This window comes from Anopheles stephensi, chromosome 3 (genome assembly GCF_013141755.1).
Source record: "Anopheles stephensi strain Indian chromosome 3, UCI_ANSTEP_V1.0, whole genome shotgun sequence".
Lineage (NCBI taxonomy): Eukaryota > Metazoa > Arthropoda > Insecta > Diptera > Culicidae > Anopheles > Anopheles stephensi.
The window spans coordinates 35,734,682-35,806,770 of NC_050203.1; the positions used below are offsets into that span (position 1 = coordinate 35,734,682).

Sequence of the window (72,089 nt, forward strand, 5' to 3'; positions counted from 1 at the left end):
ACAATATGGAACGTTGAAAGGCGCAGAAGTAATTCGATGAGGACACCAGACAAACGAATCAGTCTCAGGTAAGTAACGAACCAGTAACGCAGTCTCAGTTGCTATAGAAGCCTCAGTCTAAAATTTTACAGTTGAACTCTATTGGAAGAACAGAAGGACATGCAAACGAAGAAAATTATTATTTTATTAATTAATGATTACGGTCAGACGCCGTTTTGTCATCACCGCATGTGATGACTGCGAATCATAAATTCACACAAAAAACAATTAAAGAACATTTACAAGGCCTCCTTGTTGTTTGCCATATCCCGGGCATGCTCGGTTGTGACGGAAGATGAGTAGTTGTTGTCCATACAGACAAAAAAGCCTGCCTCCTTTTAACGGCTGTATGAAAATTGCTCCGTCAACGTATCACCCGTTGCACAACATAAAACACTTAAGACAAGGACAACACAACGAATAACAAAAAAGGAAATGGCGGATATGGATTGGAAGGATGATGGGGATGCGGAATCAAAGGATAAGACCGTTGTCTCTGGCGTATCGGAAGATGGAACGAAGAAAATTATTTTAAAAAAAAATAGAAACAAACCGCATATGTTTATTATTTAACCTCATATGTACATGGACCCTTCAGGGCTGAGATCATATGAAACATTTTCTACTGATAATCTAAGGGCATCGACGTAGAGTAAAATCGACGAACAGTAAAATAGTTTGTACAGTAGAATAGCTGAGGTATCAGAAAAGTTCTCGAAGTCGCCAGATTTGAAGCTACGTTTTGTGAGATAAGGTCCAAACTATTTCTCTATAGAGGTAGATAACCCAAGACAAGCAAGCTAAGCCAGCAATAAGCGATGATTCAATAAACCCTTTAAATATGTGTTGAACACATCCATTTGCATTCCAAAAGCAAAAGCATCAAGTCGTTAAACTTAGTCGAGGGAAGAAGCTTGAAAATGCTTGCGAGAGGAGTCAGTACTAACAAGGACTGCCATCAGAGTAACCTTATCAAACTGTTTTTATTGAATAAATTGGCATAATTGAAATGACTACGTTCAACGTCTTAGAGTGATAAGAAACTATGGCTAAGCTACATACCAATCAATTCTTTCTCGCCAAAGTTACGCTTTTCTAGGTGATATTTTATTAAGGGATGACTAGACTTACCTAATTTATTAGATATCTATTTTATCAATTGGATTGACATAACAAAACCCGGCTTATATGAGAGAAAGCTTCGTACTGCTTTTCACACTACTTTTCGCAATGTTGATGCTCTTACATCGAGTAATTGAATTAAAAAAAACTGTCTACTGTAGTTTAGAAAAACACTAGTAACTTGATTCCTGATGAACATAAAAACTATGTCTCGCCAGCCCGGTGGTACAGTCGATAAGAGTGCCTGTCTGCACAAGGCACGAGCGGGGTTCAAGTCTCATCTGGGCCGTTCCACCATAGTGAGGACTGACTTTCCAACTATGCGGTATCAATAAGTCTAGATAACCAGCAATGGCAGGCATGACCTAAGAGGTCGTTAGGCCAAGAAAGAAGAAGAAACATACGAAAACTGTTTCGCTCAAACAGTTGCTGCATCGAAACGGTCCTGCATTACCGCACAACCGATTTTTAACGATTTTATTTTGCAAATACCTAGTTGACTGAAAGCAAATCTATTTAAATGCTCCAAATATTCACTTTTAAACTCCAGCCCGTTGCGAGTGTCAATTATTCACACACAATTGTATCCATTATCAGCCTAACGCGTTACATTTTCCCTCGTCGTTTAATCTTTTGGTGTTGTAAAATTTTATAGAACTCCGCTATCAAGCTACATTTCTCCGCCTAAGAAGCAATCGGTTTTGCACATCGATTCTCTTTTTCTGTGGTTGTGTGTGTGCGCTTACGATCACGATAAAGGTCACGGCAGGAACAAGCATTGGAAAGCATTGGAAAGCGCCGGCTAAATGATGAGTATTCTATCGATAATAATAACGGCCCAGTAATATTTAATGAATGTTCGATTTCCGTTCCAACTCATCACAGAACAATGATTATTTCCTGTTTCCACTCCATTATGCAAACGGATGTGCTTGCGAAGGGACACAGCGAGAGATCGAGAGAAGGAAAGTAAAAAGCAAGCAAAGCATTGCGAAAAGAAATAACACTGTGTACGATAAAGAATTTCCCGAACCCGAGCCAGCCACCCAGATTGGGGATGGAACACTCCTGTTTCCCGATTGCGTTTTATACCTTCGTTGCTGGTGGGAGCCGGTAGAACGCCCCGGGCACAAACTCTAAGACGAGTGCTAAGGATTATTTTCTTTATAGCAGGGTAGATTGGGAAATGGGAAAATTACAGATAATACGCCTACTGGAACTCGGGAACGGATCGGAGGGCATACAGACACACACACACACGCGCAAAAAAGCGCGACCCAACCGTCTCGAAGTTTTTTTTCTCTCTCTCAATTCCATTTCCTTCCCCTCAGCCTCCTACGGGCGATATTGTTGCCTTTTCAAATGGAGTGAAAAAATACCATTTTGATCATTTCATTTCTTGACATTCTTAACTGTTTTTGGTGCGTGATCTTCGGCACGGGATAAGCAGTGGTAATTGTTTTCTCTCTCTGTTGTGTCTGTTCTTCCTGTGCCGCGTACGCCTGCACGGTAATAACCCTGATATTTTCCTTTCACCGGTAGTATTCCTTTTGAAGTAGTGGTACGATGAAACGTACCAATTACGTAGTATCCTGTTTGTTAAGCTTATCAGTTGCTGCAAATGTTTACGCGCTTTTGTTCCTACGCCTACGGAACTCCTTTCTGCGTAATGATGAGTGATGTTGCCAGCAGGGGGTGGAAGTTTAAATGGATTTTTTTCTGAATTTTAAATTGAGACTTTGTGTGTGTTTTCCTTTTCATTATCTGACACTCTGCACAATGCAACAATTTTGTGTCAGTAAATTAAGCATAAACTCATTTTCCGGCAAACTGTAATTATAGAAAGAATAAAGTTCCATGGAAAGTTAATATGCAATTACAATACATTGACCGTCGATCTAATTACATCGACATCAAACAACTGGCGCACATCGTTTCCAGGTACTTCAGCCCAACAACGAGATAAGAAAAAGAATTACCAAGAGCCACTCACATGGATAGGTGCAGTGCAGAAAGCTTTAAAACCACAATGTACAGGGTGTTCCAGCCAATTTTGACAGTTACCGGGGGTAAAAGTAAAAATCATAGTTTAGGGAAAAATATAGAAATAGTAGCTCTTTGTTCAAGTTTTTAAAATTATCTGGATCAAGCACTGGCAACCGTGTCCCTGCGAAAAGCCACAAAAAATGATTTAATTTTCTCCACTAGTTCCACCTTGGTGTTGACGGAAATATTCAACTGCACCTCAACTGGAATCCAGAATCCTGGTAAGGAAGAACAAATTGTTAGCCAACGATTCGATGCTTTACGTAGCCTTATGGTAAGGTGCGGATTCCTGCTGGAACACATACGATCTATCATTGAACACTCTAGAGATCCAAGATTTTACTTTCGTTTCTAGCATCGTAATGTTGCCAACGGAATTAAGTTGGACACCTTGTTTAAAGAAGATCAGTGGGATCACTTCCCCTTCTGACGACACGCACCCAAACACCATCACACAAAAAGCAGTATCGCCAGCAATCGGTTCTTCTAGACGTTTTATTTCTAGTTCTGAGAAACATTCTTCTCGTCCGAAAAGAACCAGATCGCCCCAACTTAAACCGGATGCTTCAGCATGTTCAGCAGTTTCTCCACATTCTTCAAATCTCTGACCTCTCTGGTGCTTGTACGAAAATTATCGAAGATCCTCGTTTTACATGTTCTCTTCTGTTGCAACACTCATATCGCGTGCCAAGGCTTGAATACCAAATCTTAGATCTTGCAGCACTCGATCCAGCAGATCGGCCAAGCAAGCGTCAGCTCGTCCGCAATCTTGTCGATGAGCAATCTCCTAATCGCAGTTGCTTGCTGCCATTTCGCCCCGGATGGTTCAGAGTATCGTAAGGGAGAAAAATGATCAGAATTCTTCGGGCTTAATTCTCCCATGCTTCGACTGTCCAGGCAATCATGAAGATTTCAGACTGAGATATTCGTTGCTTGATCGTTCAAGACATCGAGGGATTAGTAGGATAGGGAGGATAAGATAGTAGGATAAGGTAGGGAGTCTCTCTCTGCTCATCGGAGTTTCAAGTTGGCCTGGTGAGTTTAGATGTTTAGATGGAATAACCCTTAGTAGATCGTTGGAGTTTTTTTTGGCGTTGCCTTAGGCAGGGGGTCACTGAAGACTCTTGAACGAATTGGAATTCAGGGTCTAAGCTGTGTAAAGTACAAACCCAGAAATCCAACTTCTTGTTGGTCGAGCCGGGTCGGGTCGGGACTTAATATTTATTTTTTAATACTGTTTACCTCGAGGGTTTCCAGTTGCGTCAGATACAATATAATTTTGATTAAAGAAATTATAAATAAAATGGTCAAGAAAGGGAAGAGAAAGGGTCGCACCGAGTATGGAGGAGAAGCAGCACTTTTGGGGTCGTTTAGGAAGGTATGGTGATTCTTGTAAACTTCCGATGCATCCTCTATCCATAGAGATAACACCTGCTGGAGACTAAACGATACTGGCGTAGTCCCAAATAGGACGAACCCAGCAGCAATACAACGCCCTCAAACACAACGGATCACAGACCTAAGACGACATTCGGGTGATGTGATCCAACAATTTGTAGGGCCGCTCGATAATTGAGTTGATACGTGGCTCAAAAGACAGTTTGACTTCGAGCCACACACCAAGGTCCTTTACTAAACTGACTCGTATGAGTGGTGAGCCACAGAGCTAGTAGCTATATAGCCAGTGATGTGTCATGATGTTTGGAGGCCCCGAGCGGAAAAGCAGTTGAGTTTAATAATTGACCTTATTTGCTGATTGATTTGTGTTCTTAAATAAAATGAATTGTTCGGGCGGACTGAACCTTTTTGCTGCACTTCAAACATTTTCCCCTGTTAGTATACAACGTTAGCTTTTGATTGACGCTTGTGTTGATTTGACAAGGTAATCACGAATTCTAAATAGACAACGTAACTTACAAATTTACTTTGAACACCCTGTACCTGCGACAATTGGTTGCTGGATCAAACACTAGGAAAAAGTCCTCGGTCCTACGACTCCAACATTGACTGTCCATTCGTTCCTTCCAGTGAAAAGGGTTCGCTCGCCATCATGAACCTGCATCACGATACCGAAACAGTAGATTAACTGGCACAGGCCATCCATCCACCGATAAACAGGAAGCGTTTGTGTAATTTCACCATTTCCGGCATCCGGATGCAAACGATCGAACGTCGACCAGGTAGCACCGCATACCTCGCATTGGTCCAGGAATGCGTATTGAAACGTAGACGCCGACTTCACTTACATATGCCAGACGACCGCAACCGTACGGCGATCTAAACGTGTTCGTGACGTCCGTCCTAAACGATGGCTTTCCACGAGGCACATCCAGAGCTTAGAGGACGATTCTTAAAATTCAAACCCGCAATAAACACGGTGCCGTCCGCTATGTCGGCACCGGCGGGGGACGATTGTTTTGCGGTGCAAGAAATCGGTACGCAAAATTAGGTTAAATAATGTTCATACAACTTTGCGTACTTTCCTACCGATTAAGCAAAAACCCGATCGCGGTAGAATACAGTGAGCCGTAAAGAATGTAAACTATGTCCGATCGTATGACGTGGACGAGGATTTTATTTAACAAAGGCACTGCAAAGCAACTGCAGTACGGATTAGCGCTATGGTCGGGCGAGCGAGCGGTGCATCGATTTCATTCTTCATAAAATATGTTCAAACGGAAGATAAATTTTGGGCCGGAATTTACGGTCCCGTTTATCGACTGCACGGTAAGGTGAGTTCTGTGGAATAGAAAAACGTTTCGATCCTCGCTCGGTAGACAGAAATACGCTAGTCTAAACAATTTTTCAGCTCATTGCAAAATACACACACGAGCAAGCCGGTGTTCGAACGCATTTGCAGCAAACAGTCTGGTGGCCTCCGACCAGACGGCCAACATCCTCCCGGACTTTAACGAAACGTTGGCAGAACCGCTTACGGATCAATGCTTCAGCGGGGGGACCCTTTTCAATACACACCCCCCCCGGATCGGACCGGACCGGACCGAATGCTAAACTTTCGCTCCACACTCCATGACACGTCAAAAATGGGAGTAAACTTTCGGCCCAACTTTCTTCCCGGTCCCTCCGGTCCGATGCATTCCGACTGTGCCGGGGATAGGAATTTAGGAAATTGGAATTAAAATTCGAACTAATCTCGGCCGCCCTGGTTTCCGTGTGCGCGGACCGTACACCGTACCGTGCAAATGGAAATTCAATTTACCAACACCAGTCACAAATTGGATCGATAGACGCAGGCAAGGATTCGGGAATTGGGGGGGGGGGCGGTGGGTGGCACCGGCACAAAACACTTGCACACCGATTTCTGATTGGTTTTTGCACAGTCGATTTTGTACGAAAAACATTTACCATTAATTGATCGCAAAACCGTCAGCGTTCGTTAAGTGAACTGATTAAGTTTCGGACGGTTGGTGCTTTGCTTTTCATTTCTTCGGCTGTTCATTAGTAGTTGGTTTTGGTGGGCATTTTTTGCTTGGCACGCTTCGATACCGATCTGCAGATTCTGTAATCAAAACTGTAATTTTGTAATGCAACATAAAACTAGTTCTGGAAATAGTTTTGGGAGCTGCTCAGAAACTAGCTGGGGAAGGAAATAAAAGAGTATACTCAAGCGTTGCAAACAACATAGCCAGTGACAAGTTTATCGGTAATCTCAGAGATGTAAGAAGTACTGTAGTATAACAGAAACAAGAATTCTACATCGTGATTTAAGAAATTTGATAAAAATTTGCTAAATTAATTTTTAAATTGATGTGGCGCATTTGAAAATTGTTTCCCAACAGTTCTCAATTCCAAAATCAACTCATCATTAAAAACATGATGAAAAACCCCAATAATCTTGTCGATTGCATGGAAGCCGGGATTGGATTGATTTCTGGAAACCATTTCATCTGTGACGGCTTTTCACCACAAACTTTTCGCCAAACGCTTTGAACTGAAATTTCGTGAGGATTTACCAACCATATTAATATAATCCAGTTGTACAGAAATAAACAAGCAAACAGTGTTCGATTTTGCGTCCTTTGCCAAGAAAAAAACTTTCAGCCACGGTACAACACTGTATACCGTGTGCTGTAAGTCGCAAAGTTTTCCTTTTGATGATTTCCAGAACCCAAGACCCAAGTCCAGGAAGTAAGTTGCTCCCGTTTGGAACGTATTTCAGCCCGTCAGACCTTACCGTTACACTTGAGTGCACGTCTGAAGCGTTATCGTAAATGTTTGAGACCTGGAACTTCCTTCCGGAGCTACCGGTTTCCGATTTTTCAGATCATGCATTTTGAAGTTTTGATATACAAAGGGGCTATATTGAACAAAAATAATATTCGTTCCTTAAGGCCAACCCTACGTGAAGCTAAAACGATTCTAGACAACATGTTCCACGACTTCACAAAGCCTTATAAGCTGAGGTTAATCTGAACAAATAACTCTTTGCTAACTCAGGATCCAGTGAAGGGGAAGTTCCAAGAAACCTGATGGATTGGAGCAAGATTTAGTTAGAATTGTATAAGTTTAGTCAGATCAAATACTGAAAATTTATTTGGTTTTATTTGATTGTTCCAAAATTATCAACTTCTTCTTCTTCTTCCTTGGCACTAACAACCTCTAAAGGTTTCGGGCCTAGCTAGAGCAGCAGAGATGGAAGCTTTGTTACTGCAGTGGCAGCAGGAGTGGGTTGCATTCTCACGAGGTGTTTGGACACGCCAGCTGATACCCGAGGTTTCCGCTTGGGCTTTGCGCCGTTTCGGCAAAGTCGAATTCTACACAACGCAGTTGTTGACTGGGCACGGCTTCTTACAGGCGCACATCGCGATTGATGGAAGGTGTCAACCACGGATAAAAAAAGGTCTCGGCCTGTCATTTCTGGCTTTCAGTGACTTAATTTTACACGTATTACAGAAGTCAGCCCTGCGTACGGAGAGGCGGTCTGGATCGGATTTGGACACTTGTCCTGTCGTGTGAAGACTCGCACCGTTATCACCTCGGCCGCCCCTACTACCAACATTAAAAAATCCACGCGCTAAGACCAATTACTGTAATCAGTATTGAGAAATGGACATGGCAGGTAAAAAGAAACAAATTACTTGATACTTACACACTTATCGGTCAGTACAATCACTTCGTGATCTTGGCTTGCAGCCAATCCAATATCCCCAGTCTCTAACCGGCCTGGCGTACGCATCAACGTCATCACTCCATCTCAATTTGGGCCTACTACACCTTCTTTGTGTCTACCACAACTTTGTGTTGTGAAAGGTCTTAAAGGATTTTACAGGATTGGGTCTTTCGATGTCATTCTCATGGCATGCCTCATGGCCTAGCGTCTAGCGTCTGTCTAGCAATTAGTCTAGCGATTCTAATTCGCTGAGCAATGATGAGATAGCTCGTAGAGTTCGTAAATGTAGCGGCTCCTCATTGTCCTGCAAAAATTGCAGAGCCAAAAATCTTTCTCAATTTTAGACAGTGTTCATCTTAGACGTATGTGAGCTCTGTGACTATATCCTAAGGCTGTAGTATAACCGGTTGGCACCGTGGTTTGGTACCGTTCGCTCGATCCTTTGGCAAGCGCTTGAGTGCTTAGCTTATTAGATCCTCAAAAATATGATGTCTATTTCATCAACTTTTGCCAGAATCTGGAACAACGTATAGCAGAACTAGTTCCCGAAGTTCACCTCTGAGTCACAGGTAGTCCACGCTTTAGGACAAGATTGAAAAGAAAACAGGCAAGCCCATATCTCAGGCACGATAGCTAAGAAAGGTCCTCGTACTTTCCTTCACAAAATGCTCGTTATCATAATCTGTTTTCTAGATTTTCCTATCTTTTTTTGTTTACAAGACTTTCGTACCAGATACCATTGCGACAGAAATTTTCGATAATTTTTCCATCAATACCAGGATCCTTATGACTTTGGATTGGTCGCTCTCTTAGCACTGCATCAATTTCCTTACCATGGGCCTAAATTTCAGCTATTTATTAATTCTTCTAGTATCTGATGATCAGCTTGTAGTAAACCATTTACTAAAATATATCAGTAAATTTTGAATTCAAAAACCTTAGCATACTTTACGACACAAAACATTAAAACTCATTTTAGAAACATTATGTTGAATAATAATTTGAATACTTTTCTAGTCCTTAAGAGGTTTTAAATATTTTAACATAGATTAAAAAAATGCACATTCCACAACTAACTAACAATTCTAATTGGACCTGTTGTCACGTAGCTTCATAATTCCAGCATTATATTTCGAACCGAAATCATAAGCCTAAAAGGAAGCACCACCACGCAATTGCATATAAAATGTGAAAAACCATTTCTTGGAACGCCGGTGTCATTTAACAAAATAGGCAACCACAATCACCGTAGCTACGATCAATGACTCATTACCGAACCTTACGCCGGTAGCTGGCGCACTGGAAAGGTATCGCTTTCAACGGTAGAAAAGATTAAATTAAATGATTGATCAAATTCGAAGAATCCTTCAAACATGCCGATACGTAGTTCCGCGCTAGTAAATTACTGTTAATTTTCATTACCCATCCATTCACTGTGGAATCGAAAGCTCGATGCACCACCACCACCACAGAACCACTCCTCGAACTCGGTCGTAACATTGTGTCAATAATTATGATGAGAGTTATGTCCGATTGTGCAACCATCGTTCATGCGGACCGTATCGTGAGGACATTGGCACTTGACGCTTTTTTTTATTTAACCTTCCACCTTCCTCCATTCTCCATTCAACGGCCCACACAAACATACGCACACGCGATTCGAATAAAATGGTTGCCGCTCCAGAAAACCAAGCAATGGCATCGACGACGTACATTAATTACCATGCTCTTTTCAGAAGGAAACCATTCCAGTGTCACGTAGAGGGAACACACCATGCCGGGAACATCGCCGGCATAAATGCCGAACATTTATCTTGCTTTCAGGTTGATGTATTTGACTTTGGTTGTTGTGGACCTTCTTCTTCTTCTTTTTTTTGGGCGGGGGTTCAGAATCGGCCTTTTTTGTGTATCGGCCGTTCGTTAGGCTGATTCGGTGCAATTTAAAGCCTGTCTCGGTCCGGTTTTGAAATAAATGGTCACGGTAAATTGTAGCTTATTGCTGCTCCGGATATGTGGCACACGGTCGAACGTGTCGGTGGCGGTAAATCAAGTTTATTGCAACAATTAGCATCGTCTTGAAGCCGATTCCGGTGAATGTTAGCCGATTTAATCCAAGTTAATCTTGTCACCCGGGTAAGAACGATTTTCGAGTGAGGAGGGGGAGGGAACGATATAAAAATGAACCGGTGCAAACGGCTGTAGTTTGGAGAGGAAAATACGATAGATTTATTTATAGTTATCAATAGAAGATACAATCGACGATATCACCATTGACGTTCGCTGTTTTGTATTCACGGTTTTACTTGTGTTTGAGTCAACATGATATCAACCCTTCACGTCTAGAGTTGAATAAGCTTCTTCTCGGAAAACCAGGTCAATCTATGTTAAACGACGAACACCACAAAATTTCAAATAATTCTACAAATAACTGACTATTCGTAAGGAGAATCTTGCAAACCTGGAGCATTTTGGGGTTGTGTGATCTTCTACCAAAATGTATATTCTTTATGAATAAAATAACACTTCCTGTTCGTTTTAAGGTGCATGGTATTGGAGTTACATTGAGGTCCTCTTTCTAAGGAATAATCGGGGATTTCTTTTGCATCTGTTCATCATTTAAGATTTACCACACCTTTTGAAGAGGGATGCTGCACAATCTACGATCTGAGAAAGGGTTTACATCGTCAAGACAGTTCCGAGTGATTTTGGAACATCGCGTCTTAGGAGAATAAGTAGAGACAAGAGACGATCGGATGCCTTCTTGCTTCTCGGATTGGTATAATCAAACTCAATTAACGAATCCCGTTTCGTTGCCGTAAATAATCTTTAAGTAACATGACATGAGTTTTGAAAACTAAATCTCTTAAACCACTTTTCTGTTTCTATTGCAAATATTTTATCGTCGCTTTTAAACCACTTTTTAACATACATTCCAATTGAGGCGCAAATTCTTAAGATAATTTAGCAGTAGACTTTTCTCCGTCATCCAAAGCATCTCTTAGCTGAGTCTAAAGTAACCAACGACAACAAAATTCTGCCAACCGTGCGAGCAGCGGTACATTCCGACGACCACGCAGAATATCGTGTAATACGCCATCGCCGCGTTTCTGCTCGTCTGGGAAGCACCACGCGTCAGTTATCTCGTTTCTGTCTCTGTTTCTCTCAATATTTATTTATTTCTTCTTCTTTCTTTACCTAACGACCTCCTAGGTCATGGCTGCCATTTTTGGCTTACTAAACTTCTTGAACGTTTAAATCTAGTGAGCCAGAAATGACAGGCATGACCTAAGAGGTCGTTAGGCCAAAAAAGAAGCAGACTTCATTGACACCGCATAGTTGGATAGTCAGTCCTCAACATGGGGGAATGGCCCAGAAGGGATATGAGCCCCGGTCCTGCCGTGTGAAGACCAGCACCACTGTCGCATATTCCACCGGGACGACCCTAGATGCGCCCCTAGAGATTTATTTATTTATTTATTTTTATACAAAATTGATTCTAGGTACGTTGTAATGCTACTATTTTACTGTTAAATCTTATTCCAAACTCCGTGACGCTCACACAAAATGGAAAGCAAGAGTTCTGACATACGCCTGTGAGACATGGACACTATCCAAAACTGACGTATTCCTCTGAGCTTCTTTGCTCGGAAGGATTTTTTACACAGGTCGTATGAAAAAATTATAGAGGATCGGCTACATCGACGAGTTGTATGAGCTGGTCTTTGATCTCACCATCATGCAACGAATTAGACTTGCCTGACCAGGTCATGTCATGAGAATGACTCCGGACGATCCATCCCTTAAAATCTTTTAGGCCGTGTTCGTAGAGAGATGAGACTTGGTAGAAAGAAGAAACGTAGAGATGGGATGATAACGTGGATTCGTCCACTAAAAATATATGAAACCTTGCCATGTGTAAGACCATCTCCACTACCGCCAATTACAACGAGATCAGGATCAGATATATTTTTGCTTTTCGAATCCATCGATTTGTAATTGACTTTAACTGGAACTAAAACTATGAATGGAGTTTCTGTTGAAAGTATTTTTTAACTACCAGCACGCTCTTCTCAAATACCGCATTGAATATGAACTTTCTTTTATAAACACGCAGCTGAAACGCATACTGCAGACCATAATTAAAAAAATTCAAAAACAACCCCTCACCGTACATTCTTTATTGTTAACGATGCCATAAATTCAGCCAAATTTAATTCACCCACATTCGGCTAGCTATTTCCCTTTTCCCTGCCAGACACAATAAAACACGTCAGTGTCGGCAATGGCACGTTTAAAGCGCCACCGTGAATCGTGAAACAATACTTCAAACGGGTTTCGTGTAGCGCGCCACAAAAATGGAAACTTTACATATGACGGCAATGCAAGCAGGATTTATGAAATCCCTTTTTTCCATTCCTTGGGCTTTTCCATCTTTACCTTTTGCTCCCGCGTTGCCGTTCGGCTTACATCGTCAAAAATTTTCACGATTGATCGATTTCAACCCCGGGCCGACGGGTTGTACACACACACACAGCATGCCGGGCGATCCCGCTGTTTGTTTACGTGTCGGTTTGGGGCGGCAACCGATGGGCAACGGCGCTGGGTTGGGTGAGTGTTGCGTTGTTGTATTGTTTTCCATCGCTAACATTTCCCACAGCCCGGAGGTAAAAGTTGGCATAACTTTGAACCCTCGAAATTGCTTTCCATCGGTGGGCCCACAGGGCGCATCCACAACCGTCCCCCCCGTGCGCCCCATTCCCCCTGCCAGCGTTCAGGAATTTCAGAACGAAATCAAGAATTTTCGCAATTATTCCGATTTGAAAATGTGGGCAGAGTGTCGTTGCAGCAGGCACTTTTGTATGGGCAGGATTTTCATCGGCTGTCTTCTTTTCTTCGCTTCGCTCTCTCTTTCTACTCCAACCAGCTTCTTGTGTTCGGAGTATCCCGAGTTGCTTTTTTTGTTTGTTGCTAGACATTCGCACAATACCACGGTACGGTGGAGATGAAAGTGGAATATTACAACGGGCAAACATCATGCACGGCTACAACCGATCCGCTACAAATCGCTTAACCCTAGCCGGCTGTACTTGCGAGCTGATAAAGTTCGAGCGGTAAAAAGGGGTTCTATCAGAATGCTATCTGCAGTGACGTCAAGCGTCAAGCCGGGACTTGACAGACAAGCAGTAATTTGGTTGAAATGCTGACGGGAGCTACTTTGGCTGAGGCTTGGCATTCCTTTTTTTTAATGATTGGTGATTATTTAGGAGCGTTGTTCTTATAGCAGTAAGCAACAATTATGTTAAACCAGCGTGGCAAGCTTCGCTGATTGATGTACAGATGTTGTAAATTTACTTTGCAATTCATTCAAGCTTGATTTAGAACGTACTGGCCGGTTAGACGTTTGTTTTTGATTATCACTATCACTTTTTTTTTCGAGAAATATCACACATCTTTCACATATTAACTATTCCAATAAATTGTCACTTACGTTCGAGGAGAAAATTACCAGAATGATTTGTGGCCTTAAATGTGAGACAGGATTATGAAGAAGCTGCTTAAAAGACTTCACTATTATAACGAATTAGACTCGCCAGGCTCCACTGGGCTGGTAATGTCATGTAAATGGCACCGGACAACCAAGCCACGTAAAGCCTTTTCAGGACGCCCTTGAGTAGTAGAGCATACTAGGTAAGTTTTTGAAAGTGCGTTCAGAAAAAAAACCATGCAAAAATTCTACTGCATTGGCAAAATAATATAATTTTAGAATTTTTATTTGATTTTGTCTAGCAATACGGCCGTTCCTTATGAATAAAAAAATAAAATAAAATGTTTATTTGATTTTGTCTTAATTCTCTTATCTTTTTTCTAAATATCGATTTATATTTAACATATTGGATTTTTTTCACAGGCTCCAAACAAATATTGTACGAGGCATAACAGATCCAGATAAACATGCTGTGAGAGCTGTTTCGGCGTTTTTGAAAAATTGAATACAAATACAAACAATCCGGAAAATTCTCTACACCAGGGAGCGTCTCTATCGCTCTGTCTGTGTACGATGTGGTCGAAAATTTGATTAACACGTTTGAAAACAATCCTATTCGATGATGAATGTGAGAAACTATATAAACATGTGTGTACAAACAATTTTAATATAATTATGCAGGTAAAACACTACCATTTGTTAGCACTTATTGTGTTATCTTGTTTATACTATTCAATTCACGTAAACCTATTTCCTTTGAAAAATCGAATGAGATAGGGTTGATGAAAATTAAAAAGGATGTTTTATTTTCCCGTAGAATTCGATGCTTCATTTGTTGCCTAATATATTTCAGCAATTCTTTTGATCTCAACATCCACTCTGTACCAGGAAAATAGTCTAAACATTGGGAATGAAATAAAAATATTTATAATCGTTAACACGTTTCGTAATGTTTTTTTACTCCGTTTGATAATGTTTCCAAAAGAAACAATCGAACACACAGAAAGCTTAGTACAAATGTTAAATGGAAAAAAAAACAATAAAAAATAATTGGAAAGTAGATTTGGGAGGTTCTTCCACCAAAGGTTGCATCCGACCACCAATAGGTTCAACTCCATTTGATCCAGCCTATGAGCTCGCTGTGCTTTTCAACGTCATCTACTGAAAGAATAATTGACGAATACCCTCCTGGTGCTCATGAGAACGACATCCTGTATCCGACAGATAATTAGAGCTCAACTAGCTTGTGGTTCATTCTCGTTTTCCACATTCACTGTTCACAAACACCTTCAAAAATAGACCTCGAATTGATAGAGGCTGATAGAGAACAGCATATTTACAAAATGGAGAGCTCGTAGAAAATCACAGGCCATCGGTGAGCGAAATGCCGTCCATTTTGTTTATCGCTAGAGTCTTCTGGAACGCAGAAACTTTTGGAGCCCTTATTACGTACATAATGCAGCTTAGGATGTCGGTTTTAAATATTATTATTCGAGGATACGTGAATCGTCAGTTAGTAGGAGAACTCCTTTACTACCTTGAGTAAATTGCCGTCAACTGAAACTCTAGACACTCGGGCTCTATCAGAATGTATCTATCTATACTCTATCTATCCAGCTAACTATCAGAATCAGATAACAACAAGCAGGCATTTTGACTTCGTCACTTTGATCCTCAATCTTAGCTTATGGGCATCACGTTTGAGACCGATGTACGTATCCTCTACCATCGTAGATGTTCGTCCAATGTCTTAAGGGTGGCCTGATGATGAAGGGCAGAGGATCAAATCCCATCCTGACTTTCTCCTGATATAGAATTACTCTAAATCAATGTGCAAAAGGTCCAAATATACCTCGGGGCGACTCACGTATTATTAGTTAAATCAGCTCTGCATACTGTAGAAGTATTAGCAAATGATGTTTTGTATGTAAATTAAAATTCATTTGCTTATGCTAATTTTTGAAAGTAGCTGTCATACTTTAAATAAATAAATAATAAAGCTTTTGAAAACATGATCAAACAAAACTGTTGTCAACAGTTTTTACTCCACCAACTTGTCTTAAAACTAGCTTCCCTCCAAAGACGAACGAAACCCTTTGACAAAAAGATCACCACCAAGCTCATAAACAAAGACCAATTCGCTTCCTTCTGCTTATTATCGCTTCCGCCAGAGAAACAGCCTTACAAACCATTACAACAACACACGGTCATAGAATTCGTTTGTTTATGTCGAGCATTCGGTTCAGCATCGTTGAGCCATTCACTTTCATTCATACGACAGCGGTATTCGCTCTTGACCGGGTAAGCCGTGTCGGTTTCAGTGTCACTGTCCCTTTTTCCCACCTCGATCTCGACTGCTCATTTGCCGCGTCAATTAGATTTCTCTCGTATTATCAACATTGTTTACTAGTCCATTACCACGCCCGTTCGCTGCGACAACGCAACCCCGGCCCAGTACTTTCCTCCTCGAGTTCTTCGCTGAGGACACCAAAGCGGGTGGGCAACAAAAAACCAGAAAAAAGGAACAAAAACAGAATCCAGCCTACACAGCAAAGTACTGGCGCCCATTGCGCGACCAAACGTCCCATTATTCAATTTGTTGTAATGATTCCGCCGGCCCCGGAGCGATGCGCAATAAAGCGCCGGGAGATTAGGTTGCCGGGTATGCCGCGTAGCCGAACGTGTTGTTAAAGGGCAAAAGGGCCGTCCCAGCAAGCCACCAGCCGAGACCGAGTGATGCGAGATTGAATCGGTCGCCAATTTTTTCACTTCGATTGGCCAAAGCAATCATACTAATCAAATAATTAATTAATTGTCGACATAGAAATCTGGCCCTGTCGAGTCAGACACGGGACAAAATATTGTTGATAGATTGGACGGAACCCCACAAACCAGCGTTTGCGGTTGCCGGATGTCAACATTAATCGCACTGGGTGGGTAGTTTATGAACTCGTGCACCAAATGCGTTGGACGCTGCTGATGAGCTTCTCTTGTTTGGCTCATGATTTTCCTGCGAATGGCATGGGATCCCAAGCAGCCCGGTACGATTAGTTCTTAACTGATCAGAGCTCGACGCTCTGTACGGGATGGCTAACGATCCCTCGAAAACACGCGATGCCTTGCTATTTTTGTATAACAAAAGCGGGGGCAAAAATAGCCACTTAAAGGGTAGCAGAAGATGAAAGAAAAGGCCACTGATGCAATCAAGCGGCCAAGTGTCCCTATGAAGCTTGCGGGGGAGAAAAATATATTTACTGTCACCGTGCCGTACGGTACAATTCCAGCCGGAGTTGGCAGACGACTTACAGGAGACCCGTGTTGAGCCGTTTTGTTACAGGCGCTTTCTATCCGGCGACATCCCCGAGGCCTCGAGGCAAAACCCCAAGGGGCTTGTAGAAAGAAATGTTTGGAAAACAAAAGTTTTTCCCTCCCCACGACATCATTACCGCGCACACCGCCAATGTTAATGTATCGAAACGAATTGGTGTCCGTTCGGGGCCACCAGGTTGGTGGCTGCGAAAATTTATCGTGGTATTAGGGCGAGACTATGAAAACAAACAGGGGCGCAAGGATCTTCCCTACTATATAGCTCTTCATTGGCACCGGCCAATTCCGAGAACGGGCCGTTAGATTCAACCGAACGCCGAAGAAAACGGATTTTCCCAAGACAAATACAATTATTTCACTGTTATCTTCGCTAAGTGAAACTGTTTTGATTCCGGACAGTTCCCGGCAGTGGTTTCGGCTGGATGATGATGAGCTTTCATGTTTACCCACGCTATTACACCTTTTTTTTCTCCCCCCGGTTTAGCTTTACAGCAGACAACGGCAGACCACTGTGCCACAGACAGTGGTGTGTGTGTGTGTGTGGAACCGCCAAACCGGAATCCGACCATTAAATCCTACACCCACAAACCATTACGACGCCCTTTGCGCCGGGTGGAGATTGTGTACTTATGTTTAAAGTTTCTCGCTTGAAGCGAGATTTGTGTTCTCCCTTCAGCCCTCCGGAAGAGAGAGACCCTTTGATTTTGCTTCCCCCCACCCGATGAGCATCCTTTGATCTGTTTGGCCACCATGAACCGAAAGCTGGATGGATTCGGGTGCGGGTTTCGTGAGTGAAAGCGTACGGTGCTATAAATCAATCACCCACGGAGCTGGATGGACGAACAGAGCGTTGTCATGTCGATCAATCAACTGATTGGTTTGTTACGCTTTTTATCCTCCCCTCCCCCATTTGGATGATCTACTGGCTGTAGAGCGGGAAGCCTTTGCAAACAGGGAGACCTGGTTTTTGGGTGTGTGTGTGTGTGTGTCTTTGTGCCATACTCTTAATTACATGGTTTGATTTGAAACGATGTAGTGACGATCGAATCGAAAGCAGAGGCAAGTTGGAAGGACACAAAATTTGGAATTGAAAAACATGTTTGTATTCTGCTACTGCTGGAGAAAACGGAACACTATCATGCAATTCAAATCCTAAACGAAGCGATGGGGTTTGGTTTGGTTTTGTTTTGTGTGTGGTAAGTAGCAAAACATGTTGGTCAAACTGAAAGTCACGCAAAACTTGTCTTCTCAATTAAGTGCTAGTGTCCGTAGAGAATTTTAAGGGCAACACTATCTCACTACAACTTGCACTTAGCGTTGATTTGAGCGTTTATTGGGTTTTGCAATAAAGTAGTTAATAACATCATTTTGTTTTTGAGCGGGATGTTGTTAGGAAAATTGGATTTGTGGTTTTAATTAGAGCCTGCTTTTCTCTAACCAATTGGCAGTGAGGAGCAAACATGAGTAAATATAAACTTTTTTTACATATTTCTTACTCGTATTTTGCTGGAACTAACAACGATTTTAGGCAGATAAACGTAATATATTGATAAATATTGAACATAAATACTGATGAGAAATAACCATTACAACTACTAATTCACATTGAATTAGAATTTCTTAGAAGATTTGTTGTTGGCTACTGTATTATTACTACAAAGTACTGGGCGCCTCCATCCCCTTCAGCACAATCGAGGGTTGTGATGACTTCCATACAATCACAATTAATCCCTTATGCTCGTTATCCTTAACCGGGATCAAACTAAATCAATTATTGTCTAGAAATGATACGCTGTTTTTTCTCAACCAAATTCATTATTTACAAAGTGCAAAAGAGATCATCCTAGTAGCAAAGACATTACGTACAGAAGTTTACCACAAAACCAGACAGGATTTAAACACAAATAGCCCAAGAAAGCTCGTTAAATAGCTGGTGGATGAACAAATCTTTGTCTTGACTTGTTTATAGTTTACTATAAACTGTCACTATCACTATGGGGCGATCCGGTGGCAGAGGCGATAACGGTGCCGGTCTTCACACGGCAGGGCCGGGATTCAAATCCTATCTAGACCGCCTCCCCGTACGTAGGGCTGACTACTTTACTACGGGTAAAATCAAGTCACTGAAAGCCAGGAATGGCAGGCCGAGACCTATCAAGGTTGTAGTGCCAAGGAAGGAGGAGAAGATGGTTTATAGTCAATTCGTTGCATTTATTAATTTCTCTGCTGGTGAAATGTTTTTTTTTTTTTTGTTTGTAAAATGCAGAATTTGAAATAAAAAAGGGATTTGTAATTTTTTTGTTTAGTAAAAACAGGTCAATATCAATTAATGACTTGATAAATGTTACCCGTACCCTCGAGGATCTCGAGGGAATACCCGTTAGAATAGTCATCAGAACGTGGAATGAGTATCCTCTTTATTTCTTGATACAAGTAAAGCAGCAGCCAAAACAGGCTTTTGTATCCCATCCGATCTGTTCCTACGAAGAAAGTGAAATCAAAAGCCTAGGTTGTTCATCCTGAAAAAGTAAACAAATTTTGGGATCCTTAACCCAATCAATTTCCCACGAAATCACATTTTTTTAAGTGAAAAATCGAGCTTAATAAAATATTTACAAAGCATTTTGGCCTTTTTTTTGTTTATTCATTTTTTGTAAGTGTGGTGAATTATGTCTCTTTCTCGATCTGCTCGCGCCTAAAATGTAGGCAATCCGCATGCCATTCCTGAAGGTGGTCACGATCGGATGAATTATAACAATGTACAATTAAGTGTAAATGTAGGATTAGGGAATGAAGAAATCCAGCTGTGATCTCTCTCTCTTTCTCTCTCTCTCTCTCTCTCTCTCGCACTACTGGAGAAAAGTCCAGAACTCCTGCAGTATGAAGACCGGCTCCGTTTTCGCCCATTCAACTGGGCCACCCCTAAACTGTCTTTGCATCTATTATATTGATGAATTGGCAATAATAATAGTCAGAGTAGAGTCACTCAAAATAACGCTCCCATGCTACAATCTCCCTGGGACCAGAGAGCCTCAAAAAGTGTTTAATTATTGCATTAAATGGACCTTCATAATAGTACCGGTAATCCTATTCGTCTTTTTCCAAAGCACAACTATATGATAAGTAAACGGGTTAAAATTTGAGTGAGTGTCGAGATTAACTTTCCACCGAGGATTTACAAGGTGCCAGTTCTTGCTGCCTTACATATACTATCAGCTTCCTTTCGTATCCAACGATTGACTATTGTGTTTGGCTACTCCATTTCAGTCTGCATAAATATTTCAAATTTTTACCGAGCACCCTATGTTTCCACAAGACTTTAAAAAGTAGTTTCCTGGGTACAGTAAGATTTTTGTTTTCATCGATATATTTTGGATTCCTGGACTCGATTTTAACCATATCTGAATGGAAAAAATCTACCGCGGATTCGTAAAAGTGATGAATCAACGGCAAAGAATATCTAATAATGCATATAAAAATATTCAGAAACCAACCAACGGAAATCAAACCCATCTCCAGTCATATGAAAGATCGGTGCCATTACCGTCTCGACCACTGGGGAGGAATTTACTGCTACCAATGAAGTTCTTTACCAAAACAAAGGCATTTGCTAAATACTAAAGGTAAAACTAAATAAAATAATACAGAAATAAGTGGTGAATTCCCAAAAAACCCTTCAAGAAACAATTAATCGAGGTAATTCGCCATCTTTGCTTCCACAGCTAGCCTCCTGCTAACTCACCGAGTGTTCTTGCTGGCCATGGCGAAACAATAGATTTTTTGAAGCAATTCACATTACATTGCAACGTTCACGATCCATTTTGAGCAACACACCAGTCATTCTTAGCAATTAAAAGACCAAGCAGCAAGAACTCTGAACCATGTAAGATAACACAATCACTTATCCACCATGTAACGATTAGCAGCGAAACACAAAACTTGTCTTAAAATTAATTATTTACAATCTCTTATCTAAAGCAATATTAATTTCATTCTCAAGGGAATTTAAGATGTTTATGTATTTGTTCTTTATCTCTCTCTCTCTTTCTCTCTCTCTCTCTCGCGCTCTTCTACGTTACATCACTTCCAACTTTCTCCATTTCTTCGAAGTCTGTGCCCAAAAACAGCACCATAACTTTAATTTTCACGAAAACGTACAATTTTCATTGTCTTAACGGGTACCGAAATCCGCAAAAGGACGAAGTACTCAAAGCGGCAATAAAAAGAGGAAGCAAACTAAATTCAATCCCGCAGGAGAGCGAGCGTCTTAGAAATTGCCAGACATGGTCAGGCTGGCTAACAACTGTTACGGAAGAGCTAATTTATTAGTTTCCGTTCGAATGTTAAGCCAAGCGGAACCGGGCGAAAGCCGAATCCGGGAAACGGAAAAATCGAAATCCCAAGCGAAACGATTTGCGGCGATGGACCAGCGTGAGTGGGTGAGTGTCTACGGTGTAAGACACCGATGTACGGGGAGGACGTAGAATTTGAAGCACCGGCAAAAGGTTTCCACACAGCGCCGCACGAATGCTCTAGCCCTCTACAGGCCACAAACAACGCCATTAATCTTCGGCACATGCTTAATGTAATAACGGGCTGCTCGTTGTACGGTAATGTTTGCGTTCGGGCGCTCGGAATCGATTTGATTTGGCAAGTTCACTTCCTTTCCGGGCAACTGGGTGTATGGGGCGATTCGGTGCAAATTTGGAAGGAGTCATCGTGGACGTTTTCTTGCGTTTCTCTGGAGCGAGCTGTAAATTGATTTTTCTGGAAAGGATACATTAGATTGAATTAAAAGTATGGCATGCGTTGCCTCCGCTAGCTTGTAGTGAGTCTGGAATGTTTCTCTCACAACTCATACAAATGGTCCTAGCGTTAAGTACGAATTTAAGGATTTTAAAGATAAAGCTCGTTACCTATGTTTAATTTAATTCGGTAGATTCGTGGTAGCACCGGCTCCACTGGGCAAGCAACCTGTTCATTGCCGGCATCGAGATTCACACCTACTTTTCCGCCGGTCTCGCCGAGTCGCGCCCGGTCGCCCTTGGCATCAGCGTCGACAGCTCCGACAGCTGGCTCGTAATGTTCGTCAGTATCATCACGTCCGGGCCGCTGATGGTTTTGGTAATACGCTGAAACGTGCCGTCGGCGCCGCGCGTATCGGTGGTCTCGCGAATCGCGTAATTACCATCCTTCTGCCTTAGGACCTGCCGCCGAACGGCTGGACCGGCCCGCAGGCCCAGCGATTCGCGATGCATCTCAAACGCAACGTAGGACTCGTCATCTTCCTCGTCACTCATTAGCATCGACGTCATGCTGCCCGGGCACTGCTGTTGCTGCTGCTGACGTTGCCGCTGAAGATTTAGCCGCTCGTTGCTGACTCGTTGCTGTGTCGCCGGTTGCCACATTGCGTTGGTAGGAGTTTTGGCCTCCTGAGCAGCTGAGCTTGCAGTTCCATACTTGTCAGAGCACTTCGCCGGAACCTGGTTGGAAGTACCGGCCGCAGTCGGTGCATGCGGACTGTGCTGGTCGCCCCGGGACGGTGCAAAGCGACCGGAACCGTTCGATGCATTCCTGCCCGCGACAGATGAGCTGTGTCGGATGCGGTCGATTAGCTTACCAAGGTTCCGGACGATCGGCAGTAGCAGGAAGAGCAACTTGTCGGGCAAAAGCTTCTCGCGCCGCCGAACGACTTGCGGCACATCGATCGCAAAGCGGATTATCGAACCGATAAGGCTGACGGTGAGCTGCCGGTTCGTTGGAATCGGTACGGGCGGACCACCGGTGTTTGGCGAATTTTTCATGATGTTGTTGAAAGTTCTTCCACGCACCACATTACCAGTCGTCGACGGCGTAGAGAGCCGATGTTTTGACGGTGAATGGTGATGGTTGCTTTGATTGAATTTTTTGTTTTTTGCTTCTTTGTTCGCCTCCCTCGATCGAAGTTTCATGCTGCTGTCTGCCGTGGAACATCATCACAGACACCAGACGGCTGAACAGATTCACGCGTGATTTGAAGCTCGCGATGGGAACGTTTGTTGGTGGAGTGCTTTCAATTATGAATGCAATTTCATGCGTGCGTTTCAAAAGTTTTTCTTTTTATGCTTCAGCTGGCAAACGCACTGCGGACACATTTTGCCTACGGCGACAGTGAATCTCAAAAGTATCACACGACGGGTATATCTGGCTTACATCTGAAGAATTAGCTTGAATTATCAACTCTCGCAACAGCATCAAAAATAACTCAAATCAGTAGTCTACATCCCAGATAATCCTACATACCTTAAGGCGATTCCTTAAGGATGGAAGAACCTACAAAAAAGATTGCTGATGCTTCAACGCTAATTACAGTCCAAGTCACCCATCAATATACCGGCACTGTTTGACTGATAAGATGAGCCTTCCGTATCCAAATCTTTGTTGACCGTGACTAGTCAAAAACCCGGGGAAAGTCAACACTCCTGTCCACACAGAAGTTACCAATGTCACCGAAGTCGTCCAAACCAGCGGCAACAAAAAAAACACCCAGCTAAAAACGGCAGACCCTCGCACGGAAATCTGAGATTATGTTTTGTGACCTTTCCCACACGTTACAGGTAGAACGAGCGAGGTGGTTCTTGCTTTTTTGCGACATTCGATTTCCTTTTTTATGACATGTCGTGAAGTAACCACACTCACTAACTCACACACCATCACATAAAAAAGGCACACCTAGCCAGTAGTGGACTCGATAAAGCAGCTCTGATATCCGGAGATTGACGACGATGACGATGCAGACGGGGAGATGCTGGATGCCATCAACCGGTGCTGCTCAGCACCGTAAGAGACAGGGAGAAAGATTCGGTCGCAAAGTTTATCGCAAATCCAGATCTCGGCTTACCGAAACGGCGAGGTCGAATACGAACCTCCCGATGTGCCCGATGACCTGCAGGAAACATCGGTGTTTGCGAGCCAGGAAACATGGTGAACTTTCTTTTCATCGTCGTAGATCAACGGATGTGGTGGTGGTGGTTCGGTGACACATCCTTTCGAACCGTCGGTATAATGTGGTCATCGGTATTGGCAACTTATTTATGTACGTGTAAAAACTTCTTTCATGGCGCTGCGTCTTACCGGTTGTTTTTTCTTCCTTTGATATTGCAAACCGATCGAGCACGGCTTAGAGGAAGAGGGCGGAACACACAAAAACGGCAAGGGGAAATAAACCATCCTGAGCAGGTTTTCAACTTTGGGTTGAAAAGAGCCTATTACTTTCATCCCGATAAGTCTTTACCTTTTTTAACCGTAGTAGAATGAGCCCCAAGAATATCGGTGCGGACTGTATAAAATTCTTATTTCGGTAGTGACTGCATAGAAAAGCCTTATATTGTTGTGTTAGGCCGTACCGTACGCAAGATACAATCGAAGATTTTATCCTTTTGCTTATCATTGAAACACTAAGGGGTTGATTGTGAAAGGGAAGCTCGTTCCTTTTATGAATAGAGATTTCTTTTTTTTTAAATACCCTACAGAAGACATCAGCTCTGGGGAAAAGATACATATGATAGTGATTGTGAACAATCATTGGTCACATTTAGACTACATCTACGTCTTTAGTGATTTCTTGACAACTTTGTATCTTTAACGGGTCCCGTTTAGCATTCAATTGAAGCAGGCATGTAGCACAAGCAGCCCGATAAGAAAAACAAGAGAATATTTAAACCTGGAACTAAGCTTAGTTTGAAGACTAAAAAATTCTACACGGTATTGACAACCAGAGGCGGAACTAGCCGCTTCGAGGTCCTCAGAAGAATGAAAATTGGCCACCCTTAACACATCAAATCTAGAGCCTGGGATAAAGTCAGAGACCAAGTAGAGACATTATATGAGGTCCCTTATGAAGTTCAGGGCTTTCTAAATATTCGAGGCTCTCATGGCCAAAAAGGACCTTCCCATAAGAAGATGTGCCTCTTTAGGAGATGGCCGGAGCCTCAAGAAGACTCGAGGGCCAAATGCATCCGCTTAGATTGCTTATACTTTGATCAGCCCTGGTCGTATTCACAAATGCTTTGTCGTTTATAACACTTCTACTATCCAATGTTTGTTTTCTCTCTACTCCAATCCATCAATGGTCTACCTCAAGGTAGCGTACCTACTCTTCTGTTATCTAATCCAGCGAGCGTCCAAGTCTCTAGACGCTCACTGAGCAGATCACCACATCGAGTAGGTGTAGATCTCATGCATTATGTTTGGTGTCAGCCAGATCCTAGAATATGATTATTAAATATTATTTAAGGATATCGCTTGGCTCTGTCAAAGTAACATTGTAGGAATATCGACGAACCAATAAAAAGAACCGGAATGGATCTAAATATGAAAAATTTAGATTTATCAATTGTCTTTAAGTATAAACTCATTTTTGTGGTTTTGTGACATATGTCACAATGAAGTCATTAACAATTGATTTAGTGCAAGTCACTTTTCTACACAATCGCTTTCAAACTAATTTGGTATGAAGTCCTCTAGAATCTCTTATTGAGAATACCATTGGAAACCCTTCAAGGCATGGTTGTGCAACAAATTTGCGCCTCAAAACATAGCAATAGTCTTTCTGCTCCAAAAGTGCCGTTTCGAAAGTTTAGAAAAACATTAACGAAAGAATATTGAAAATTAAGCTCCAAAATGAGACAAGAACGACACTTTTTTTCAGGTAACAAAGAACAATTTCATTTTCATGAATTATAAAAAAATATTGCTACTGATATAAACATACCACTGTTTAAACATGTGGTTGTATAAGTAGTATAGGTTGTATATGAGTTTTCAAGCGTTTGCGTATCGACACGTTCTTCAAAGGCATCCAACCTTCGGGACCAAATGGGCTTAACGTCATTGGGTTTTGGGATGCAACGAAAAAACAAACTTACCAAACACAAATATCTGTCCCCTCTTAGTACCTAAAATATCTTAAATATTGTACTAAATTGTTAAAACCCATCAACTAATAGTAACGCGAATGAATTACATACAAAACTCATTAGACAGCACGACACACAAACACAAATCAGCTAAATACCGACGAAAGCTACTTAAATGCATGCCAGAAGCCAGCCCGAAAGGGATCAGACGGTATAGTGCAAATCGCCTTAGCCGCAAAACTTTATCCCACAAAACTTTCTCTGTTTATGGTGTGTATGGTGTGACAAATTGACTCCGTCACAGGTACTCACTCGAACGATGCCTACTACCAACAACACTACTACTGCTGCTGCTTCTACTACTGCCACTCTACGAGCAAACATTTGTCGTAGTGATTGGTGAAATGACGACGCCCGCCCAGAAAGGCTGCCGGTGCTCGTGGGAACCAGGCCGGGCGAGATGCGACATGCGTCGGCATAGTTCGGCTGCAGGGATGTTTGCTTTCGCGAAAACTCTGCACAATATCGGGCCGGTGCGCACCATAGAGACAGGTGGCAGATTCAATATTGCTACCTTCTGGCACCCGTCATCTATGCTAACAAATCCTGTGCCGGCTTCCTGGGCCACGGCAAAGGGCAATAAAATAACATGAACCATATTATGTTTTCTTTTCCCGTGTACTGGTCGTTATGTGCCGGGGCTTAGTACACACCTGAGTGCACCGGGGAAGGGCGTTAGGTGGCTACATTTGTATGATAATGTTCGTGGTTTGTTGATATTTTCCCAAAACCTCTTCTGAGTACTGCCGCACTCAATTAGGATGCTTTATCGCGTGACGTACAGTGAGTTCCAACAGCCAATATAGTCTTATCGTTCCTTTGGTGGTTCTTAAAAATTTGCTCTAATTTTCCTAAGTAAAGCTTCCCTGCCCTTTTAAGACAAATTCAAACGATAAAGAACTACATTAAAGGCAAATACTACCGTATTCCACAATACTGCCAGCGAGTACAAACGCCATTGACCATTGATGAAAAACTTTAAATTGATTCCTTCGAGCAGTGCGGCGGAAGCATTGCGCTGCCCGGCATTTTTTTCTTACCGCAACTTATTTCGAAACTATTTGGAAAGAAACTTAACATCTTATTGCAGCTTGGAGCCGAGGTTTCAGCCGTTTCCAATCATGCTCGAATAAGTTCGTAAAACTTTCGGCAAAGAGTTGTCTGACGGTCCACTTTCGGGCAGTCGTAAGCCATGGGGCGTTGTTGTTTTCCCTGACAGATCCGGGCAAAGTTGGTGCTCATTGAAAATGCCACCGGGAAGGATGTACCCGGATTCGGGAGACCCGGAAGGGATGGTTTCCTGTCACACACACACATACACATACAGTCACAAGCACACAAAACGAAGTGAATTAAATATGCAATGATTAAACCATTCGACCGGTAAACTATCCCAACAAAGGCAGCAAACTAATGGGGCAGGAATGGAATGGGTGGGTCGCAGGGTGGGGGTTGAATAAAATTTTCCAATGGTTTTTTTGTTCGCCCTAACTACTTCTCTCTTGTAACGTTGGGAGGGAACGTATTTTTGCCACGAAGTAGGAGAGTTTTTTCTCTCTCACTCTCTCTCTCTCTTTTATGTGCTAGATATTTTTGCTCCTTCAGCAGCAGTAAGTTAGCATTAGTTTCGCAGGATAGAAAAACAATTTTGTATAACCAGTTGGTAATATCTGGTTGCTGAACCGTTTCTATTTGCAATGGAAACTCAAACGGGGCAAATAGAAGACTAAAATAGAATAGGTTAAAAAAATGAGAACTAATAGGTAAGAATCAAACAATCCGAATAACGATGTTTAGTTTATCTTCTATGAAACAGTTCAATTTACAGATATGGTCGTTTATGTACTTTGATTGACGCTAGCATCTGCAAACGTAGTAAGTCTTATTAATGAATTTTGTCATTTTGTTTAGTCTTTTGTTCTATGGCCTTTAACGCCAGCTCACACGGTGAATATCGCACGAGTGAGTTGTCAGACGATTTGACTGACTTTTTCATAAATGTTTCTATCAAACACTTGAATAATCTTTGAACTCGCAGGTCTCTGTAAAACCTGGACTTTTATGTATGGTCGTACTTGAAAAAAATCTTCTTCTTCTTCTTCTTCTTTCAAGCAGTTAAGTCACAAGCTCGATCTTGGATATCGACCTCCCATTTCATGCTTTCTGTCTTGACTTTACCCCTAGCAGGATAGTCAATACTGCGTACGGAGAACGGTCCAGATGGGATTTGATGAAGGCTTGTGAAGACTTGCACCGCTAGAGCCTTGGCCACCCTTAGAATTGAAAAACCTCATTACAAGGATATGGGTCCAATGAACCAATTTCTGGTGTGTGCAATTATTTTTACAAATGAGACGTACTCCTGGCAAGTATGTCCTAATGAATATCTTTAAAGAGTACTTTAAATAAAATTGAATAAAAACAGATTCACGCTGAACCTATGGAATACTATATGTAGAACCAATTCATGACACATAAATTATGTTTTAAGGAATCTCTAAATGGACATAATCCACCTCGTGAGCTCCTCAGGTCAGAAAAATTATAGAGAAAATCAACCGGACCAATCTACATCCATTTAGCACATTCTCCTTATCCGTTAAAGAAGTTAGGGACAATCGGGAATGACAGATGTAGCGTGCTGCAAACAAGTGCTTCGGCCCGCAGTTAACCTTCTTCAAGAAACAAACACTCACAAAATCTTAAAACACTTCACTTTTACACCACTACTGTAGCACAAAGAACAAGTATCGTTTTCAAATTCGTTAGTTCTTTTCGTAGCGTGGCTCGAATCATATTGTTCAGATTAGACAAGGAAGATTTAAAGCGCCTAGGCGGTAGGCAACCCGCGTAACACTCGCCATCCTTGGTACAAAACGCCACCTAGTAGCCAGTAAAAAAACTATGCGGTGATTCCTATGTCGTCAGAGCGTGTGCAAACCAACCCTAGTAAAGAGGTGTTATTTAAGTATTTCCTTTAAATATTGTATGCATCGACAGCGCAACACGGCACCTGGAAACCACGGTGCTTAAGCAGCAAAGATGTTTGGAGTCTGACTTTTTTCTCTATACCAAAATTACCAAGTTGTTAGATCCATAAACTGTACTTGGCAGGTAGCAGTTTTTGGACTCCTAACAGCATTCTCCGGAATCTGTATTTTGATATCTGTCGCTGAGTTTTTGGCTTCCCTTCCCACCTTTCCTCCAAGATTGGTAGTTCCAAGAGGAACACCATCCACTCTTGGTATCCCTTCCTTTCTCCTTCAATCAAAACGCGTCCCGGAGTAGGCCGTATTATTTGATGTGGTGTGGCGTTTGTGGCCAGGCGCATTAAAAATCTCCTGTCATTTCTTGTTTTTCTAGAAGACGAAAAAGATCTCTGCCCTATCTGGACAGTTTGGAAACTTTTAAGACCTCACGGAGGATAACTAAGTACTTACTGCTACTTAGTGTACCAAGCGCAGACTACTAGCGCCCTCTCTCGTAAAGGCGCGTAAGGTGCCCTACGATTTTTGGTTTGAGAGATGAGCGGCCTGAGATGATTTAACTAATTGCATGTAGAGAGATGATCAAAAATTTTACAAAACCCTTTTTGAAGAATCTTAAATCTAATCAGCTCACCGAAATAGCTGAAATTTAACACCATTAGAACTTGGTGATTTAGGACCGACTTTGTAAACACAGAATTTCCTGTGAGCAATAAGGTTGTGCCTCGATTGAAAATCCAATACATCTGTAACAGTTTGGAAACTTTCATGGGGACAAGAGAAGGGTCCTCAACATGAAAAGCATCATTCCGAGTTTGATCTATCCTAAACAGGAGTGACATACATCTGGTGCTGATGCAACTTCAAGCTCCAGTTACTTGTTGATCTGATCTCCATTTGGTAAAGGGTTAACTGCTCATCTTTACTATTATTCTAGTTAAAGTCTGCATTTCATTGTTGCCGATGCGTTCTTGTAGTGATTTGACGAACAAAGCAGACGAAAATGGAGAGAGATAAGGAGAGTGTGAGTGTGATCAATTGATCAAATCAAATTGATCAAGTGTGATCAAACGTCAGTCGAGTTGGATTATTCAACGAAAGAGCATAACACGGTGAGTTCTTTGTTTTTATATTGATGTAAATAGTGGTCACTGCACTGCGGTGTTCTGGCAAAACTTCAGACTCAAGCCATAGTTTAACTTTAAACTTCCAAAATTTTGATACTTGAAAAGAAAAAGTTTTGTAACTTATTTTATGCTTAATACACTTCTACTACTAATTTCTTTAACAACGCTCTTTATATATAACCAATGCTGATTAAAGTTCTGTGCTCCACAACTTTCACGACCCCTAGCCACTGTAATCTAATTAACGAAAATGTGATGTTATCTCCGCGAACGTTGGTGAACATGTTTGTCCAACGAGTGTGAATGAAACATTTTTATCGCCACACTTTGTTGTCCACTTTTGCTGTGCGCGAGCTTTTGCTGTTCCATTTTTGTTTTGCTTCTTTTTTTTTGCTGTATCAGTTTCCAACCAAACAACCCTCGGACACTGTTGTGCTTTTTTTAACAACAGCGGGAGATAAAATTGAGCGGAAATATATTACAGTTGTAATCACCGTCGTTTTTGGACACATAAATTCAGTTCATTAACGGAGGAGAATCAATAAAAATGGTGGCCCTTTTTCCCGCCGGTCGGTCGATCGGCGGACCGGTGGTGGCCAGAAGGCCAGAGCGGTGTAGAATGGCCTGATACATATCCGAGTGTCGGTGAGGGTGGTGCGAGAAATGTTGCGGATGAAGTTGCAGGAACGGAATCGCTGACCTTTTATCGGTTCGTTGGTGACGATGGTCTACACGGGTATTTTGCGGTCGACAGAAGCGCGTGAAAGCCGGCACGCATGGATTATTCATGAGCGTGGACCCTATCGCGCGCACTGCGCTGACAGACCTTGAGAAAAGTTAAGAAAAATGATGTATAATTTTCCGGTTGAAGCGCAACCCTGCAGAAAGACTAACGCATGTGAAACAATGAGCCACTGATCGATCGTCCCGGCCCGGTGTGTGTGTGTGTGAGTGTGTGAATGTGGGGAGGATAATTAAATCAGATTGTCCCAAAAATACCTACCACCGGGGATGTCTGGATGCATCACCATAATCTGTACATTGTAAGATTGAAGGATTTTTTTGCGCTACAGATGTGTTTTCCTCTTCTCTGGGGATAAGGGTTTAATATGCGTAAATGGTGGGTTATGTCTTTTAATAAAGGAAATTGTATGACTATATGAATTATATTACATGATATCTTAAATGCATTCATTATTGAAGTAGCTTATGCTGAGAACTCTTATTAACATTCGTATTGGATTTGCAATACTCGTACCTTTTCATTACATTTTTATAAAATTTATACTGAGCTTTAAGTTCTGGCTGCTTTGAATAAACTGTGGTTTAATACCTGAAAGCCCATTCTGTTCTATCACACGACCCCTTTTAATCGAAACCATCTGACTCTACCACATGTCAGGTGCTCAGGCCAGGTAGATAATTAAATTTCGATTCCCGAACTACACTGGGTAAACTGGGAACTGGGTGAAAGGCTGACAGAAAAGGAATTGTCAGTCGTTAAATGTGTTCTCAAACCGTAAGCGCTGTGCATTTTCTGCCATAATAGTTTTGTTTAGTTTATTCGTGTATTTGTTTTAGGAATCTTTGGTGCTAAATGGTTTAGCCTCACTGCTGTAGTCGTTCACTACCTGAGAAAGATCTAATAGCATCTCGAAATTTTATTAGTTATGTTGATTAACGATTGACTGTCTTAAGACATAAACTTAGGGAGACGGCTGTTGGAAATTAGAACGTCCAAAAGTGCTTTAACGATAAGCGCCATTTAGAGGTCGCGGAGTAGGTAGACTTATGGTTATGTATTATGGTAGACGTATGGCTACACGCATATGGAGACAAAATAAACACGGTCATTGCAATGTAGTTAATAAGGGACACTTGAAGGTGTTTTCCGGTTACATTTCGTCCCTGACTGGATCCTTCCGACCATTTTCCCAAGATTGGTCCACCAGCCACGTTTGATTTGCCTTTCCTTCCTCCTTCTCAAAAAAAAAATTCTCGAAAAACGCCGTACCCTACAACGACCTTATGAGGAAATACTTAACATACATCGAATTTACTATAAGTCAAAGCATTTTGAAAAAGTCGCATTGTGGGCACAATGCCCACATCAATTATTGAATGTTATGAACAAGTATAAAATAAGATTGTTTGATGCATACTCTGAGGTTCTTATGCTGGTTACATGAACTGTTGACTTGAGTCATATTTATAAGGAACTTTTTTAAAACATCTGAGACTTTATGTACGTTAAGCAGTCCATTAGCATATAATGCTTTAACATTCCAGAAGCCTATTGTTGTAACGGTAATAACACACGTACAATATCAATACTTTGAATACAATTACTTAACGTATATTTCACGCATCCTGCTTCGGCGACCGCTGGCGATAGAAGAGAGAGATAAAACTCCGCATACACACACACCGCACCGAGTGACATTTGTCACTCGTCGGGTTGTGAAGCCTAGTACACAAGGCTGTGTACTAAGCACGGTTTCGACACAACCGTATCTCCACAACATCTCCCTCCTAATTCCGGCGGTAAGGCTCCATCCACTGCGGCGGTCTTCGAACCCTCGTAGATCGGCGTAGATGTTCCACCGGTGTTGTTGGTCCGCTATCGGCTGTTGCAAATCCCGGAGACATTGAGGTACTTCCCTCTGCTGGTGCCAACGATGACGAATACAATGGTGATGACGGAAGTACTGACGGAAACGATGACGACGGCGATATAGATGACGATGACGATGATGATAACGGCGATGCTGTTTGATGATGCGGTATACAGGGCGATACTGATGATGATGCTGGCTTACACGCGTCTATACCCCAAGTGTCTAACAGCACGTCTAACATACGGGGTTTGTTCAAAACCGGCTGAGTATTATCATATCGTCTACGAAGTTGGTTTACGTGCGATCTTTGTAGCTTGTTATCTTCAGTAAGCACTTCATACATTACTCTTCCTAACTTCCCTTGAACTATGCCGCGCACCCATTTCCACTTGTTTCTAAAATACCTTTTTACATAGACCTGATCATTCATATTGTACACTTTTGATAGTATTGCGCAATTCGTTTCATTTATAACTGGCTCAGCTGGATGCCGTAATAATTCCATACAAGTCCGCATACGACGGCCTAACATAACCTCAGCTGGCGATTGATCGTTCTCTAGAAGTTTGTGTGGTGTACTTCGGTACGTTATTAGAAAAACATCTAAAGCTTCTTGTATCGTATTTTCTTCCCCTTCCAATTTCTTTAAAGCCCTTTTAAAGGTATCTACAAATCTTTCGGCCTGTCCGTTTGATTGGGGATGGAAGGGTGCAGTGCGCAGATGTTCTATACCATTAACTGTGCAGAATGTACTAAATTCTGCACTCGTGAACTGTGCCCCATTATCACTCACTAAGGTATTCGGCATTCCAAATCGAACAAATATCCCTCGTAAAATTTGAATAGTCGCACTAGACGTGATTGTTGGAGTCGCTACAATCTCCGGCCACTTAGAATAAGAATCAACAACTAACAGATAATGCATTCCTCCTATTGGTCCGGCAAAATCGACATGCACGCGCTGCCAGGGACCTTTAGCTGCTGGCCATGGGATTGGTATGCTATGAGCCATTGACTTAGCCGCACTTGCACAATTACTACAACGCTTTACTTTTTCTTCTATGTCGCGATCCAACCCGGGCCAATAAACGTAACTTCTTGCAAGGGCCTTCATTCTCTCAATGCCCGGGTGGCCTTTATGAAGCTGAGCTAAACACTTTAATCTTTGATCTCTTGGAATCACTAATCGATCGCCAAATAGTATGCATCCGTTAAAGGTGGATAGAGATTCGCTCCTAACTTGAAAACTTCTGAGTTCAGTATCCACCAGTTTCCTAGTCGGCCATCCGTTTTGAACGTAGTTCGCTACTTGTTCCAATTTAACGTCGTTACTGGTTCCACGCACAATATCTTCAAACGTAAGTGGCATTACTTCCGTGATACATCTAACTAGACATTGCACTTCTTTATCCGCATTAATACTTGCTGCAACAAATTCCGGTTCTGGCCTTTCATGTCTATCTATTAAACGTGATAGAACGTCTGCGTTTCCGAATTTATCTGTCGGCACATATTCGATCTTAAAATCGTACATCAACAAGGTCAAGGCCCAACGCTGTAGCCTATTCGCCGTATACACTGGAATACCATTGCGTGAACCAAAAATCCGTAATAACGGAGCGTGATCGGTCTGTAGTGTAAATTTCCGCCCGAAAATCATACGATGGAACTTCGTGACAGCAAATATAATAGCTAGGCCCTCTCGATCTGGTTGGCTGTAACCTTCTTCTGCTTTTGTCAGCGCTCGCGCTGCATGCTGCACTACTTTCACAGTTCCATCCGGCATTTTGTGGCTTATCGTAGCCCCTACTCCTACTGAAGACGCATCCGCGGCCACTATTATATCTTTTTGCGGATCATAGTATGTAAGCAAAAGATCGGAGCTTAACATTCGCTTAAACATCTCAAATGCTTCCTGATATTCTGTGCTCCAATGCCAACCCTTATCTCGTTTCAAAAGCTCATCTAAAGGGTATCGTAGGTTGCGCATCTGTGGGACAAATTTCCCATAATAATTAACGGCACCAAGAAATGATCGCAATTCTGAAGGCTGTTTTGGTGATGGCATTTTCGTGATCGCCTCTATTTTGGCCGGATCAGGTCTTAACCCATTACGATCCAAAATGTGCCCTAGGTACCTAATCTGCTGTTGCATAAAATTGCACTTCTCAGGGCGTATCCTAAACCCGTATTCCTTTAGCTTATCAAGTACAGCTCTAATATTCTTATTATGCGCAACCGTATCTGCTCCACCTATGACAATGTCGTCTAAGTAGACAGCCACATCTTTAAGTCCTACTAACATTGTTTCCATTACTTGCTGAAAGGCGCCTGGTGCAACCTTAACTCCAGGTGGAAGCCGATTGTAAGAATACAAGCCTCTGTGCGTATTTACGGTTAGCAGTTCTCGACATTCCTCATCTACTTCAATTTGCAGAAACGCATCGGTCAGATCTATCTGACTGAATATAGTCGAGTTAGCTAGGCTAGCGAATATATCTTGAGGGAGCGGTAAAGGGTACTCGTACGGTCGTAACGCATTATTCAGCCCAGTGGAGTAATCCCCACAAATCCTTAACGAACCGTTTGCCTTGCGCACTACTACGATAGGCGCTGCCCATGCTGAATAATTCACGCGAGATATAATTCCTTCTTTTTCGAGCCTATTTAGTTCCTCATCCACTGCTGGGAGCATCGCATAGCTCACTGGACGTTTTGGTCTAAATACCGGAATCGCATCATCTTTAAGTTCTAGTCTAACCTTCATTTTGGTACAGTGTCCCAACCCGTGGGAAAACAAATCCTTATACTCTTCGAGTTTCGTTACCTCCTGGGAATTCGTTGTGACGTCGGTCACCTTATTGCACACGCATGTTAGTGGTACATCCCACAAACCAAACAATTCCATTACGTCTTTCCCTAATAACATGAGGTCTTCTTTCGTAACGCGCACTGTACCTTCTTCTGATCGCTGCCCAATCGTGAGCATACATTGGAACTCGCCCAATAATTCTAAACAATTGCCGGTCGCCGATTTCGCTTTAATCGATGCTTGTCGAAGCATTGGTCTACCGATGCGCTGCCAGTTTCTCTCAGAGATTATGGTTATTTCGGCACCTGTGTCTACCATCATTCTCACAGCATGTCCTGCTAAACTGACACTAACAAAACCACGGTTCACGGAATTGATCGCATTCACTAAAACCGTACGCAAACGCTTTAGTGACCTACCTCGATAAACACGTGATGCTGTATCGCAAAATCCTTCCTTATGTCCCGTCTTTCGGCAACGAACACACTTGTGTCTCTTGAACGAACAATGACGCGCAAAATGATTTCCTCCACATAACCAACATTCTACGGGCGGTTTGCTACCTTGAGGCCTACTTCCTTGAGGTTGTGAATGATGCTTCTTGTGCCACAGAAATTTACTGTCATCACTGACCCTACTAATTTGACGCACTTCTCCCTCTATCATTGCCGTATCGCGACGCAAATTTATCAATTTCTGACAATCTTCCGTTAACTGGCCTAAAGTAACATCATTTCGCTCTTCTATATTGCTTAACAGACGCATACGTATATCCGCATCTCTCTCATCTTTAAGACCGCACACAAAAATCAAGCACTTCAACGCTTCCTCGGACAAACCTCCTAATTCAGCCTCAACAGTTGCTTTGTTAACACGGCACGCGAACATTACATGATCTTCTGTTGCACTTTTCGTTAGCTGTAAGCACTTGAAACGTTGACTCACTTTAGACTCCTGTGAGCCAAACAGCAGCTTCAAACTCCTCAGCGTGGTTGCAAAATCGAAATCATTCGCCTTCGCCGGCATAACGTAGCTGCAATACCGCTCGTGCTCGGCCATTCCGAGCTTGCGTAAAAGTAGCCACACTCTCGCACCGTCGTCGAGCCTCTCCGCATCCTTCTCGAAAAGTGACTCGTACCGCGCGTACCAACCGGCAAACGTGACCCTTGCGGCCGGGTCATAGTTGAACTCTTTTATGCTTCCTGCCAGCAAATCCACGATTTGCTCGGAACTTACCGGTTTCGGCTCGGTACGCACGGTCCGGAGGATCGTACTAATCAGCTGTTCCTGCTGCACCATAAATGCCTGTTGTTGGTTTACGAGCATTTCTTGTTGTTTTCTGAACAGCTCCTGAAGCCAATCGCCATTCGGTTGGCCGTTGACCTCCTCGTGCTGACGGTTTCGCGATGGCGTCTCGGCGTCCTGGTTCAAGCTCATGACGCTTCTCGGTACTGCACGTTATTTTCTCGTTTGCTGGACTGGACTGCATTCGATATTTCTCGTTGCTGCACTTCGCAGATTCGTTTAACTTCTCGTCGCCACTGTTGTAACGGTAATAACACACGTACAATATCAATACTTTGAATACAATTACTTAACGTATATTTCACGCATCCTGCTTCAGCGACCGCTGGCGATAGAAGAGAGAGATAAAACTCTGCATACACACACACCGCACCGAGTGACATTTGTCACTCGTCGGGTTGTGAAGCCTAGTACACAAGGCTGTGTACTAAGCACGGTTTCGACACAACCGTATCTCCACAACACCTATTATCTGCTGTTTTAGGTGACAAATAGCATATCAACCAAATATTTGAATTAAATCAAAAATTTGTTTCTATAATTGTGAATATTATGCTGCCCGATAAGATTAGAAAACAGTAAGGATAATGCATTTTTAGACAAATATTACGTTAACACGTTCTCCTTCTGTAGAAATGGGAAATGCGTCTCCAAAACTAAGCCTTGCTTCGAACAGGATAAGCTACACAGACACAATATACAGCATACCGAAAGAAAAGTGCAGTCGGCTCGAAGGTTAGTTCTAGTCTAGTCCAGGATCCGGAAGCCGAGGCGATAAGCGCGCCAGTCTACACACGGCAGAACCAGGGTTCAAATCCCATCCAAAAACCGCCTTACCGTACACAGGGTTTGGACTGCTTACCTACGGATAAAATCAAATCACAGATTTTTACTAAATTACTAAATCGAAGCAATGTGAAAACTATTTTCTTCTTCTCCTTCGGCATTACCATTCCATTCGGCATACCACTTATAGTTTTACTTTACCTGATTTTTCCCGTAGCTGAATAGTCCTGCATAAAGAGAGAAGGTCTGGATGGGATTTGCTCCCAGGCTTTTACGTGTGCCATTGTCGCTTCGGTCACCAAGCTACCCCAAAGCTAAATATGTTAAGTCTAAACGGAACAGTATAATTTTCGATCGTTTCGAAAACGGAGAGTAAATTATGCACGTAATATAAGCAAGACGGCTTTTCTCAAGTAAATATTGCGAGGCAAAATACTTTTTTACGTTCTAAGCTAACTACAATAATATTATGTATATAAGGATGGGCATTCCCCAAAATCTGTATAATCTCTTGCGTCAGAGGCTCCAGGTTCACACGGTTTCCCGGCAGTGGAAGTATACGTCAATGTAACGAACATAAGACAATGACCGGCAAAGTTGGATTGACCAGCATTTGGAGTGAAACTGAATGCTATCATAGGTCCGGGAAATGTAAACGTGGTGTGAATACGCGAATCAACCGCTGAGCTTTAACACTACGTTCCAGCTAATGTTTGCACGAATCCAATTTCTACTTCAATCCTACCTTTAACCTTTATCTGTGCCGTCAATCATTCGAAAAAGCACTAATTAAGAGAACTGCGGGATATGAACGCTTTTTTCCCATTTTTCCGTATTAAAAAAAATGTACGCAGATCTTTAGAGATTTTTAATGTGTTGGACGTGCAAGATATGTCAGGATTATCAGCTGATTCTTAGAACCTTCTTATCCTTCTCCGGTGAAATTTCAACCTCCGGAGATTTTGACTTGCAATTTCTGATGCCCTTGATCTAATTTGATCTCGGTACCACAATTTGCGCAATTGTACTTACTGCGCCAACGTGTATTCCGAGAAACAAAAACATTTTATAAAAATTTGAGGAAATTCGTGAAGCTTAAGGAGCACTACAGACTGACACTTTTTCCGTGAACGGTTCGGCATGACAGCCATCTCTTCACGGAAACATTTACCACGCGTGACACATGATTCCTTCAACAGCACACGCCTACCTCTCCGCTCCTTTACTTAAATGGAAAGTGACCCATTTTGCATACATCGAGGAGTTGGCGCACACGTCGAGGTAGATACTCAAACAAACAAGTGATAAATGGAGTAGTAAAGATTATATTACCCCATCCAGCGTGTAGACCGAACTGTTCCAAGAACAGTAATTTTCTTATCGTCTACTGAAACTCTCGCTTCTGCTCGGAGGAAAACCCATCCGTTCAATTCAAGAATCAAACCATCACCCCAAACTGCCAAAACCACACGAGCTGATTTGCATTTCAAATTGTATTTAACTAATCTTTTACGCACTCACACATACACGCACATTGCATTCAGTGTGCGTAGCGTTTTCCCGAAACGTTCGGTCTTGATGCGCCGATCCGTGGTTGGTCACACTCCTACCTTCTCGACAAATCCAGTCCTCCACTTCACAGCTTCTGTGGCATCGACATAACCGTCCACCACATCCTTACCGATTGCCATGGACACACACCGAGCCACCTGCCAACTTGATACCGACCTACCCATCATACTATCACCCGACAAACAACATCCTCCGATTTACACGATTTACCCCAGCGTCATCCGATTTACACGAAGCACAATAGTTAAGCAATAGTTTTTACCACAGCTATGTATCAATAGACAGGAAAGTGGCGAATGAGGTCTCAACGAACCAAAGCCTCTATAAATAAGCGCAAACAAAAATTCGTCCGTGGTTAGCGTGATTGGTACAAAAATCAATTTAGTTTGTTTGTGGCACGGTGTGCCAAGCTGGGCTAAACATCAATTACACTAATGCTCACAATGAAACCTCAAAACCCAACGGTCTTTTTGAGGTTGAAAAATGAAATGGTTTCCACGAATTCAACACACAAAACATCTGACGGAACGGTTCTGTTGCTATGGTTAATTTTTTTTCGGTGTCACGTGACGGTTTCACATAAGAAAAAAAAGAACAAGTAGGCCAAATCGTTTGGCATGATAGATTAAGATATGAAAAGCGTAAAATCTAATCTTAGCGTGTGTGCGAGCGAATCGAACGACAACGGTACGATAAAAATAAGAAAGAAAACCCCCACAATTTCATCCCCCAGTAATCCGTGGTGAGTAATGTGACACAAGGAGGGCTAATAATTTGTGTAAGTGTTTTTTTTTTTGTGGGGCGTACAATGTTCCGACTAATTTCGAATGATAAGATAGTCCCGAAGACACACAATCGGCGTGGTGCGTGTGTTGTAAATATCTAATCAGTTGTCGTCGGCAAGACTCTACGGTGCGAAAATATCGTGAAGTTGGGCATTGTTAGCGGGTGTTTTGGTTTGCAGCGACATATACATATTCTGTAGCCGATGTAAACGAGGTAAGTGTAGTGAAAAAGTCATGTAAATAAATTTTAGTTTAGAGCTCATACTCATTGTCATAACGTCAGGCAAAACAGAAACCCAGGTTTTTTGAGGTAACTTAATTAATATTCAAATTAACAGAAAGCGAATCAAAAACAATAGGTAAGGGAAGAGGAGTGGAGAGGGGGAGGTTACATGCCATATTCCATCATCAGTAATTTACAGCACAGACGGCCGCAGCAAAACAATCGAGTGTGGTATCGCTTTGCTGCAGCCCAGCAGCCGAAATTGAGTGCCATTAATACATTTATAAAGGTCCGATGTGGCAATTTAATTTCGGGTATGGGGTTTAGCGCCACCCAAAACTCCCCCTGCCCATAATCAACATGTTAGGTTTTTTAATGTTTATTGCGGCCCGGTTATAATGCACCGCGCTATTGAACTAGCTGGTACAATGTATTTTCCTGCGAGCGCATTATGAAGAGCCATGAAACATGGTCTGCACTGCAACTGCTACTGCTGCTGCTGCTGCAAGTGTTAGGATAAATTAGGCAACCGCTACTCCATCCTGCCATCCAGCTACTTACTTACTTCTCCAAACCAGTGGAAAATTTGATTAGGTTGTAGATGATTTATTTTGCCTGCGTGTGTGTGCGAGTGTGTGTGTGTGTGTGTCAGTGGGTGTACGATAGCAACACAAAAACCCCTAAATAACAGGCATTGCAGCCATGTTGGTTAGCAGATTACAATTGTCTTGAAGCAATTTGTTTTAAATTTACACCCGCGCTCTTTGACCACCATTTACCCGAAAAAGGGTGTCATGTTTTGCGCTTAGATAGGGAGCCGAATCGGGAAATGGTTGGCCCGAAAGTTCCGTACGCAAATATTTTGTAGGATTAATTCTTGGAAATGTAAGCAAGTAGAATGCTTTCATTGAGAGGGATATTATAACGAGTTAACTATACTTATTTGTAAAAAATGTGGTTTTTTTAAATTTAATCAATATTAACGGCTGCCTGTTTTGATAAGGATATGGCTTCAAAGCAGTATGAAGTAATATATACCCTATTTGTAACATAGTTTTAAGTGATACGGCCAGACGGTTCCCAGCGAATTTAACGAAAGCTGTCTCAAAGGCTTTCTAAAGCAAATAAGAATGGAAATATAAGGAATAGGGAGCAAGAGGGCTGAAACAAAAAAAGCGACAAAGGGACATGACAGCCAAATAGATGCTAAGAGTTATTAAAAGCCAATAGCTTTCTAAAGAGCGGGTCATGCTTACCATAATGTATAAGCCTAGCTGGGATCGAAACATCTGATGAGCTTTTACCGAGACCATCAGAGTGATTCTGGGGCTCAGCCAGATGTCATAAGGTAAGATCATCTCTCTAATGGTGATCCTTGCTATATACTGTATCGGTGGCTATATCCTCTGTGGAAGAATATGCTGGCGCAACAAACAGTAGATCACCGATGAAAGCTCGAAGTGTGTCGTTAACTTTCAGGTGACCTACGGTGATCGTGTAGCTTTATCTTCTTCTTTCTTGGTCTAACGACCTCTTAGGTCATGCCTGCCATTTCTGGCTTACTAGACTTATTGATACCGCATAGTACCGGATAATCAGTCCTCACTATGGGGGAACGGCCCAGATGACATTCGAACCCCAGTCCTGCCGAGTGAAGACCGGCGCCGCTGTTGCATCTTCCACCGGGCCAGTCGTTAAGCAAATGCGCTCGAAAATCCTTACCCAGTCGTCAGAGTGCGAGGCCTTGATGAGTTGCCTTCGGTAAAAATCGCCTCTTCCACTAATTTCCAATGTAGAGATCTCCAATCCAAAGGAGATCTCGTTGGTCATTTGGAAATGTTTAACGAAATTCCTGAGAAGTTTTTCCTCGAGAAGATCTCTTCCTCGGATATTAAAAAAGTCCTAATATACAGATGAAAACTAATACGCAAAGATATATTAAGAGAAAAAGAGTAATGAAGGAAAACAGCATCGATAGTTTTGGAAAGTAGTCAAGAGCTTTTGGAGCAAGGTCACCGAGGACGAGATAGACATCACCAGAAAACACATTTTAATACAGATTGAGGCATTAGCAAATGCGGGTCTCACAAGGCTGGACAACCAGGAATCAGTTTACGTACTCTCAGTCACTTAACACAAAAAACGGCCAAAAGAGTTAAAATGTAGTCAAAGAGGCGAGACTTCTCGAGGAATATCGAGGATTTAGTACCAATTAAGAAGCCGACCCAAATTAAATATAGATAAACAGTTTAAACTCCCCAAACAAATTGAGAGACAGCAAGAAAAGTCTCAAAAAGCTTGAAATTTAATTATCCTTATCTAGGTGCATATGGTTCGCTGTTCTGCGGTTCACCGTCCCGGGGAACTACTTTTCGTTTCAACCCCGTCACAGGAAGGCACAAGAAGGCCCCGGGATCGCTGCCCACTAATCGTTGTCCAATTGTGTGGCGCGTATGGTGATATGTTAATGAGCCGAGAGTGCATTCCCGAAAATTATAGCTTCACGCGATCCAGCCCCTCCCGATGGTGACCGTTTGCGTTTATGTGTGTCAGCAGTATTATAACCCCTTAACTAATTCATAATCGCATCGCCAGGGCATCACCCAGGGCAGCAGCAGCCTGTTTGCATAATCGTCGCCTACAGAAAAGATTAGAAATGTTCTCCCCATTTTAGTTCGCTTCCACTCTCTGTTTTTTTTTTGCCCCGGCGTGGTTCTTTCCCACTGTCCAAATAACCAATGCCGGATGCCACAACCCGTGTACGTGTGGCATATTTGGTTAGCTTGTTCAAATAGCTATATGCGGCTCGTAGGAAGCACCACCGGCCACTGGTCACCGAGACAGGATTATGCAATCAAAAGAGATCTCGTGTCCGTGTGTTTCGGACGGCGAGTGATGCGAACGGGTTCGGTGGGTGGATGGACTGGCCTTCCTTTCCTCCTGCCCCACTGCTGGCCCTTCAATCTGGTTCTGGTTGCCCCCGTTTTTCCCGTGCATCAGGTGTATCAGTGTTTGCGTAATTGTATAAAAACGCAAACACAGCGCTAATCACGGCAGTGGTGAGCCGAAGCAGCTGCCATCAAATGATTAAGAAATTAAGTTGATCCTGGACCACCGTCACAGCGGCGCACACTTCACTGCCCCGTTCACCGTGGCAAAATTCGGTGTCAAATAATGGTGGCGCTTGAATAGCGGGATAATCCTGTGTCAATATTAACGTTTCCATCGTTTGCCGGGGCTCCCGGGAGTAGATTTTGGGATTCTTCACTCTCGGTCGCCGTTTCTGGTTTACTTTTTGTTTTCCTGCCTCGAGCCTTGAGCACGGTGTCAGACACGCAGGAAATAAAAATGTCGTAAGCACTTTTAATCCCATGTAAAGCGTTTCACGCTCCCTTAACCATATTGTGTGGTTAAGCGGGCGGTGGAAATTAGTGCCGAATTTTCTGCCTTCGCAACGACGGGGGCCGCAATCAGGTTAATAAGAATGATAATCTGTGAGCCTAACGAGAGAGTGGGTGAAGGGGAAGTGAGTTTTGCCGTAGATGATTGGTCGAATTATGACTTTGTTAGCAATGTCCCTTAGTCGATTGGATTGGAAGGACAAAAAGCACTTTCAAATTGATGAGTTCAAACTGTTCACATCACCAAGTTTGATCGTACATCATAGCCATTTTTAAGTCATAAAACAAGTGTGACAATAGCGTATTAGCATTAGTGAGGGTAGCCGTACGCTAGTAATGTATGAGAAGTAATTAACGAAATAAGGCTGAATAAAACAAATCATTAAGTAGCGCCTTCATACTAGCAGCCACCCAAATCGATGCTTTAAACAATTTTTTTATCTACCAGTTTCATGGTAAGTCTAAGACTGCCGTCCGAAGTTTTCACACCATCCGCAACATAACACTGCGGAGGATCTTCCTGACTTCGTACTCGATTCTAAGAAAGTAATGAGTTCTGTTCAGCCTTCTACTTCCAAACCAAGTAAAGTCGCCACAAAAGACCCCGACACAAGCAACCGGGTTTTTATTCGGGTAAACAAGGTTAAAACCAATTTACAAGCACCAAACGAAGGATCGTGCGATGTAGATCGTGGATGCAGAAAAATGTTTATGGTATAAATAAAAAACAAAAATGAATCTTTTGCAATCGCCTTAAATTTGCCTTTGAACTGGAAAGTCTGGTCAAGAAGAAACGGTTATGTTTCAACTTAGAATTTTCCCACAGTCCGCAAACTGCATTTGTCGGCATTCATCAGACACATCGTGACTCCGTAACAGAGTGGAAGTCCTGCATTGCATAGATACAGGCGTGACAGTGTCTCAAAATAAACAACCAACTACACTGTAATTATCTTTCTATCTTGAATCTAGCATTGTTTTGAACATGTGAACACTTCATTGAGACGTGAAAAACAATCTCAAAATTTGAACTTTGAAAAATCAAAACAGATTTGAACAACTGTCCTTAGTATCGAGCTAAATACTAATAAAATTATCCCAAAGAGAGCAGGTAATATCGAGAAGACAGTAAAACAATCCTGCAGGGAATTTCAAGCTTAGTTGAGGCAGATTTTTTCTAAAAATGACATGAAAATAAAATTATCAAGTTTTCGAAGTGATTTTTCAAATTTATGTACTTAAAATACAGTATTTCGAACCATAAATCTAATGCATGGACGATGATTGTCGAATTCAATATTAAGCAGAACGTCGAATTTAACTTGACATCAAGACCACGAATAGTCCGCCCAGATGACTAAGCTTTTTCTACACCTACGCCGATTAACAAGGTCTTTCGGGTGTCGGGAGTCCTCAAGGGTTATAGATATCCTGGGGACATCCCACCGACAAACCCACCTCTTGGATTTACTAATTCTGCAATATTCGAGTCACTTTTGTTTAGGGGTGCCAAAATAGATGCTCCATCTTCAAACACTCGTCTTGCTAGAGCGTTATATTCCTGGATAATCTTTATATTTCAAGATTCTTGAATACATGTTCTTGCAATTTGAAGGATAAGCAGAACTTCAAGAGCTTAGCTACTAACAGAAGCATGTCTACCTACATGTGCCTCCTTGATATTGCAGTGTAATAAGGAATCAAATTTGACGTCACCCGTGACGAAACACTTCACAATGTACATCATGTACTTGGATGTCGAACTTCTTTCGCGACGAATTCGGAACAAAACAGCACAGGCTCTTCCATACATCGACTGTCCTGGCAATTGAGAAACAAAATCGATGTAGTTCGGTAGTGCAAGTCGTTCAGCCAATTTTGGATATTTTTCAAGAATATCCCTTACAGGCATACTGGAACTTTGAGGCGTTTGATTTAGGTAGAGAGACCCTAATAGCTCTTTTCTTTGCATTCTTGATGCAATGTGGATTGCTTGAGTTCAATGAAACTTCTGTCTGAAATTTTGAAAAATGTATCGCTTGTTACACTGTGGTTGCATGTGTATTAAAAAAAACGATAATCATGAGTACGTTTAAGTTTTTAAGATGTTTTAAAGGCATTTAAACTACTTGAAATGTCTTGAACTTGAAAAGAATGTTTCTACTTTTACTACCTTAAACCGTATATAGCGAAATCATAAATTCATAGCGATGCTGTTGGCTTGGCGGATCGAAATAAATGTTTTCGTCCGAATCATCCTTCCATTGTTAATAATTGACACCTTCTACACGCTCGCCGATACAATTTCTATAGCACTCATGGATTTATAAAGCACCACGGACACGGTTTTAAAATTCACGTTAAAAGCTTCCGTGAAGATAAATTCGATTGCCACTGCATTGCACGCCCGTACTGCAGATGCAGTGCAAAAGACGGCGCCTTGCAACACTGTACGCCAGTGCCGTTCCTTGCAATTTCCTGTGATTTGTCTAGCCGTTTGTATCCTCTTATGAGAACGTGACAAAACGGGGTAAGGTTGCTTCTTCCGCCAGCACCCAGCGCCTTCACCTGCAAAATCCACCCGCAGCGCTCGTAACGGGTTTCAGCACATTCCTTTCACCAGCCCTGGGCCGTGTTGGTGTTGGTTTCGCCAGATGAGCGCTGGCACTGGCGAAGCTTCACCGGCGCTGCATGTGCTACTACAAGAAAAAGGAAGGAACACAGTGAGAAGTGCAATTATAACTTTTTAACAACATTATCTTTATCGTTAATTATGCACGGAGCATGCGACAATCACGGAGCAGGACAAACTATGCGCATCTCCTGCCAGCGGCAGACGAAAGCTTTCGGTTGGAATATGTCCTCGAGCCTCAACGCCTTGCACCACCTTCATCACGACCTGGTTCTGACCTGGGCACTGCGGCAAACACGGCTACACAACCGCTGTGATCTATTGTTCTGGGGTCAAAGAATGTGCTTCGCCCGCCCGCTGGAACTGCTGCTGAGCTCTGTGCGCTCTGTTCGAATGAAGTGTAAAAATGCATGTAAGTTAGAGGAAAGAATTTATTACGACGTTTAAGTACGATCATCAGGCTGTGAGCAGGCCACTGGAGCAGGCCGGTAAGTGGGCTGCTAGACGTGATTTAATGAAGTTTAATTGTGTTAAACTTTCTCGATTACACGCTCATGATAGTTTTCCAGCTACTTTGAAGTGCATTGTTTAGCGTGCGTTGTGCATGGCGACGGTCGGACGAAAGAACAAAGCGAATAGCTCACTGCTTGGGAAACTGCGTGCTAGCTGTTTTGTAATTATATTAATTATGTCAAGCAGTATTTTTTTGCGAGAACAGCAAAACGCCAGGAAGCTATAGCTAATGAGTGACACAAAAATATACTGCTAGAGTCACATCACGATAAGAACCTACATATTTTTTTTTCAGGTTATTTTATCTGTAGTGAGTTCAATGCAATAGTTTTTTATTTTCATCATTCATGCAGATAAGCATTTACCACCATGAAGAAAATTTTCTTTTCATACAAGGTATTAGATCCAGGGGCTCAAGAGATAAGGAGAGTGGTAAGGCATTCTCGCTTGTCATGGTACTCAATGTTTTTAAGAGTGTAGGACCAGGTGGTAATGAGCTTACAAACATTTACAAGAGATACTCACACGGTGATTAGAGAAATCGCTTGTCCAACACCAGTCTCAGCCCACATTCAAAAGAAGATAGAGGAAAACTGTTATAATATGGGAGCAACCATTCATTACACTTGTAGGTTTGAAGAGGAGCTTTTTGCAAGCGTTTATCTGATCGGAATTGGGATTATGCCTCTTATAATAAATAGCTCTTTGTAGATAATCTTTAATTAAATTGTTTTCTTGACCTAGGCAAAAGCTTCATAATGGTTTAAATTTATCAAGTATTTCAAACGATCCTAGACTATACTTTCTCAGCCAGTTTTTGTGTTCCTGCCTGTGAAGTCTGCCTTACGTCTAGACCACTATATATGAAAAAGATGTAAGAACAATTTCGAGACTTCAGATGAATGAGGCGTTTCGCATGTTGCAAGTACGGGATTCTTCTACTTCCCAGAACCACCGACAAGTTCTAGGCTCGCCTCGCCCTACCAGGCCCTACCAGTGCCAAGGCTATAAGCACTCACGAAGATGCTTGCTCTCATAAGGAATTATGACTTCTTAATGCTATGCTGCCCCAGTCCAACATCTAAACCAAATAATTTCTGTTTGTTTTGCTTTAAATATTCAACAGCGTATTCTAATTTTCTTAAATTTCTGGAGGCTTGTTTGTAAACAGGTTTGATAATCAAACGATAAGCTTAGCAAATTTTCCAATGCTTTTCAGTAAAATATTGAACAGTGTGTCTTCAGTGCCATTCTTCTTCTTGATCCTTGGCAGTACAACTTCAAAAAGTCTCTGCCTGCTAAAATCTGGCTTTCTGTGACTCGATTCTATCCGTAGCAAAGCTTTACGAGGGGCGATCTAGATGGGATTTGAACCCCGGCTCCTTCGAGGATGTTACATCTGCACCGTGTTAAATTTTCCATGTATATTTAGATTGACTTGATGTTTTCCTTCCTGATTTAATTACTGAGCAGGGCTATCTAATCTAGCTATCCAGCGATCCCTAATCGTAGAGCTCATCGTACCTGCCCTTGAGTTCATCCTTATATAAGCATGTCTAAATTTAACCTCAGATTGATTGCAGTCGAAAACAGTATCATTTTTATTTTATATATTTATTTATTTTATTTTATTAATTTACACTAACACTTGTTTGCCACCTAGGCTGAGCAAAGACTTAAAATTAGACAACATAAGAGTAGAGTAGCTGGTTTTGACTCACTGGAAAGTTAGGTTCGGGGCTGTAAGGAGGGATGTTCGGAAGGCGAAGATGGATGAGCTGTAGTCGAAGAGATCGGAGACACTATTAAAACCGCGCAGACACATAAGGAAGGGGTCATTATGGCCGAAGCACGCACACTGCTAGACGATAACTAGCGTAGCACGGGAATGGAGTGATCGGGTGGGGACATATTGGCCTATCCGGTACAGGAGATCAGGAGCGTCGGTGACGTGGAGGAGCATACCAGCGATGAACACGGCACTAGCCACAGACCGCCGTTTCCCTAAGGACGCCAACCCCAGGAGTTGGCATCGGGTTTCATAGGAAGGAAGGGACTGATTGGAGGAACCTAGGAACAGGTAGCTAGTCTGGTAAAATAGCGCTGCACTTGTTCTGGCTTGGCGATCCAAATAGAAGCCGAGGGACACCAGATGATGCTCCTGTACTCGAGAGTCGATCGAACCAAGCAACAGTAAAGCGACTTCAGACATAATGGGTCAATGATTCCAACGGAGAAATTGCTAATAAGACCCTGGGTTTTGTACGCTTTTTTAAGGATGTGGCCGTAGTGCTCGTGGAAGGACATGAATGACCTCAATAGCGTGACCGTGCGAGGATTTGTGAATTTATGGAGTACAGCGCCAGGATTGGATTGGGGGATCTGGAGTAAGATGGATGGATGACGGAGCACTTTTCTAGGCTAAGGGAGAGCCAGTTGGAACAGCACCAGAGAGAAAAGGCCTCCAGCAATTTTTGTAGGGATTTGGAGTCACGAGGGTACTTCATGGCTAGGAAAATTTTCACATCGCCCTCGTACATTAGATGCGAGTTTGAGGGAAGAAGGTAGCTTAGATCATTTATAAAGAGGATAAAAAGCAGGAAGATGAGATTGCTGCCTTGTGGGACGCCAGACGTGCAAGGAAGCTCATATGAAACACAAGAGCCTATTTTGACGCGGTACGAGCGGTTAACGAGATAGGACTTAATCCATTGCAGCATGTTAGGAAAAAACCCCAGTTTGAGGAACTTGGCTAGGAGTAGGGAATGGGAAAGCATGTCGAACGCAGCTTTAAAGTCTTTGTAGACAGCGTCCACTTGTTGGCGGTTATCAAGGTAGAGCGGCCCAGCATGAATCCGTGCAGCTGTCGGTTAACTTAGGAGTTTATGGCGAACAGTAAGCACTGGCGGATAGCTTATTCGAACACTTTGCTACTGGCGCAGAGCGGCGCAATGCCTCGGTAATTCGATATCAGGGATCGGAAACCTTTCTTGAACACAGGAACAGCCAGACTGACTACCACAGAGAGGAGAAAACGCGGGAGGGTCAACAGATTATGTCATCAGATCGTGTATGTGTATAAATCATCTCAGTTGTTTAGCTTAGATAATGTTCCAGCGGTAAAAGTGAGGATCTTTCACCCAACAGGTGCCCATCTACAGCTGAACCCTTCCATAGCACTGTACACTGACTATCTGGATACGTGTAAAATGACGTGAACGGCTTGAAGACCAAAGTGATGCCAAAGAAGAACAAGCATAACTGACTACTCGGCTGTCCGCCAAAACATGTAAAATCTTCTTCAATGATTCGGATATCACAAATGTCTGATTTGTTGACTAGCTATGACAACTTTTGGGACGTAGAGACCTTGACACATGCGGTTCGAAGATAATTTTAAAATATTTATAAACAATCATTTCCGTATCTCCTTTTAACCTTCATGACTCTTATCATAAACCACTAAACACCTCACAATAAATGGCTACGGAAGCTTAATTTTAATTGCGTTAGTCGAATAGACAAAGGCACAACCCTGAAAGATGCCTATTGCCGAACCTTATTTCGATTACAAACTTCAAAATGCATTAAACCGCTGTTTACTGTTTCAAATTCACGTTCCATTGATAAGAACGCACGATAAAACATACGTAAAACGTGCTGTTGCTAATCTACTCCCAAGATGTTTGGCCACTGTCACAGTTAAGAAGCCTTTGCTGTGCATTTGTTCCTAAGCCCGCCAGAATTCCGGTTACGGCTGATAAGAGGTAGCTGTCCAGTGCGTTGAGGCCACTGAAGTTGGACATTCCGTGGACAAAATATCCGCCGCACAGTTTATCTGTCATTTAATTAAAGATACCTTGCTTCCCTTTACGATAACTGACGATAAGATGGAGCGGCTTTGGATTTGGACTGATAATAGACAGGTTTGTGGTTGGACAGCAATCGTTAAATTAGTGTCGCTAAATTTGACAGCTGACCTGCCTATCAGATGTGAGTCGAACGTCGAATTTCAACGAGACAATAACTCACGGCCGTACTTGCGTGCTTTTCGGTTTTGCAGATTTTTTGGGTGCAGAATGGCTGGGACGACTTCCAAGAACGTGCAGAGTCCGATTGCACTAAATCAGCGGTCGACTGTGATCAGGGACGGGATACAACCGTTGGACTACTTTGGACATTGGGATGGTTTGGGCGAGGCGAAGATGGTAAACACTGGATCGTCGGTAATGGTAAGTACGACGCTCGACCACCCGGAAACCCCGGTATCGGTCGCCGAACGCCATTTGTTTGTTTTCTATCACCAACACAATCCGTCCGCCGCAGATTACCTTCAGCGATCGCCCCTTTCGACCGTTCATTGTTGGTGGCGTCCTGGGCAACAAGTACGTTTTCGAGCAGCTCCACTTCCACTGGGGCATCGGGGACGGGTCCGGCTGTGAACATACGCTCGAGGGTAGCACCTACTCGATGGAGGCACACGCCGTCCATTACAACGCCAAATACGGAAGTTTCGCGGAAGCGGTCGACAAGCCGGACGGTTTAGCCGTGCTCGGCTTTTTCGTGCAGGCGTACGGCAATGACGATTGTCCAGCGTTCGATAAGATCGTGGCCGGATTGCAGTATATTCGCAACCCGAACGCACAGACCGAAATCGATGCCGATTGTCTCGCCTGGATGGGCATGCAGGAGCTCAACCGACACTACTACACGTACAAAGGTTCCCTCACCACACCGCCGTACTTCGAGAGCGTCACTTGGCTGGTGTACAAAACGCCGATCTACGTGTCCAGTGCGCAGCTGGAAGCATTCCGGCAGCTGCAGGCTTGCCCAAAGGATAGTAGCAAAAAAATCGTCAACAACTTCCGGCCGGTGCAGGTGCCCGAGCAGGTGCCGGAGGTAGTTTTTGTGCGAAACAATCATCCCGTGGTGCTTGCGAAACTGTAGGAATCGTTTTTGTTGTGGATAAGGAATTTGTGTGTGGAAAAATATTGAGTTTTTACGGTACTGTTGATTACTTCGTACTATCGAAATTGAATAAAAGTTCAAATGAAAAAAAATACAAGTTTTGTTATTGATTAAATTGGAGTTCTTTTATATTTTGATTTATCTACTTAAGGTAGAATATGCTCCAAATGGTGCAATTCAATATCAGACATTTGAAGTTATTTTTGTTATAATGTAATTTTTTGTAATACCAACAGGCTATCAAAATGTTGGACTAATCTATTGAAATGATTCATTATTAAAATGACTATTCCAAGCTCTCTATATAACCAGACAGAGAGAACATCAAAATCATTTTAACCCTCTTTGTATACTTATTTCAAAATCGCGATTATTGTTCTACAATATATGTATGTTTGTTGGAAAAGAAGTGCATCAGTTTGGCTTAACAAATGTAATCATAAAAACTAGTCTTAGGTACTAATAAGAAATGGGGAAGACAATTATTGAGGATTATACAGAGAGATAAGGCCGGTCCAGGAGGCAGATCTCGCTCTCTCTCTCTCTCTCTCTCTCTTTGTCTCTCTCTCTCTCTCTCTCTCTCTCTTCTGGGCCTTACGACCTGTTGGGCCATGCTTGCCGTCTTTTGCTTATAAGACTTAATGATACCACGTAGTTGGATAGCTAGTCCTTACTACGGGCAAACGGTCCGGATGAGATTTGAACCCTGATCCTGCCGTATGAAGCCCGGGGACGTGATGGCAGAAGGTGGATATCAATCAGTTAAAACCAAGAAATGGAGCATAGTTAATAAAGGATTTCTTTTCACAAATAAATGGAACATTTCGAAATATGTTGTGGGCGAACCAGTGTTAGAAGTGGCAATGGCACCGGTCTTCATACGGTAGGACCAGGGTTTAAATCCGATCCGGACCGTTTCCGGCGCAATGAGTACTGAATATCCAACAGCGTGGTATCATTAAATCCAGTTAGCCAGAAATGTCCTATGATCCAAGAGGTCGTTTGGCCAAAGTAGAAGATATGCTTGCCATATGATAAAAAATACTTTATCTGCATTATCTTAATAAAATCGAATCGATCAATACACAAGCAATATATCAATTCCAATATTGTTCCTGCATCTCAATGTACCTGAAAACAACTGTTGAATACTTATCGTGAACTTATTCCAGTTGACCTCACAGTTGACGAAATATGGCGTTATTGGAGCATTTCTACAATGTTTAGGCAGCTTTTTGTGTAAGAATCTCATCATCATATCAAGATATGATAATCATTACCCATGTAAGAAAGTTAAGATACATTTTTTTAACGGACAACAAAAAGGATTTGATACAAAACGTATTTCTGTCCCAGACATTCCCGATCCAAACGCCTCACTGACCATGTTGAGGAGGAGACATAGAGACGAATAGGCCACGCGAGCCATACGAGGTCAAGGGCTCCGCCATTGATAGCATAGACCGAGACTGGAGCGACCTAGCTGGCACGTAAAGACCCACCGACGAGAGTAGCGCTAGACAACCACGATCCAGGCTACGATCCCAGCAGCATAGGACGAAGTGCGTAGCTCTGCGTTGAACGGACTAGAGTATTCGGATTTCATAGTATTTTGATGCATGTCAACAGCAACAAATGCATAACCGAACGTTTACTGAAACAAGATTTGGTTTGTTGAATTTGACAATTAACTAGAGCATTATAGATACTTAGGAATTGTTCCTTTGTGCCTCATGCAGATGTAGTTCATAGTTTAGTTACGTAACAATCAGAAAGCAGGCTTACATTTAGTGACTACATCCGAATTCTTTTATTCATGTAGGAACAGCCTGACTATATCCCGAAACTAAGCTACAAGTAGCGTACAATTCACATTAGTTTGAAGATATTTTCATCCCCCAAAACCCTGAACGGGCTCATTCTTCACGGCACGGGTGTTCTTCTTGAGACATTCCATTGGTTGGAGAACCAGTGTTCTTCTTACACTTTAGCTTGTTCTTCGCAACGATCACACTCATTCATTCATTCGTTCATTCATCTAGTCATTCATCATCATACATATCATCAACGCTCAGGCAGTTCAAAAGACAGATCGAGCAGCCTCATACTTCAGACAAGACTATAAAGATGTTGTATGTCGTGGTATCCGAAGGCGCTTGGAGTCGTGATTAGGAGTCAACACATCCAATTCGATATAGATGCATGCCCAATGCAAAATTGTTAGTCCTAAATTACAATGAACTTATACCATCAAAAGAAACTAGTGTGTTACATGTCATGCTGGCTTTAATACTGTTAAGGACTATTAGGGCCCTTGATCAATTGTGAATATTGCGTGAATATTCGATACGAAACACATATTGATGTATTGCGATCCGTATTATAACAGTAAAAATTTACAGACATTTCTGAATGCTGAAGATGGTGTTGTTAAGAAGCAACACGGCCAGGCCGTCCCTTACAAATAAAAAAATGGCTTTTTTAAGACTCCAAGATAAGAACCTTAGCCCAAGTTGTTTCTCATATATGTAAATGTTAAATCAAAACACAAGTCATTAAAGCTCGTGTAAAACTATCCAGAAAAAGGGGCAGATAATTGTTTACAACGGCACCGGCACACTTCTTCAGGCAATTTGTAATCCACGATTGAACGTGTTGGCATTTATGCTACCGGCCCTGGCACGACCACACGACCACAGTACCGTCGTCCTCCTTGTCCAATGGATTTGCAATTAAATCTAACATCTTGATGTTAAATGGTAGTTTTCGTTCGCTTTTACTCACCATTTTAGAGGCAGGTGTTGCATTTCGGGCAATTTTAATCCTACGTTATTTGCATGTTGCGTGAAGATTGCCCTAAGAGAGCTCGCCCGCACCACCAGCGTGCAAGTATCTCCACCGAGCATACTATCTCATGCATATTGATGCCAATCTTGTATGATTGCTTTATGCAAACAGGTATCATCCGGTAAGGGGGGGGAGCGAATGGACATACCTGTCCGGGATGCAGTACCAGTTGCAGCCAGCCAGCCAGTTCTGGCCAGCAGCATCAGCAGCCGATCCTTATTAGTGTTTATACAGAAAAGCCCATTATTTACCCGTCCCCGGTGGATTGTGCCGGGACAGTTTATATTTCCAAACTGATGCTACCGGGACCACCGCAGACCGCCCAGATCTGCTACGGTCCATTTCCCTGTCAACGTGAGCAATCCGGTGAGCCAGGTTCCCGCAGTGATGCCGGACCGGTGACATTTTGCCGGACATTGAGATGAAAGCTCGGTGGCAGCGGTGTAATTGAGCATGTTGGTGCTCAATCGACCATCGGCCCCGGCTAAGGCGGTCGAATGCTTCAGCCCGATGCACACACTCGATACTTGCTGCGGCACGGTTTGTTGCATGCTTTTGCATAGCGCTTGAGCGCTCATCGTCCGGTACATGTTCTCCCCTGGTGGCCCGGTGAACAGCAGTAACCGGACCAAAGCCTGGACAATGGTGGTCGTCAAACAGTGACATAAATGGTGTTTGATCGTACGAGCACCGTTGTCAGCGTGATACGCTTCATCGGAGCCCGGTTTCAATGCGGAGGATCAGATCGAATTGTTTGAATAAGTATGTTTTAATAATGAGGGCGTTTTGTAGCGTTTTGGGAGAGGCAAAAATTGCCTGTTACAAAAAGCCTAATGCTAACAGATGCAATAAAGCTATTCGTTTAAGTAGGCTTAAATGGCAACCGGTCGGTTCTTTGATTAAGATGGTAATGATTGTTTAGCACCTTTTGAATAATTTAAACTTCATCCAGCTCTAATTCTGTTGCGAAAATTTGTACTTGCTTGAATATATTCCAACGCGTGCACACGTTCAACTATCTCCTGGGACATAAATTGAAATGGCTCCTTGTGCCATCGCGGCACATAACGGTGGGAGGATCGTTTTTTTTCCACTTCTTCCTTCTTTGAACCTAACTTTCCCCTTTGGAACTGGCCTGCTCATATCTGCACACCTGCAGGCAGGTGTAGCGGGCATAGCAAAACTTTTTGACACCGCAGATTAAAGCCGATTAGAAAACTTTGGCCAAAACTTACATCGTGCATGTACGCCCGCGCGACCAGAATACGAATGCACAAGAAGTGCCACGAAGCAGGAATTACACACCGACAAGCGCGGGCGGTCCATTTGGAGATTGAGATTTTGTACAAAGCTGCCAAAGCTCGCGGGTGACATGTGGTCTTATCAAAGCACCGGCCGCCCCAAAACTTTTAAGACGATTTAGGAGAGGATTGGAAAACCATTACTTACCGTAGGCAGAGTTTTTGGCGCGAGCCCGGCTCCGAGTCTCCGGAAGTCCCGGGAAGCTCGCGGACGGTAGCTGAGTTGTGGTAGCTTTAATTTACAATTATTACTAGAATTTCTCTCGCTATCCGCTTTAAGATGTGCTCATTTACTCGCGCAGACGAGAGTCCCAGTCAATGGACGAGTTATCCGTTTTCCTCCCCGGTTTAATCTGGTTGATGTGAGATGGGGCAAGTGTGCTCTGAAACGGAAAACGAAAACCAAACTCGCTAGAAAAAAATACGCTGCAACAATAGATAAATGTGTACAAAAGTCTAAAAGGCTCCGGCACCGAACGTAAAGGCAGTAAGGCGCACAAAGATCAGGTAAACTAATGGAAATCAAAAGGTTGCGTTACCACCGACGAGAGAGACAGCAGAGCGTTTCAATGGACGGCGTTTTGCCTCTTTTTTGTGCCACTTTTAATCTCATCTTACAAAAACCTGAACATTCCCTCTGCGGACACCGGAACCGGAAGCGGGCATGAACGAACCATGGATCGAGCGATGCAGGCTGGAAAACCCCAAACCCCACAACGCTTCGCACAATCGGATCAAGAATGGGCGAGCAGCTGTAGCCGTGGGAAAATGATAAGGAATTGTAAAGTGTGTTTTCATGTTGCAGAAAATAACGCTACCGTGAAAATGCTCCGAGCTCTGGCCGGCCGGAAATGAGGTTGAGGTCGTGCGCTTGGGGCGGCAAAAAGGCGAAAGAAACGCCAAAGACCTTTAATTAAACCTTCGTGAAGTGAGCTCGGCTCGGCGAGCGCTTTTGAAGAAGTCATTTGATCGGTTGCACCGGCCCAAACTTGACGCCTTTGGAAGGTAAGCGAACAGGGCGAGTTGACAAAATACACGAAGCATAGATTTTTGCCAACCGAGTGTTTAGATAAGGAAGGTAGGTCTAGCGTTTTGTTCAACGTTCAGCGTCCGCAATCGGAACTGTTACTCAATTGGAAAGGTTATAAATAAAGTAGAAGCTAAGACTGAAAGCCTCAACGGCAAAACAAATATCAAATATTGGGATGTTTAGGTCAATATTTAAAGATTTAGTCATCATCGACAGCTTAGGATTAGGACGTATTGATTATTATTTAGACAAACCAAACACTAGGAATGCTGGGTCTTATTGTGTTTGTTTGCCACATTTCGAAAAGAGAGCTTCAGAGTACTAGAGCTTCAGAGTACCTAATACTGAGACAAACTAGTATCAGACTTGATCTGAACTATTCACCGGTTTAAGATGGTTGAGTCCAATATCATTCTGCTGATCATCTACACAATATTAACTATCTTAACAACCCCAATTAGTAGTAAGCTAGCTGCTCTATGACTCTCTTAAAGTTCATCTGGCTTATCGAAAAGAATAGGAGATGCTGCTAGTACAATCGATGGACAAGTAAGTCTTCTAGATCCCATGTTTGACAAATACTTGGACATGATACAGATGAAACGGGCCGATTCAAATAGATGAAAGCACGCTAGGTGACAGAATTAAACACGTGAAACACGATCTCTAAATTCTGCTGGCGAAACCCCTGGCTCAAAGACACTGCTGATGACGTTGAAGACCTGACGCATGTGATGATAGTGTTCGGGTGCGGCTAGAATTGCCAGACCTGAAGCGACTTGACAGGCACATACAAGTTGATTGCGGAGAGTCATTACGGCCCTGGTAGTAATCCTGTGACGAATGTCAGCCTTCTTCTTCTTCTTTAGCATTATAACCTCGAAAAGTCTCACCTGCTCTGAGTGGCTTTTCTTGACTTGATTTTACCATTAGCCGGATAGTCCCGTGCGAGGAGGCAGACAAGATGCTTGAAGACTGGTACCGTTATTGCCTCTACAGCCTAAGGAAGTCTAGTTTGATGTATTTGCTTTCCTTAGGAATGAAGACCGACAAGCAGCAAACACCTGAGCCTACAGTAAGAGATCTCAAGTCATGTTACATTTCTATCCCTGTAACCTACTGCTGCTGGCTTCGACATGATTGTCACCCAGAGCCTTAACCCACTTCTTCCTCTGCAAGAATTGTCCGGCAAGAACAAATCATAGGTTGACTGACGCCGCGACCGGCTGATTGTGGCTATCAAATATTTCTTCAGGAAAAGCGTTAAGGCATGGCGGTTGCACCAGAAATCATGTCTAAATGTTTCCTTTGTTTCAAGATACTTACCACACATTTTGACATCATTAGCGTTTAGAATTAGAATGCTCTTTGATTTTTTTAATAGTTTATTTATAGAAGCTTTAGTCTCTTTCCCACGGGGTCCTTGATATCCTCGTCCGCCACTTTTTAGGCGCACACACTTCTTGATGAGCACTTGATCGTTCCAAGCACTATAAGCAACTATCTTCTTCCTAAAATGTATTTCAAACGAATGTCCTGCTTTCGAGTGAGTCTTTGATTATGTGTATCGCCCTGTTCTCATACACAATAACCTATTAGCAAAACTATCATCAACGAGTAAAAGCAAAGTATTAAGTTGCAATTAGTGCATGTAAAGATGGCTCCATTAACAAAAAAGCTAGCAGCATGCGCATGGAGCAGTAGTAATACTTTGGCAATTAGTAAAGTTCCTGATAAACAGCAGGTTGCTGGAAAACTTGAATGTCATGCCGCTTTGAAAAAGTCTAGTCTGAACCCGGTGGAGACTTATACATTAGACGCAGTGGCTAGAATGAGCAGATATCAGTAAACAGGTTCTCTTGAAGTGTCCGAGGCAGTATATCACTGGAGGAATCTCATAAGCTCATTTTCTCTGATCACAAGTGATCTAAGAAAAAAGACGTGACGTTAAGTGATCTAAAGCTGAGAGGTAAGACCTCCTTACTTTGGTTGAGGTACCTTTCATGCCTGGCTGATACTTGTGCTTGTTACCTAAACCCTAATCGGTAGACTCGTTCAGTTTGTAGTCCCGAATAGTCCCTCTGTGTCATTATCCTTGCGACGAAAATCGACCAACATTCCGTATATTACCGAGCAGCCAGGAAAATGACCATGTTAGGGTATATAATTACGAATTCCTCAGATGTGTCCACACATTACAATTCAATAATGATTGCTTCCAACCAAACCGAACCTAACCACTCTGCCGTAATACAAAGCTGTTGATTGATGTTTTTTCATGTTACTCTTATAATGCCTGCTTGCAGTGACAGACACTCACACAATGTAGGTACATTCCTAGTACATTGCGGCTGGTTCAATGAATCAAGGTATTCAATTGGATAATTAACGACATCATCGATTTGATAATGCATTCACTCGTATCATATGAATGGCACTGGCCCATCAATTTGATTTAGAATTCTGATTTAGCAATCGTTCTCTTCCGCCTATTTGATTGCCTTGGTCTCAACTAAATTGCTAGAATTTTAGTGAAAACAGTTGGCTCAGTCAGTTTATTCTGTTAGTATATTGTAGTCTAACGAACTATTTCATCCAATGCTAACGCTAAAAATAAGCTAGTTTTACAAGTAAAAGGGCCTAAAATGCTGCGAGTTGCAATTTTTACTCCACAGTTTCTCGCTACTTTTTCAACAAATGTTGTTGCAATAACATTTAAAAGCGCTTCAACGACCAAAAAGGAACTTCAAAATCGCTTATCAATGTGCTGCAAACTCTTGTTTTGTACCGCTTAGTAACATTTACCGAATGTGAGTGAATGTGCTCGGTTACACGTACACCATTTGCGCTGTTCTGCGTTCTACTCCGTCAATACGTAACGTTAGTTTTTGTCAGTTTGTAAACAAACAGAATGGAGGGAACAAAGTTTTCCTTCGCTGCCAAACTTTTTCTTACACGCGCCAACTGATAGGCACCGGGACAGGCAGGTATTTCTGTTTAATTTAGTTTTTCCTTGTAGAGAGTTTTGCGGCAATATACATCACAGGCAGATTATGAAACGAAGAAACTTTATCGTACCGTGCAGGTGCAAGCACCGTTTGCAATGATTGCAAACGAACCGCAAACGTGAAGCCGATGCAGACAAAACACGCCACCGTGCAACCCGGCACGCTTCCGTCCGTCCATCTGCATATGCTTTTGTGCAGCGGAGAGCGGATATAATTTATTCAAAATCCTGGCCACCACCAACGTTACACCGGGGCACCAAGCCTTCCAACGGCGGTGGTGCCCGTGAGCCGTAGGACAGCCCGGCAGTCTCGGATGCCACAGATGAAAAGAGCGCAAATAAACAACGTACAATTTATGGAGAACATGGAGTAATCATTTCATTTATACCGACAAATATCATGCTTCATCTGAGCGTGGGATTAAGGGAGCACAATTTACGAGCACAGCTATGAGTGGGAAAACTAGTTGGCACGGACGGGGTTTTTCGTTTCGGCCAAATCCTTGTTCGCTTGAATTAAAATTTATACGTTTGGTGTTTGTACCGGGCGTGCGGCAGTGGAATTACAACGTATGACGCTTTGCGTGTGCTTAGTTGAACTTGAAGTGGAGCAGTGTTACAATTTTTGAATGTAGTTGTATTAGATGTTTTAGGATTTTTTTATATCATATTTGCAATTCAGTTTCAACATGGCTACTCGCAATAATTTAATCCATCTAGCTTAAAGCTTCCTTTCGAATAGATCTGATACTCTTACTATTGATATTAAACTGCATTTTACGGCTGATGTACCTAAAATGATGATGATGGGGCGGTCCGGTGGCCGAGGCGACAGCGGCGCCGGTCTTCACACGGCAGGGCCGGGGTTCAAATCCCATCCAGACCGCCTCCCCGTACGAAAGGCTGACTACTTTTCTACGGGTAAAATTAAGTCACAGAAAGCCAGAAATGGCTGGCCGAGACCTCTCGAGGTTGTAGTGCCACAGAAGAAGAAGTACCTAAAATGATAGTCTGTAGGCAATACCAGCATGTAGATGAGGCTTAACCATAGACACAACCCAACTGAGGAATTTTGTAAACAGCTGGTAATGAAGTAGTAATTAAAACCGATTTCTCATTTCCCACCCATTTCCGACCTCGAACGAAACCTACACCGAACGTCCGAACCTAATCATGTCAGAATTTCTATCAAACTCTCGACAGAAATTCAACAGTAAAGTAAGTCAGCCGAGCTGCAAAATTTCCCCTAAACGAATACATCATTCCATTGTATGATTGCAACTTTCCACAACGGTATTACAAACCCGTTCCCAACATCATGATGAAGCATTCCTTTGAGGGATTCAAAATTTCTTTTATATGATTTGGAACCTAGAAGGAACCATTAATTTGATACAAGTAAAATACACCAGGGGAATCTGAAATTGAAGGGAATAACTATACCATGCTGCTCCAATGTCAAACATGCTTGATTCTTGATAAGTCTCTCACCTTCAAACCACCCTTAACTCCCTCCAAAATCCTAATATCTGGCTTATGTGCAAGAAGTGCTGTAGTTTCTACTGATGCTTGAATAGAAACATTTAATTAAGACATTAAATATAATTTCTTATTTTCAAATCCTTTATAAGGCCTACAATAACTCACGAGTCGCAGAGGTGATAGCGGCACCCGTCTCCACACGACAGAACCGGGATTTGAATCATGTCCGAACCGTGTTCCCGTAGTGCGGACAGACTATCCAATTACGTGACATCAATAAGACTAGTAGGCTATAAATGACTGGCATAACCTTAAGAGGCCATTAAGCCAAAGTAGAAGTATGAAACTTCAACTTCATGAGCAAATTGTTAGAAACAATTTAAAGTAGAAAAAATCGTTTGTTTGCTTAAGAATAGTTTCGAAAAGTTTGGATGTGAACCATTATTCAAAGCGTATCGAGTGGTCGAACCAATCTCACGGAAGTGAGGTACATTTTTTTAACTCTTAAAGGACCAGGCCAGGCCCTTATTGCAAGTAGGACACCTTATGTAACATATCTTTTTGGCATGTGGGAACTGATCAGCTTAGTAACATATGTTTACTATTTGAATGCTTCCTTTTCAACTTCAGGCAATGTTGTATGTTGCACCCTTTTATGAATGGGTAGAAAAAACTTTGCTGAATATTGGCCTGATTCTGCATTAAAAACTAGAGCTTTTTTTTTTGGCAAGAACTGCAAAACCCTTTTTAACGATATTTTAAAATGTTATAGAAACTGTTTGGGCTCATAACTATAAATTATTTTTTGTATTGGACTAAGAAAGTTCAAAGTACAAATACCCTATTTCGTCATCTTCTTTGGCATTACAACCTCCAGAGATCTCGGCCTAACATTTATAACATTCTTTGACTTGACTTTACCCGTAGCTCAGTTTTGTACGTTGTCAGTTTTATGTACGGAGAGGAAATCTGGATGGGATTTGAACCCCGGTCCTGCCATGTGAAGACCGACGCCAGAAATTATCTTGGTTAAATGTCTTTTTCAACATTTAGTAATAAGCTGTTCTATCCAGATTTTGCTACGAACTATAAGTGCCACCATAGAAAGTGGTAGCAATGTATAACCCAAACAAACCATTAATTTGTCCTGTTTGATACAGCATTATCCATTGCTTCCATATTCTTCAAAACCGCGAATCAGTACCGGTATGACAATAACCGGAAAGATCTCCATCCCAAGGCATCTCGCAAAGGACAAGCAAATTACATTTTAATTTCTGTTTTCAATAGTTTTGCTATTGAAAATAAGCAATTTCCGTTGGCAGAATGGGCTTGGTTCGCTTTGGCCCTTCCGAAACCTGCGGCAAGAGATTTAAAGGGGAAATTGGCACAATTAGTGGTTTACCGGCAGGGACACTTAAATAAAATCGTTGTGGCCAATTAGAAAACGATACTATCATTACGAGACGCTGCCCTAGTGCGGCGACGGCACAGCCAGCAGCATCTGAGCGATGTATCCCCACAGTTTACTTACGGGTAAAAGTTTCTGTCCGTCGAGACGGAGCAGTGCATGCAGCGTACACCACCTGCAAATCGGAAGACTTTATCCTTTCCAACCCGTCGTACCTTGGGAGGGGCCAAACCGTTGTCAGCAGGAAGATGAAACATCCTGCCCCAGGAACACAGCACGGAACTTGAAAGCGACAAAAGCAGCTTCTGCCTGCCTGCCGACCGGCTAACGACAGGCTGATAGATAATTAAGATGCTATCGGACTGAAACGTTGCCGCACCGTAGCCCGCGTGTCGTTTGCGCAGATAACGACGCACATCAGGCACATTCAGCGCCGTTGATGCGTTCGGACGGAGCACATTACCGGCTGCGAGTGTTTCTTCGCCTCCGTTTGACAGACGTACGACGACAGACGCAAAACGATACTGCCTGCCGGTACGATCGTAGCGAATAAGTCGTTTTCCGACGAACGATTTCGGTCGGTGATAGACGAATTGATGGACTCATTATGTTTTGCGCCCGTTTAGCCCGTCTTGCCAGCGCGGGCGCCAAATGTGCGCTGCCTTTTAAAATTCATCTGCATATTTGCTTGCTGCCTGAGGCATCGCGTGTGAGGCAGAATTCTGCGTCAAAATGTCACGATCGCAAGCTAAAAGGCAGCGAGCTACAGCGCTCCATTCTTTGACTTTCGATCCGTGCTGTAAGGATTTAGCGCCCAGCATCACAGCGCGTACGATATGGTGTGGAAGCATCTTCCTGTATCGATAGCGCACGAAATGAATGGATACTTTAACAGCCTGGTGCGTGATATCTTCGTTACTGCAGTCTACCGAAGTGCGACGGTTTTTAGGTGAGTTTGTACTCTCACATCATTATGGAGTCGTGAATCCGGCAGTAAGTTCAAAGATACCATGTCACCAGATAAATGCTGCTCGTCTCATTTTCGCGCCGTAGTGAATCTATGAGTGCTTGAACATTTTATTTGCTTTCAAAATGTTTAGATAATTACGTGTAATGAGTTTTGAATTTATTAGACAATTTTATACATAAGTACTCTTCGCTTTCGGGACAAATTTTACAATGATGGACGCGTACCTTAACGCACGCGAAACACGGACAATAAGACATATCAAAGTCCTACTTGGAGTAGTTTTCGTTAAGTGTTTTACGTATCACATTTAATTGATTCATTATAGTAATTTTACTATTTATCATGGCTTTAAACTTCTGGACGGTACAACACAAAATTCACGGTGATGAGAAGCTACAAACAAGCACTGTCATATCGATTGTCAGGATTGCAGCGACGAGAGTCCCAATAGCAGACATCGAGTGGCATAATGTGGAAAGGTCCTTGCTTGATTTATATCACACACCCGTAAATAGCAAATAAGGGTGATATTTTATGCAAGCGAAATTTATCGGTCAATTGCGTCAAGGGTAGAAGTACCCTTTTAAAAATTCTTAATTGATGCTTATTATGACACTAATCTAGAAATGTTTTAAATTTGTTTTTAAATGTGGAGTGGTTATGACGCCAAAGGCCTGCGCCAGGGAGATGGGCTTGCCTGTTTTCTTTTCAATCTAGCGCTAGGGAGAGCCATCCGTGACTCGGAGGTTGAAACTTCGGGGACCATCTTCTATAAGTCAATCCAGATCCTGGCATACGCTGGTGATATAGACATAATTGATTTGAGGCTCTTCTATGTAGCAGAAGATTATCAAAGGATCGAGCAAGCGGCACAGAGCCCCGGGTTGGAGATTAACGAGGCGAAAACCAAAATGATGGTGGCACCACCAGCGGCCCTGCTAACAAACACTGATTTACGCAGGAGTGATGTACAGATAGGTGACCGCACCTTCGAAGTCGTCCAAAACTTCACCTATCTGGGGTCAAAAGTCAGCACCGACAACAACATTGATGTTGAGTTACGCGCACGGGTGCTGGCTGCCAACCGGTCATACTACAGCCTGAGGAAACTTCTCCACTCTAAATACCTGTCGCGACGGACGAAGCTGGGACTGTACAGAACTTTTATAGTCCCAGTACTCACTAACGCCTCTGAGACATGGACTCGGTTCAAAACTGACGAAGCCCTCTTAGCCGCATTCGAGAGGAAGATGCTCAGAACGATTATTGAGCCCGTATGTGTGGAAGGACAATGGAGGAGCCGTTACAATGATGAGCTCTACCAGCTGTACGATGATCTCACTATCGTGCAGCGAATTAGACTCGCCAGGCTCCGGTGGGCTGGTCACGTCATGAGAATGACACCGGACGAACCAGCCCGTAAAGCCCTTTTAGGCCGTCCACAAGGACAAAGGAGCACACCTCCTTCAGCGGGCCCAAACTGAGATGGAGTGATGGCATTAATGCGTCTGCCAGAACGGCCATGATAACGGATTGCCAGCAACCGTGAGCGGTATCGAGGATTGTTGCAACAGGCCAAGACCGGGAAGCGGCTGTAGTGCCTCATAAGAAAGTGGTTATGACGCAGAGGTTGCCTAATGCAAAACACATTTTATGCAATTGAATAACATTATTCATCCAATTTTTTCCCCTTTCAAATTTCCAATTTGAACAACAACTTTATGATACAAGTGATCGATCTTTTTTACAACACATTTTTTTTTTGTTGACATTGCCTTTTTTATTCTTACTCAATTATTTTCCCTTTTTTCATTCATCAAGGCCTCATATTGCTCATATATTTTGCAGTTTTGGAACCAAAAAATGTTTTAAGATGTTGACGATTATCTTACTAATTTTTTGTAAGATTATGCTTTGTAGAAGCATCGACTTAAATAGTTAGAAAAAAGGGGTGGCTCGATGGCAGAGGCGATAACGACACCGGTCTTCATATGGTGTAAGGCGGGGATCAAAATCCCATATGGACCGTTCCTTCATAGTGAGGACTCACTATTCAACAGAGTTTTATCATTAAGTCTAATAAGCCAGGCAGGGATGACCTATAAGGCCTCGAAAAGAAAGAGAAGCGAGCTAGAAATATAATCGGATATAAAAGTGGCCTTTTAACATTGTCCGTCGTTGAAGTTGTAGATCGCTAGGTGGTAGATAGTTACGCTACAGCATTTATTGGGGTTGTAGAAATTATCTCTTATCATGCGTCCTGGCTCGGGTGCGTGCCAGAAGTATCGCTCCACCTAGCTAGATCGGCGCATCCAATCTTCTCTAACTATCGACGATGCAATCGTATCCTCACTGGATTGGTGCAATCGATTTTCTATCCTACTAGATCGGCACATCCGATCGTCTCTCGCAGTTGCAATGGTAGTTGGCCAACCGACGAGTGGCGAGTGTTTCGTTGTCTGACACACAGATGGCGCCACTATCACTACATAGTTTTCCACTCCTGCCTAGTCATGTCAGCCATGCCGAGTATTGCGATCATTAAACAATCGTCCACATGTTTAAAACAATGTGCAGCTCAACGCATTAGAAATCTGAGCTATAAAAACGCCTTGGAGCTTTCATTTCAGTACGTTGAACGAATCTTTATTCATTACAGAACTTTTAGTCTACCAATCTTCATCTCATAAGAAACGGTAAAGTCGTTCTTGCGAATACTAAGAACTCATCGAGCTGTTGAAATCGGTAAGTCAATTTTAAAAAGACTGCCAAACAAAGATGGTGATTGTCCAATTTCAGCCGAGTCCGGACGATTCAACTCCCGGAAGCATAATTTTAACACCTGTGTACATGACAAAAGGGGCCATATTTTATGCCGATTTGTAATCGTTCCCGAGATTTTTCTTACTGATCGTTTCGGCCTTTTGCCGACAGTACTGTAAAGCCAGTTGGGTCAAATTATTTTAACAGTGGTGCTGCTCTTTTTTAATAGTAAACTAAGCAATAAGTACGACTTAGAACTCTCGATCTCATCCATCGAACATTTATACAAGTGGCATCCTAACAAATCTATTGCAATCTTCTAATAGCTACCAAGTACATGGAACATTATCTTTCAAATTATTAACAACAGATACTTCTCTAGTTCAGCAGAATTTTCGAATAAAATTATACTAACATGCCAAGGTTTTTCTACCTACGATGCATAATTTTATTTTGATTGGAAGCTGATGGTTTTCCCACTAATTCTAGAAATTTTGCCCTATTCACACCACTGTTCTATTCAATATGCTTTACGCTTCTTTTCCTACCGATTGCACCTGCTTACCGCTCAAACGTAAATGTAGACGAATGTATCGCATCCTCAGCTCACTTTGTCCCCAGCACCACCCCTTTAAGTGCATTAAATGCAAGAAATATTACTCCCATTCGCATAAGGTACCACCGTTTGCATGTTTTATTATTTATATTGAGCGACACTATGAATACTGTCCCGATCTGGAGCACGCTCCAGACGTTTTCTGTGCTGTACACCGTAAGAAAATAGAAAACTATTCTGGAAAAAAAAATCACGAAAAATGAAGGGAAAATATTGATCAAGTGTAAATATTGTTCCCCAATAAGCTTCAAGCTGTTTCGAAGTGGTTTGCAATAAAAGCAACACAGTTTCACAGTCACGTATTGAAAGGGGGGGAGTTGGCAATAAATATAGCAACGTGCATGGCAGGGAAGTACTTTACCAGATCGACAGGACAAAAAAAATTGCTTTTGGGTTTTCCTGAACTTTCATGGTAGAATCCTGGTAATAGCTAAGTGCCTTACTCATTCAAAGCTTCCAATGTATATAGAATACATCCGACCATAATCCCGTTCTAATAGAATCATGTTAAACTAATAGTTAAAATCACAGGAAGAGAAACAAGATCAACCTCCCGGGGAGAAAAAAAAATACATCCTGCACCCAGAATCAACGTTTCCGACCATTATCAAACGAAAACACTCGTTTAGGACGGGTACATATTTGCATTCGCTCGGCAGGCCCGGCTTGCCCAGGGTCCTGATGTTGATACAAGAGATTTGTAACTAGATTTTCAACGACTGCAAGCTGCTGAGATAGGTTCACCAGCTGAAAAAATTCGGTTCGTTTATTCGTTACCTGACAAAACAAAGCAATCGGCCAAATCAAGTCAAGCACGGTAAAGTCAATACTTTAATCCCTCAATCATTGTCTGCAGTTGGTTTGACCGTGAGGAAACCAGTCCCGGTCCTTGTCAATTCCACTCTGCCAAGGTTCCCGTAAACTTTTGACCAACCTTTCTCGTGTTTCCCCATCCTTTATGTCCTTCCTGTTAAACCGGCGCTACCTTTTCTCATTTATTAAGAAATTCGCATTTAATCAAACATAATCTTTTCAATCATGCTCGGGTAAAATTGATACCGGCGCAAGCCGGAGTGAAAGCTCGAGATTACGGCTCGCAGTTTCTAGCGAACGGCGGAACCATTCGGATGGATTCGAAATTGATGGATTAAATATGAAACCTCTCACGAACTGGATGCTTGATTTTAACAGTCTTTAGCAGGCAGGCGGCTTTAAAGTAAATATGGATGTTTGCCTTATCTCGTCCAACCTTAGAGCTTGTGCTGTCGGGAGCGGAGTGAGTATCCTAATCTTTGGATTCCAACGATTTCAAGCGGTTATTAAAATAACTTCTATCAATCAAATAGTCTACGGTTGGCTAACGAGATTCGCAGGATTGAAAGTCATTCAATAAATCAAACCGTTCCGAAACCTGTTACGATAATGAATTTTTGAACGTTAGGACCGCAAGACACCTTCCGCCCCGCTCTGGATATTGCAATTAGGATGGCCAAACACGCACACATTCATGCTTTCACAATTTCGTGAATTCAATCAATTCAAGACTTTTATTCTATTGAAAGCAAACACACTTCAATTTGCATAACAAATCGTTCCATCGTTTTGCCCGAAAACCCGGCTCCTACCGGCCGTAGGACGTAATTGTTAGCCATCCTTTTCGCCACCGGTGTGCCATGTTATTTCGTTTTCTCACGGTAAGGTGCCCGGGAGGTTTATTTTTTCCTCTTTTCTTTTCTCTCACTCCATGGTTCCCACTTAACGGCCACTGGCGTTTGAGTAGCGATTTACCATACGAGCAAAAAAATGGAACTCGAAAATGTGGAATATCGAGCCAGCGAACACAATTAAGTTTTTGCAGAGGAACAAGTAGCCACACACACTCAAAGAAATGAAAGCTCCAAAAACAACAAAAGCACCCGAGTGACCGTTTCATCAGCATCACTCTCACCCGCCACCGAAACCACCGATTAACTTGGTGCGAGGAAGAGAATTGAGTGATGAGATCCACGTTGTGGAATGTTCGTTACGCACACCGCTTGCGCTTAATCAGGTGACAGATTAATCGTGACGGAGGATCGCCCTTTCGCGAAATTCGATTCGAAGGATGGGAAGAGATACGTAAAAATTAAAATTATTCCAAGAAAAGATAATGTTTTCAGCATTGTGAATATTGAAATCGTTCGAACTTGTATACAGAGAATTGTTTCTGTTTTTATGTTTAAAAACTTAAGCCTTACGACGAAGGCTTCAAAGTGAAAGTTGAAGTATTTTTGATACGTCTGAGGACTTTGGTTCTAGCTGCACTCTGAGCAAATTCAGAAAAGCTTTCTCTTCTTCCTTGGCACTACAACCAAGCTCCTGCCATTTCTGGTTTTCTGTGACTTGATTTTACCCAAAGCATAGTGTTCGGCCATTCGAACGGGGAGGGCGGTCTGGATGAAATGCAGGAGATTCACTCTATGTTTTTTGGCAATATTTTCAAAATATACAAACCGATTCATCTATTTTGAGTTTTTCGGTGCTTAATTTTACTTACTGTTTAATTGGAGTGGAGCTTACTGCTAAATTTTTGACAAATATTTCGCTCGGTTTTCTTAGTAAGTTCCTGTTGGAGATTAAGTTTTCTACTAGAAGACGCGTCCTCAGCAAAATCCTGGAGCGCATTATTTATATCCGAATAGAAGACCATTGACCATTGAAGAAAACAACACTCTTACCGAGGTTCAATTCTCATTCAGGAAAGGACACTCTACAGACTGGTACTAGACATCATCGTAGCTTTTGACAATGTGTGGCACCATGGGCTGTTACATTAACTAAAAACTCAAGACTTTCCAATGTACATAGTTAAAATTATAAAAAGATACTCATGTTTATCACAGCTGCATTAAGGACTCCAAACATTGAGTTAATTGTTATATTAAATACCTAAACGACTGGAAAGTACTGGTAAGCAGCAGTCAAACTCAAGCTGCTGTACCACCATGCCGAAAGCGCATTATGAACACAATTCTGAGGAAAGTGAACCCTATTCAAATCAACCAAAATCCTATAGCTTGGCCGTCTACTGTACGGTATCTTGGCGTTACATTAGGTTTTCACCTAACGTTTAAGACTCACATTGAAAATCTTTAATCTAAATCTTACGGCCTTTCACTTAGAATATATCCACTCACCATGCGAAGGTCCGCACTAATCCTGTACAAGTAGGTTATCCTGCAATCTTGTATTGATCCAACATCTGGAGGTCATGCTCCCGCAGAAGTATACTTGTTGTACAGCGTATTCAGAAAAAAAATCTCAAGATGAACCTCCACCACCCACCAAGATATCGCACAATTTAATTGCACTCGGAAGTATGTCACAATTGCATAACACAGCGAGGAAAAGCTTAGTTATGGTGCACTATAAGCAAATATTTGTAGAAAACCATTAGTAAACCAGAACAGAACAGCATTCGTAATTCGTGTAGAGTTTCAATTTCAATTGACCCCCAGACATGTTGAGCATATTCTGTAAAGCAACCAACACTTGGAGCGACCTCAGAGTCACGCTCCGCCCAACGTCACAGTACCTCCTAACTGTAAATATTTCAATATCGGCGAAAAAATGGATGAATGTAATCACGTATTATAGATGGTTTAGATAATTGGCAACACTTTTTTCAAGATCCTCAAATGAGTTGGAGCTTTGATGCTGGTAAACTGATAATTTGGGGAGCTTTTGCATCTCAAGGAAAGCTTCCATTGACATGATTCGGAACGAGATAGAAGCTGAATGGTATCTTAATGTTAGAAACCAGCATCCTCATCCATTGTAAGTCTTGTGAGGGCCAAATGTTGTTTAGCAGCAGGAAAATTAGCGATTTTATTGTTCTGAACTATTAAAACATGATTTTAACTTAAAATTTCGAAGGATTTTGTTTGGTCAGAATGTTCTACGAGTCTATATCCATTACAAAACCTGATATTCATGCTTCTCCATTGCTTTTATTAATAAGTAATAAAGTGGACGACTCTAACTATCTGTGACGTCTTCTTCTTCTTCTTCATTGGCACTACAACCTCGAGAGATCTCGGCCTGCCAATTTCTGGCTTTCTATGACTTGATTTTACCCGTAGCAAAGTAGTCAGCCCTACGTACGGGGAGGCGGTATGGATGGGATTTGGACCCCGGTCCCGCCGTGTGAAGACCGGCGCCGTTATCGCCTCGGCCACGCGACCGCCCCCCGTCTTACCCTGTAGCAAAAGATGAAGCTGGAGCCCTTGAGACATGGACTCTGTCCAACACTGACGAGCTCTACGAGCTGTGTGGTGATCTCACCATCGTCCGAGACTCCTTTCGGGGTTACACAGGCTCTCCTACCGAACTCCTATTCCGTCAAGTCCTCGTCGTACAGAGTGGTAACTTGCCACATATCCAAACTTGGGTGCGCGGGCCTGTCCCAACCCCTTGGGCGGACGGTGGAGCAAGTCTAAATAGGAGGGGGGTAGGCAGACCAGGCAACTGGTCTGTCGGTACGTCGGGGGGATAACCATACGTTAAACCGAACTGCCACGAAGCCCTCCAGAGGTACCTGGGGGCTTGAGCGCAGGGCCAGTCACCCTGCCACAAGTAACCTATGGTAACTACAGAAAGCAGTAATAATTATGCGATACCCGGACTTCACGATAATAGGCCCCCAAACAGACCGCCCAAATAATAATAATATATATAATCTTACCATTACCAAAAATCATGGCGATCAACTTTGATCAAACTTCAAGATTAGGATAGCTTCAATTGCATCCATAATGTATGCCAAAAAACAAAACCTAGGACTAAGC

The 72,089-nt window shown here is 42.5% G+C and overlaps 3 protein-coding genes across 3 annotated transcripts; 1 reads left to right on the top strand and 2 right to left on the bottom strand.

Annotated features, from left to right (window-relative positions):
* Positions 1-21,136: 21,136 nt before the first annotated feature.
* Positions 21,137-23,112, bottom strand: LOC118509737. The gene is made up of 2 exons (XM_036050865.1): positions 22,067-23,112; positions 21,137-21,917 (listed from the first exon to the last, which is right to left on the bottom strand). The coding sequence occupies exon 1, from the start codon at positions 23,099-23,101 to the stop codon at positions 22,154-22,156; it is 948 nt and encodes a 315-aa protein (XP_035906758.1). The 5' UTR covers positions 23,102-23,112; the 3' UTR covers positions 21,137-21,917; positions 22,067-22,153.
* A 9,440-nt stretch (positions 23,113-32,552) lies between these two features.
* On the bottom strand, positions 32,553-37,851 carry LOC118509629 (uncharacterized protein K02A2.6-like). Its single transcript, XM_036050513.1, has 2 exons — positions 37,665-37,851; positions 32,553-37,192 (listed from the first exon to the last, which is right to left on the bottom strand). Exon 2 carries the CDS (start codon positions 37,086-37,088, stop codon positions 32,754-32,756), a length of 4,335 nt encoding a protein of 1,444 aa, XP_035906406.1. The 5' UTR covers positions 37,089-37,192; positions 37,665-37,851; the 3' UTR covers positions 32,553-32,753.
* A 2,346-nt stretch (positions 37,852-40,197) lies between these two features.
* Positions 40,198-51,928, top strand: LOC118509751 (carbonic anhydrase 2-like). Its single transcript, XM_036050882.1, has 3 exons — positions 40,198-40,313; positions 50,932-51,100; positions 51,195-51,928. Exons 2-3 carry the CDS (start codon positions 50,948-50,950, stop codon positions 51,813-51,815), a joined length of 774 nt encoding a protein of 257 aa, XP_035906775.1. The 5' UTR covers positions 40,198-40,313; positions 50,932-50,947; the 3' UTR covers positions 51,816-51,928.
* Positions 51,929-72,089: the final 20,161 nt, after the last annotated feature.

Excerpts from the sequence above, each read along its gene's own strand:
- LOC118509737 (XM_036050865.1), bottom strand. The coding sequence starts at position 23,101 with ATGAAACTTCGATCGAGGGAGGCGAACAAAGAAGCAAAAAACAAAAAA.
- LOC118509629 (XM_036050513.1), bottom strand. The coding sequence starts at position 37,088 with ATGAGCTTGAACCAGGACGCCGAGACGCCATCGCGAAACCGTCAGCAC.
- LOC118509751 (XM_036050882.1), top strand. The coding sequence starts at position 50,948 with ATGGCTGGGACGACTTCCAAGAACGTGCAGAGTCCGATTGCACTAAAT. Across the intron at positions 51,101-51,194 it reads ACACTGGATCGTCGGTAATG|ATTACCTTCAGCGATCGCCC; the intron begins GTAAGTACGACG and ends CGTCCGCCGCAG.